Here is a 71,497-nt window from a genome sequence, read left to right as displayed (position 1 = left end):
CTAGGCACAACGATCAACGTTTTTCTTGACTAGATTTCAAGCGTGCAAGCACAACCAGCGACAAAAAACAAACATAACCATTAACAACCATGCTGAAAGGAACGTTGACCGCATTAAGCAATTATATAACAGCGGCACGACATATAAAATCCCACCAAAAGGCAATGCTCTTCAGTTAGTATTTTTGGCGGCACATTCGCCTTAGGGGTCACAGATTAAGCCAGCACCAAACAAAGTTGTACATACATTTGTATGTGTCTTCTTCGCATGGGGCAAATATATAATTACCCGGCCAGTTTTAGCATATGTAGAGCTGTCGACTATCAACGCATCAAAGACATTTGACGAAGCTAGTTAGTTTACTTCAGCTACTTAGTCCAGGTACACGACAGATCTAACCTCGCTCAACGTTTTTCTCGACTGGTGAGGAGATAATGCAAACACATCTCGGGACGCAACTAGTCAGACGTAAGCAACCATTGCTTGGCGAACGGTGCTATTTTACCATGCTTATTCAGTTTGAAACCAATCAACGCAGTTAGTCGGAAACGCTTTCAGTCTTTTTGAGCCTTTGGACGAGCTTGCGGTAATCATATATGTACATGAAGGTGTGTCTCGGCAAACTAGCTATTCACATCATGGCATGCAAACGAATATAGATATCGAACATGTTCTCTGCAAAAGCACAAGCCTAAGAGCTCCATAGGTGTACGGGAAAAGCCAAAGCATTTCCGGTGTGCAAAGATATGTCCAATTGATGTAACGCCGTGATCACGCGGCGTATGATGATGACGGGTTTGAAGCCGAGTGCGTGGATGGTGTAATCCAGCGTTCATATCATCCACCACTGTTGTCAGCACTCTGAAGAAAAAACAAGTGAAGAAAAATATACAGCGAGGCATGGTACAAACCGAGCAAGAACATTATGAACTAGCTTTACGCCGACCCATACGTTATTAATCGGTAAGCGTTGGCCTTGACGGAAGACGTACCGCATATGGGCCTGTCATATTTGCCAACTCACTACTGCTCAAGATCTGGCTGCACTAAAAATTGTCACTGACAGGTTGCATCCATTTTTTCACCATTTGGAAATGGACGAAATGTAATAATCCTTTGAAACTTAACATCCTTAAAAATGGAATAATCCTTGGAAACAATTAAGATAAGACAAAACCTTGGGATTCAGTAGTGCCAGAGAAGGACAAGAGGGCATTGGTATACTTGGCACAATGAACCCGTAAATGTTGTTCGTTGATGTTAACCCGTAACCACCAAACCTACGAACAAAGTGGATAAAGAGGGTATCCGGTTTGGTATGTTCTGTTTTGTGTTCTGGAGTCGGAATTGGCCACAAAAGTACCCGGACTGAGCTGTCTGTCTGGAGTCACAGCATGCTATGCGGGAAAGAATGGTTTGAGGACAGACGCTGGGAAAGTACACATGCGCGAATCACGTACTCAATTTTTCGTAAGGAAATGTTCGTGAGGCATAGAGTTTTTGTGGGAGAAGAACGTACGCAAATGTTTGTAAGCGTATGTTTGCATAATGTAAAGTACGTATGGAAAATGTTTGCTTTGAGAACAGCTCATGTGGAAAAGTGCATATGCTTGAAGTGAATATACACTTGTTTGCAAGCAACTGAATGTCCGTGCATCTTCGTAACGGACGAAGTTGGCTTGAGAAAAGGTCGTACGCAAAAGCCCGTGAGCAACACGGGCGAAGGAACGCCCATGTTTCTACACATATGTTGCCGAATGGGTGCATCCTAGTTTCCGAAGAATGGACTTTGGAGTGGTGCATGAGGCGAAACAGAGTTGAGCCCTATGGGGACTCCCATCGGTGTTCAAAGGGCAGGCGCGACCAATAGGGTACAAAAGAAAGCAACGCTAGCCATCAAATAACTCAGGCATTTGGATCCTGGGGAATGAGCTAAAAAATAAATTCGAGTGAGCCATTTCTGGCTGTATTCGTCGGGCAGTCTAATACAGACGCTTTCGGATATGGTTGGGTTGAGTGCAAACAAGGTCGCACATCAAAAGGGGTGCATCAAAGCGGGCCCAGCGGGTGCATCATTCTCTAGGGATTTGTTTTATATAGTATCATTCATCCGAGTATCATTCGCGCGTTTGCCCGCCATATTCCACAACCGAGCCGACTATCACATCGTCCGACAGCTGGCGCTAGTGGCTCACTCAGGCGGAAGCGACGGCAGGGACGTCGTCAGGGTGAGGAATAAAGGTGGAACACAACAAACTCGGCGGATGATCTGCAATGGACACGTTTTGTTTTCGATATAAACCTCCAATCCCCTTTATCCAGAGCCATCTCGTATCAGCACAAACGATTCGCATTCATTTGGCAGCCGCCTTCGGAGCGTAAAGTCCATGCCATGAAGAGTTAGCTAGTCATTATGCTTCACCTGACCCATGCAACTGTCATCGTACACGGCCATCTCTTACCCGGTCACCTCCTCATCGGATGGGATGTGGTTGCCCCCAGTGACCATTTATCCGAAGCCTGTCACCAAGGATGGATATCTGCATTGGAACTTGCAGTATACGTCTACATACGACATTTTGATTGTGTATATCCTTGAGGAACATTTGAGCCCAACTTTGCGTACATGCATCCTAACTCGTCATACGCATATTGGTATGCATATTTTGTTCATGCAAACTTTATCCCTGATAACCATTTGCAAACAGCCTTTGTGCCGTTATATCGGATATCGAAACACAAACTTCTGCCTAGGTACTGATGTCAAACGAACGCATCCATCACTAACATTTTCACCTGAACATTTACATGCATTCAATTACTTCAGAATTTTTCCACACGAAGTTTTGCGCCACGATCTTTTTGGTTGCGAGCTTTTTCCTGGCGAACATTTTACCATACAAACTTAATCTAGACGTACTCTACCCATTCCGAACTTTTGTCACCATTAACTTAAAACCATACATAATTTATCCTGGCGATCGTTTAAAGCACTACCCTGCGAACGATTGTCACACGTATGCATCCACAATCCGCAATCCGCATCTATCCACAGTCCGCAAACAACACTGCGGTACTCTGGGTGTCACATCACCGGGGCAACCCCATTCAGGTTTAGGGGGGGGGGGGGAGAAGCTGGCGCCCCACCCAGGGCACTAGACTTGCGCGCCCGAAAACCCAAAACATGTTCACTGGTCGCAGCGGTGGCGCCGCCTGGTGGTCTGCACGTAGATGACACCACTGGTACGTTTGCTTCTACCCGGGGTCCAGTCGCCACGAACCGCTATGGCGAGCCCTAAACGCTTGAAGATGTCCTCGGGCTGTAGAACATACCGTGGGGGGGGGGGGGAGGGAGGAACACGTAGCAAGAAAGGGTGGATCATGACACGGATGGACGTGTGGTCATCTTTGTACTTCTGTGCCGAGCAGTCACCTTAGCAGGCAGATGTGTGTAATGACACGGGACCGAGAGCTGCGAAGGGACTGAACATCAGGTATCGAGGCACGCAGACCGAGCCGAAAGCGTGGGGCTCCCCGAGCAAACCTGAAGTGCTGGAGACCAATGGGACGAGCCCCTGCACGATCAAGTGTGTTTGGACAGATGAGCGGAAAGAGCCCCCCCCCCCCCCCCCCGACAGGACCATAGGTTCCTCCCACAATGGAAGCGAATGGCAGCATCTAATGTTTGGGCAGCTTAACTTACGTTCTCTTCAGTAGCCGTGCAGGGCCCTCAGAGCAAGAAGGAGAAATCCGACCCCATTTTGAAGGGTCTTTGAGCAACCAAGGGTACCGCGGCAAACAAACATCCGGCGTTCCCGGTAACAACGCGTGGAATTTGCGGGGCGAATGGTAAGAATATAAAGAGTCCCTATCTCTTTGCCAACGAGTGGGAAGCGCCTGTCTGGTGACCATCCTGGATTTAGCCGACCCATCCGTACTAGATAACAAGAGGCCCATATTTCGCTCAGAGTGCTGTCGAAAGTTCGTTGCACCGAGGATGCATCGCACGATGCTGACGGCGAGCTCGTGGTTAACATCGACAGCAGCGATGTATCGGCGATCACAGCTGTCAGTCTATCCAAGGCCTTCGGCGGCGTTGATCGCGATCAGCTTTTATCAAAGCTTCAGTGGCTCAGCATGCAGTCTGACTAGTTTAAAGGCCATCTGAGTGGCGGGAGCGGGAGCCGCGGGAGAGACCGACCACCCCACCGGCAGCCTATGAAGCACCCAAGCGATCCATCCTCCGCCAGGTCCTGTTCAGGCTGGCCGCAAACGACTTGGCTATTTACATGGCACGGAATCCTTTTTTGTATGCGATGAAACTCAGCTGCTGAACCATGTTTCTCCCAGGAAACAGAACCTCCAAACATTACAAAGTTGTCTGAAGCATCAAATTACGTGCTTTAAGCTTGGTCCAGCGCAAGGTGCTGATAATAAAAAACTTTGTTGTTCGCATGGACTTCAATCACAATTTCACGAAACGCGTCGTTGAATTGTGGTCTCCGCTTGGCCTTTAGATGACAGGCCGTCATGTTTTCCCGGCACATCAAATTTATCAATATGATCGTGAAGTCAAGGTTTTTGTTCGAGAAAGAACATCTCTATAGTCGTATAAAAAATGCAACGGAATTTTTATCTCGCCGCACCACCTCAGCTATTAGTTAACATGTGATGTTCTCGAGATTATCATCACATCGTCAAAGCTGAAGCTCACACCTTACCACATGTGTCACAGTGTCTCTGTGTGTGGGATGGATCGACTGAGCGCCAGGTTCAGAAGACTGAACAAGTTTTAAATAATCCCGCCAGGATGGTCTCTGATAATAGCCGCGGCTAGCGCTAGTCTAGCCCTGAGCCACCTACTATGAAGTCTGAGAGCCGGCCCCAGGCCAATGGGTTGGTGCACGAAAGGGACACCCTGAAAGCACTTAAAGCGCTGAGATACGACGGAGTGTTCCCCACTGCTCAGTCTGCGGCCCTTTCTATCACTAACAGAGACGCGCTTTCCATGCTGACGTATCTCCAAATACCTTCGGCCGGCCCAACTCATGAACATTCCCTTACCGTACCGCGGCGACATAGACACCTTTCTCCGGCCACCACTATGGCTTTATCTGGGGTGGGTTCAAGCTTAATGCTTTGCCACTTCAAAATACGAATGTCTAGTCGTGCGCCGTGGTACTGGGGCAGCATGAATGTCCTCCGGACGCTGGTAGCCTGTGATGCTGCAAGGTCTCGTCCGGTATGTTTTCTTGTGTGATACTGCGGTCCCTGTAGACTTGTAGTGGATGTCTTTTTATTCCTCATAGACCGGTAAATATATCTTTGTATTCCTCATGAGCAGATGGATTTCTTTTTCATTCCTCATAGACTGCAGGAGCTTTTTTAATTCTCAAAGACTGGCGGTTATCTTCTGTTTTAAATTGGTACCTCAATACATCGTTCGTTTCGACTTGGTGCATATTTTAGCATCTGGCGTCATAACATTGTAATGAAGCGAAGACTTGAAAAGTCACATGTGAATGGACTGCCAGCCAATGCGACATGTCAATATATAAGGACACTTTTGGGATGCGATCTCACATGTTTGATATACCTTGATCGAGTTACCGACACCTAACAACATCACATGGCGCCTGCAACTGTTGTGCAAGTCTGATCAAAACGTGACGTTACGCTATGTAGCTATACCTCAGCGCCACTTTTGTGACTTGAGAATATTTTCTCGGACTCCCTGTGCGCCCATTGTACAACAATGAGCGGAATGGTGTTGCAAGATCACCGGTACTGCATATCGCTTTGTTTGCACGGGCTGGCTGACATCATCGCATGGGGGTGCTACCAGCGTGGTAGGGCTGGCAAAGTGTCAGCCATAGTGCGACCGAGTCTGGTGCGCTCCTTCCCCCCCCCCCCCCCCCCCTCCCGGACCGTGACATGGCCGGCGGCGCAGATCGTCACTGCACGCCTCAAAACGCTAGAAAGTGAGTCAAATTTGCACGGTCGGGTCGCTCCGGCCTTTCACTGCGCCGCCAGCCGGCAGGGGCCACCGGCTGTGACCCGGCGTCAGCAGGCAGCCGTGTGTCGGGCACAGGGACACCGCCGGCCTGGCCACTGAGGCTGTCGGGGCGGCGTCCCTCCTAGAGCGAGTGGCGGCCCTAGGGTGGAGGTCGGGGCGGCGTCCCTCCGAGGGCGAGTGGCGGCCCTAGTGTGGAGGTCGGGGCGGCGTCCCTTCGAGGGCGAGTGGCGGCCCTAGTGTGGAGGTCGGGGCGGCGTCCCTTCGAGGGCGAGTGGCGGCCCTAGGGTGAAGGTCGGGGCGACGTCCCCCCTAGAGCGAGTGGCGGCCCTAGGGTGGAGGTCGGGGCGGCGTCCCTTCGAGGGCGAGTGGCGGCCCTAGTGTGGAGGTCGGGGCGGCGTCCCTTCGAGGGCGAGTGGCGGCCCTAGGGTGGAGGTCGGGGCGGCGTCCCTTCGAGGGCGAGTGGCGGCCCTAGGGTGAAAGTCGCGGCGGTGTCCCTTCGAGGGCGAGTGGTGGTCCGAGAGGGTGGAGGTCGAGCGGGGGTCCTGCAAGGGCCAGGGGCGCCCGCAAGGCTGGATGTTGGGGCGGCGGCCCTCCCAGGGCCAGTGATTGTGATTCGCCGCGGGCCCTGCTCTCGGGAGGACGGGCTGGGAGCCGCGTCCTGAGGTGAACGGATCTGTTGCATCGTTCTCGCACAGTGTTCTGTGTTGTATCGGTCAACTTGAAGAAGTCATTCCTGGAATGTTCAAATTCCCGATGCACTTAACGACCTAGTGGCGCATGAGCGCAGCTTACTCGCAAGTACAATCACCATCATGCGTGAAAAACAAGACAATTCAAAAGAACGTACTTGCGCGATGCATTTGAATACAATTCTCGTCGTAATTTTTTGAGCCACTTCTAGAAAAGAAGCATTTTCATTCGCACATTACGTAAGACGAGTTGCGCATTTAGAAATATAGCCTGAGGCATCTGGTGCCCATTTCACCGGGATGCACTAGAATGGGTAGGGATGGGTAGGGATATGCATTGAGGGATCTGACAACACCGTATTGATCACCACTGGAGTAACTGGTGACCTAGGTCTATTCATGTATTTATTTATTTATTTACTTGGCATCAGCCGACACTCCACACACATGCGTGGTTGTCACGTGTCGTCAGTCCGAGGGTCTAAACAGCATGTAAAAAAAACATGGAAAGTGATGAGGGTAAAAAACTAAACAAACACATGCACGCGTAAACAGTATAGTACAAACCCACGCACAACAAAGGACCTGGAAGCGCGCCTAACATGGTCCATGCGCGCAGTTCGGTCACTGGTCCGCGCGTCAGCGTATGTTTGAATCAAACAGGCAGGACTCGTAGCTTCCTCTTATTCACGGGCTTCGTGCGCAGCGGTAACAGTTTGCTCTTCACACATTTGGCGAGGCGTGGCAAAGTGCAGGTCATCCAGTGCGTGAGACACGTGGTCATACTTTCGGAGGTCAGTAGCTACTCTGGTAGCGAAGTTGACTGCTGTAAGCAGTCTGGCCTCGTTAGCAGCTGGCCAGGCCCATCTAAACATAGGCTGCTGAACAAACAATGAAGTGAGCTCAGTTACTAGTAAAATGTATTTCCGCACTTCAAAACAACATAGAACATGCAACGTAGAATATTTCATGAAAGAGAGTCTTTGTATTACAATTTCTTAAAGGATACTTAGCTAGGATATATGCAATCCGCTGCCCGAGCTAAATTAAGTGCAGTGAAGGCAATCCGAGCTTGTGGTGCCATGCAGCCTTAGTGCAGTCACTGCCGAGGCCAAACCATGCAGCCTTAGCGCAGTCACTGCCGAGACTAAAACCAGCGGTAAAAAACTTCTGATTTACCGGATATGATCGGTGACAAAAACTGACACATTTGCAAACCAATCAGTGTCAAAAGTGCCAAAATACGAACAAATTTCAATAGACCAGACCATATTACATCCCAGTTAAACGAAACTCAATGCTTAATAATGGTTTGTGCTCGTGAGCACTTGCAGCGTGAGCACGTGTAGAACACGTGTCGAAACGTTGATGTTTCGCTGTACGAGCCATAACATGCTGCCAAACATAGTAGCTTTAATCAGGATGTGTTTAGCAAGTGCCAGAAATATACTACAAACTATACTATATCAGCTCTGACGTCACAGATCAGCGGTGACAGTGCTTTTCCTATGCCCCTCAGATCAGCGCTTTCCACATATTTTTGAGCCAAGACTCACCTCACATACTTAACAGCATAACATACCAGATAACTAGGCTTATTACCAGTTGTAAAGATCGTGACTGGCCACAGCCTCTTGCGATGAACGTGATCAGCTTGCCACGCAGCGTTTTGAATCGTCGTGCCATTTGAGACGGACGGGCACGAACGCTTGCCGTGCCGTGGTGCCGTGGGCTCAGAGCGAGGCTGTGGGTTGCTATTGGTTGTGTTCATGTCGTGAGAAGCTGACTGGCTAGAAGGAGGTAGCTAATTGTCAGTTTTTTTAAATGCAATAGCGTCAAAAAGCCCTGCCAATACAGGACGATTGTTGTTTGTGGATACCTGAGCCATAACTCCAGAGGCAAACGGAGGACGTTGGAACGACACATGCCAAAGCTTCATTCGAGGGTTTCTGCTGATGAGAGTAACAGTGGCTTTGAGGTAGGTGACCGAGCATCACTGTTGTAGACCTCTCACCTTTCCCGTTGCACCACTAGCTTAGCGTAGTGATCGGTGGACAGGCTTGAGATAAAACGCTTTTTATTTTCATCATACTGCATATGAAGCTGAATAAAGGCGGTAGAGTTGTTCAAAAATGTTGTTTCCATCTGTTGACACCAATATTGGATGGATTTTGCTCTAAATGATTGGGATCATGTTAGGAGTTGTGAGTTCTGCACTGGTAATGACTATGCGAAGATTGCGGAGGTCGCCTGCGCGCTCGGCCGATTGTGCGATGACGTCACCAAACCAAAGATGATATTGTCAGGTGCTTGTAGAACCACGTTGCCCGCAAATAAAAGGCTACAAGGATGCAGTTTTGCAAAATACGTAGGCGTAAGGAATGGGGGATGGGGTGAGGCCAAGAAAAAATGGCTACGTAGCCTTCAAAACGCGCTCAAAACAGTTTCTCCACCGATTTGACGCACTTTCTTTTTACAGTTCGTAGCATGGGTGTGTTTTATCAAAATTAGTTTTGGGAGATAAAACCTGAAAATTATTATTAATGAATTATAATGCTTAAAGAATGATAACTGAAATGTCAAACTACACCTATGTTTTGGAGGCATAATCCTTTCCCTTACCTGAATATGAAAATACACCTCTCCAAGCTAGTCATGTTAAGTATGTCTTTATCTGATAATTTTAGTAGTTAAGTCTCAGCCATCATTCAGCGCTTGATGGCCAGCAAATGATACTTAAGTGCAAATGAACTTCCGAAATCGCCTTTGCCGCCTCCATGGTCTTGGGGGAAAGATGCTGGACTCGTAATCCAGCGACGCTGGGTACGAGTCCCAGAGTGGGCGCATTGTTTGACCCGACTGAAATGGAAAGGCCAGTTGGCAACTGGCCAACGAGGTTCAACCCAGACCCGACGCGGCCGTGTCGCAGCATTGTGCGGCACCTAGAACCCTCCGCATTCTTGTCTGGTGAAAAGGGCGGAGGCAAAATTAGCTGTTGAACTGGACGGCACGCTTGGGTGGTGGGTTCGGGGTACACGCAACAAGCTATGCTTAGCAGGTACTCTGAATCCGAAGTCACCCATACAAACCATTCGGAATAACTTAAAAAAAGAAACAAAAATGTTTGATGGTTATGCCGCATTGCATTTCAGTTATCTTCGTTTGGTGGTTCATTGCATTTATAGTTATATTGCAACGGTTGCTGAAATATTCGGCTCCTGGTGACAGTTCAGTCGGATCCAGATCTCGTCGGTGACAGAGAAGACACTTTTCTCACCCCTGGTTAAAACAGACAAAACATCCTTCGATATTTCGGTAATTCCCATATAGGGTGACATCGGGACATATGGGTCACAAGCAGGTCCAGGTTTTGCATTCGCGTGACTGCGCATATCTGAGGCACCGATGCTGAAACGCAGAGCGAGGAGGCATTTTGTTGCAGTGCCGCGTGCGCGGGCTGTCCACGTGCCCAACATTCTGCTGCAGTGCCGCGTGCGCGGGCTGTCCGCTTGCCCAACACTCGATCGGATTCCCGGCCGTAACTATGAATGCCGGCGCGGGCCTCCAATCGTCGCTGGTAACGAGGCAGCGCGTGTGAGCTGGGCTCCCAAGCGCCGTCGGCCGCAATCCCACGGTGCGGCTGGCATGCCACGCGCTACCGGAACCCATCAGTCATACCCTGACCCGGCCAGGAATCAGCTCTCCGCGTCCGAGAACTGGTCTGTCGAGCCACGAGCGGAGCCGGACTGCGGGAGGTACCGCTCACGTTGCGTGATGAGCCGCTGCTCTCTCCCCGGCGCTAACCACCGGCCGACCTCCGAACGGCGTACGTCATCTCCGAAGTGTTGTCTGCTTCGCGGCTTCCTGCGCGCACGCGTGCAACGCAAGCGTGCAAATTGCATGCAACAGATACGTCCAGGATCTATACGGCTCATCCGAGCTGAAGCCAAACATGGTACGGTAGTTGTTACCCCTCCCCTCGGGTAAAACGCAATCTCCAATGTATTAACAGTTAAAGCCGAAAATAGACATTTGATTGTTCTTATTCAAGCAGTAGCGGCCTTATTCTGTTATTGCGTGCATGTCGTGGTGAAGTATGTCGCCATGGTGACATGGTGTGACACGTGTCTTTTGTTTACCGCAATTCTGATGTTCGGCGGCGACTAGAAAGAGGATCCGACTGCTGGCTAAGTCTATGGTTTGGAAAACATAAGTACGGTCAAGTTACAACGTCAGTAAGTTTAGCTTCAGCGACGGCTGAGATATTTCAAACTTTGGTATTTTTCCACCAGCTATGAAAAAGTAGGCTTAACACCCTCTAAGCCGGGATGTAAAAGGCACCAATAAGCAAACCTACGGCAAAGTATGCATAATTTGTCTTACGCAAAAGCGTGCATAGAGCTTGTCTTTCTGTGGAGGGCCTTTGGCTCGAGACGGTGCACGTACATCATTGACATAATATTTACGGTAATGTGATGAGGGTCAACAACATAATGATGAGGCTCTCATGCCATAACGTGATATGGATTTTTGTTTTGACGGACAATTCAAACGTTTTGAGCAATTTGAACCCATGGGCCCGGGTGAGGACGAATGATGTACAAGAGGTTGATTTAAACATCCATCCTTCTTAAAGGTATCTCAAAATACCGGCCTCAACAGCACTTTTAGTTTGCACTGTCAAAATTGGCTGCAGTTTCTTAGAAAATATCTAAGAATACGGAGCTCCCACAAAACAAAATATTCAAAAAGTCCCGATTAACTTACTTCAGACCTAGGATAGGTGGGGCCAAGGCTCCTGCTCAAGATCACTTCCAGCCTATGTTAGGGTAATCATCGTAAGCCCTATTCCACTCGCCCCTGCCGCAGTCCCTGAGGGGGCACGTGCGGCGCGCGGACACCGCACCCGCACGGTCGCAGTTCTCCGCGACGTGAGCGGTGCTGCTCATTGGCGCGTCGCGAGCCGGCACGCGCCGCGCCGTTGCGTCACTGCACACGCGACGAGCGCGTCACGAGTGTCACCGGCGTCAGCGTCGCCGGCATAGAAACCGGAGCGGGGCCCCCGCCGCCGACCCTCGCGCGCCGGCAACGCTCACATTTGAAAGTGCAAGCGGGCGCGCCGGGCGTGCAGTATGAGGCCGGCCGGCGCGGTGGCGTTATGAGGGGAAAGGAGGCGACGCGCGCGGGGCGGTCCGACCGGGCATTCTCCGCCGCTGAAGCGTGCTGCTTCGCCAGCGGAGCCCCCGGCCATGGCGGGCCGGGCGGGGGAGGGGGGGGGGGGCGACTGACCGGTCGGCGGCAGGACGGCACGGCAAGGCAGGGGCGCCAGGGACAGGACCGGACCGCTGCCAGCACGGTGGGGTTGTTCCGGATGCGTTTGGAGCATCGATGTAAACTGCGCTGTTCGGATGGCGTGGGCTGAGTGGCGATCAGGGCTATTTAAAAACCTGCCGTTCACCTCTGAGCTATTTCGGCGCGCCTGATTCTTTCTCGGTGCGTCTGTGTACTAAGCCGACAGGGATTCTGCTACTGACTTGCCCCTGGGAGCTGCGCAGTGACACGGACTGAGCCGACACGGATTCTGTCACTGACCGGCCTCCGGGGCCTGCGCAGTGACGCGGACTGAGCCGACACGGATTCTGTCACTGACCGGCCTCCGGGGCCTGCGCAGTGACGCGGGCTGAGCCTGGCGACGGGGCGTCACAGTCGGTCACGGCTGGGCGGGGCTCGTCACAGGAAGACTGCTGTGACGGAACAGACAGCTGCTTGCTGCGGGATTGATGACGCCTGGCGCAATACAGGCAACTGGGCATCGCTCGGAAATTGGTCAAACCTATCGCTATAATGCCGCTTGCGCGTGTCGTAAGTGCGTTTCAAAATGAGGCAGGTCACTGGGCTAATGGATATGGTCACACGTGAGCACGCATCTTGCTTGATTTACTGCTATTTGAACTTCTCGGCTTTTACTAAAATCGGAAGGACAACAAAGCAGATGTCAGCTGCGCGCAGTTTGTACTTTTATCCGTTTTCTTCTACCCTTGTGACCAATGATGTTCAATGTTCAGATGTGCGTTAAAAACCAACTCCGTTTCTTCCTGCAGCTCACACAGATCACACATGGTTGTCGCACCAGCAAGTGAGTGCTCTATCTGCACTGTCATGCAAATGACGCTGGCTGTGATGTTAACACGCCATCGCGATTGTATAACGACAATATCTTGTCATTTCAATTATTCAAATATCTTGTTCAGCGAAAAGTGCCGCGATCGTTCATGGCATATGGTTATTGCTCAGTTAACCTGCACACGGGTCAGACTATTTTGGATTGGCCGCGGCTCCTTTGACTTTTACGGGACCTCTCAATCATGATCAAATTACTGGAAGAAGCTGAAGCCCTTCAGAGGTCTTCGTTTAAGACAGGCAAACAATGCGACATGCGGCCTCTATGAAGATGTACCACCGAAGTGTCTGAAAACGGCGCTGATCCAGCTGATTGTGTGGCGGTGCAAGAAAACAGTCCATGTGTCCGTGCAACCGGCTTTGTCTTGCTTATGTCGCTGTTTTGCTGTCACAACTATGTAACGGTGCGCAAACTCGTATAGCAGCTCAAGTCGACTGTGAAATGTGTGAATGTTTCCTTAAGACTCTCGTTTCACACAGCCATATTACGCGAGAAACGACCGATATAGCGATGAATGCGCCATATTCAAAGACAGTGTGCTTTGGCGTGACCGCGGTCCCAGCAGCGCCAACAGAGGCCGAGCTGGTCGGCTGGCCGTGTCCCTCTTCATGGGCCGCGCCGGGCGGCTCGGACGGCCAGCGGTGCCGGTTTGTGCCGGGCGGCTCGAACGGCCCGCGGTGCCGGTTTGTGCCGGGTGGGCTCGGGCGGCCAGTGGTGCCGGTTTGTGCCGGGCGGCTTGGGCGGCCCGCGGTGCCGGTTTGTGCCGGGCGGCTCGGACGGTCCGCGGTGCCGGTTTGTGCCGGGCGGGCTCGGACGGTCCGCGGTGCCGGTTTGTGCCGGGCGGCTCGGACGGCCAGCGGTGCCGGTTTGTGCCGGGCGGCTCGGATGGCCCGCGGTGCCGGTTTGTGCCGGGTGGGCTTGGGCGGCCCGCGGTGCCGGTTTGTGCCGGGCGGCTCGGATGACCCGCGGTGCCGGTTTGTGCCGGGTGGGCTCGGGCGGCCCGCGGTGCCGGTTTGTGCCGGGCGGCTCGGACGGCCCGCGGTGCCGGTTTGTGCCGGGCGGCTCGGACGGCCCGCGGTGCCGGTTTGTGCCGGGTGGGCTCGGGCGGCCAGCGGTGCCGGTTTGTGCCGGGTGGGCTTGGGCGGCCCGCGGTGCCGGCTTGTGCCGGGTGGGCTCGGGCGGCCCGCGGTGCCGGTTTGTGCCGGGCGGCTCGGATGGCCCGCGGTGCCGGTTTGTGCCGGGCGGCTTGGGCGGCCCGCGGTGCCGGCTTGCGCCGCTCTGGGCGAGAGGGCCGCTCGGAGGACAGGGCCGACCAAGCGGAACGGCAACTTTCGTCGCGAGGGAAGGGTGAAAACACACTCATCACATATGCGCTGGAGGACTGATGTGATGCAATGCGATTAACATAGAGAGCGCGAAACACTGCCGGGATGTGTAATGTTCAGATGAAAATGTCCATGCGTGCTAGCCTCTGCCAAGCACTTTCGCCTCGGGACATTCGTTTAGCTCACTTGTGTGCCTGGGCATCCAGCCATCGGTTATGCTGGAAGTGTGTGGCGTTTTGCTCCTGTTTGCACTCCTGCTGATGTAAGGAGAGTATGGCTGACTTTGAATAATTGTCAAAATGCTAAGAAGGCCTCGCCTCGCCTACGAGGGTACGAGCTTCCGATCATCTTGTTCTTTGTAAGGTATACCATGTGGGGTGCTTCATAAGCCAACCCTAGGCTCACTTTTATCAAAGGTTTAATTTTTGTGCATTTTATATCAACCACACAGTATCTGCAGCCTTCAACATCACGACTCACGAGTGTGTCTTGTTAAGTTGTGACTAATGAACAAAGCTCTAAAATGGTTCTTAAGATAATGCAATACCTTGAAATACTTAAGGTGATACTTTTCAGCATAAGCACACTTAACTTATTTATATGTATATATATATATATATATATATATATATATATATATGTATATACTTAAGTCTTGTTAAATACTTTGACGTAGGTACATTATATAAACTTTTCTGCCCGTGCTCGAGTTTTCTGCTTATGGCTGTACTCATCATTGAAACTAAAGAGTATCTCGCCAATGCTTTGTATCTATTGTTTGTATTAATGTTTCGGAATTGCATATTCCATTTTCAAAGTTAAAGACATGCAGCATGCAATGACGAATATATGATAGCACATGACAGTTAGGCATAACCAGTAAGGTATAGCAATTGGATTTCATCAAGTTCACTGCAATCGCCAAATTGTACAGGGTCGAAATTTGGTGGTTGACGTTTTTTAGGTGCGGAAGAATTCAAGCGGCGAAATACGTGCTGAGTAGTTCGATTTATTGGTGGTGTCGGATGGTATCGATCGTCCCTAAATGAGGCCAAGGGTGACTGAGAGGTTGACTTATTTGGTTCCGGTGCCGACGTCCTGATCGTGACAGCCTCCAGAACATAAAGTTTGATATTTGATGATTATATTATGATGGCAGTGTTCCTGGTGAGGTCGTCTCGGCTGCTCTTCCGGCCGTGTTCTTTTCTCACGTGCTCTTTTGGAGCACCGTCAGCCAAGTGCATCGTCAACCACCTTGAAAGTGTGGTGGTAGTGACAACAGCGTAGTCTGATTGCTTTAGAAGCCTGCATTCTCTTCTGTCACAAAGACATTTGTATGCGACGTTGGTTCTTTTCAATGGGTCAAAGTTGGCTGTTAGGTTATTTTTCATGATGAGTTAGGTAACCTATTTGTTTTTGTAGTAGATGGCGAGCGTCATCTTATCGTCATGGCTGACCGACTTGAAGTTTTCAGATGTTATTTTCTTGGGGATACGCTCGTCTGTCTTATGACTATCAGACATTTAATTATGATAGAGCAGCTTGATTAGGTTTGGTTGATGTTTGATGGCTCCAGTTTTTTCTGATATCGTGACATAAAGCTGCTGGTCTCATGGTCGATGACACTGTTGGAGTAGCCATTATTTGTTTGGACTTGTCTGATGCGCCGCAGTTTACTAAAATGCATTATTTGTTTGAACATCATTGTTTAAACTAATCATCATATGAGCGCCATAATCAGAAAACTCGGGCAAGGACAGAAAAAGCTGATAAAATTTACTTACGCCAAGGTCTTTGTACTTACATGGAACAGAATTTGCTGCCTACATGTACCAATACATATATATATATATATATATATATATATATATAAAGTCCTTTCGCCTTATCCACACCAAGACGGAGAAAGGTTTGTGCGTTTGGGGGGCGCACACTTCCTACATTCCAGCGGTATTTCGAAAATAGTTCCGATGCGTCATAGTAAAACTTAATGTTCTTGAGCTCCACACTTTCTTAAGCCGTCCGCGGTGCACTCTGTGCTCTCCGTGCACCAGAGTGTCTCGCCCGGGCGTTCTGGAAGTGTGAAGGTGTTACGAACGTAATCAAGCTTCGCGCCCTTCTCCAAAGTCATTCAGCATGACGACTGCATCAGGTCAAACCTTGTATATGACTTGAAAGTTTGCCCTCATTCCCGATGTACCTTAAGCCAGCTAACGAGATATGCTTATGACATCGCGAGTAACATTTAGGGTCCAGGCTACGCCAGTTCAACTCTTCAAAAACACCCAAAGTATGTAAGTTGTTCTGTGCATTAGCGAGCATTATTATTCACATGGATAAGACAGTGGTAATAGCATTATGTTTCGGAGAAAACGAGGGAAATGGAAATATAGTTGGGTTGATATTTCGGCAACATGCCTTGATCGGAACGATGGCGGAAGTGAATATTCACTTATTACAATAGCCTTATCTATTACAACTGCAATAGCCTATTCACTTAAAAAATATATAACAATAGCCTAGTCACTTATTAAAATAGCCTATCCTAGAAGTAGATATACACTTACTACAATACCCTTACGTATTACAATAGCCTTCTCACCCATAAGAATAGCTTTATTCCTCGGAGAAAAACAAGGAAAATGGAGATAAAGCTGGGTTGATATTTCGGCAACATGCCTTTATCGAAACAATAGCAGAAGTGAATATTCACTTCTGCTATTTTCTCGATAAAGGCATGTTCCCGAAATAGCAACCCAACTATGTTTCCATTCTCCTTGTTTTCCCTGAGGAATAAGGCTTTTACTACTGTTATGCCCAAAGTACTGTTAGCTGACTTTTCAGTACGCAGTGGTCATGTTTAATTGTACTCACTCGTGCATACCTGATCTGTTCTATCGCGCGCCCACAGTAATTGGAGATCAGCATCATGGGCCACGGAGTGGCCTTAGGCACCTTGAAACCTCTCCTCGAAACTAGGCGATGGCATGCTTTTGCTTGATTTATACCGCGTGCAAACTCAAGAAAAGACGAAACAGGACGTGTTTTGGCCTCGTGTCACCCGACCGGATCGGTCGACCGTAATATATATTGAAATATAAACTGGTGGAAAGTGCAGACCTCTCTCGGGTCTACTATTTCATCCCTTAGTGTCTGCTCTATCGCTCATGGTGCAGCGTCAGCAAAGTGGTCACACCAACAGCTCGCACCGCGTAAGCTGGCGAGCCCGGCGTCACTGGCAAATGCTGTGGAGCAGTTGCGGAAGGCTCCTCGCTTGCGTAGGACAAACACCTCACGCACGAACTCTTGTACATGAGGGGCCCTGAAAAATGTCAGAGTGCCGTTGAGCTGCGACCCGGTGGCGACGGTTGTAAGTTGATACCGACGACGACGACGCCTTGCGCGCATGCTCTACTGTTTATTGGCCATTTATCGACGCATTGGTTATATTTGACTATCCGTGTTGGCCTTTTAATAGTTACAAAGAATAGTAACGAGCACCATTCACGTATGGCACGGACTGCCATCCGTTCACTACCGCGCGTGCTTAGTGCCCGGGCAGCAGCACCAGGCTGAGGCCCGCCGCCGACACTGCCCTCAGGCGGGCGGCGCGGGAACTAGTCTGCCGCGCGCCAGAGCCGTGACCCGGTATTACCTGCACCTCGGCCGCGGCCTGCCATCTACTCCCCACGGGTGTAGCACGGCGGCGTGTAACGCCTCAGCGACCAAGTAGGCTTGCATAGCAGGGGTGGCCGCGCCCGATCATAAATACTTGCGAACGCTGCCCCATTATGTACGGGCTTTGGTGTCGGTGCTGACATTTCGGTGCTACGCTTAAGCCTCGAGGGCGGCGAGCACGGCCAGCCTAGGCGTTGGGAGGCCCGCACTCGGCGGCCGTCCCATTCGTCCACAGCGGGACGGGTCTCCAGCGCGTCCCAGCCTCGAGGTCGCTTGAAGAGGTAGGCCAGGGCGCAGCGAGTCGCGTCTCGCCCCATTCGGCCCTGCGGCGATCGGATGTCGAGGCGGGGCTCGCGGCACGTCGACGCCCGCGGGCCGCGCCCGCCCGGTAACTGGGGCAGCGCTGCAGTGCCGGCTGCCGAGGCCCGCACCTGCCTCGCCCCTGATCAGCAGGCCGATATCCGCACGTGCCCGGGAGCGGCCCGGTAGCCCGACAGAGCAGCTGCTAAACGGCTCACGGCATTAGTGTGTCAGGCAGCGGCCAGCGGCGGCGGCACCGCGGTACGTGACCCCCGCTGTCGGGAGGCGACCGCAGCACGTGGCCTCAACTGCTGAGCGGCCACCGCACCACGTGACCTGCGGTGGTCCGCTGTGAGTACGTGGTGGAAAGGCGTGTATGAAAATCCTCGATCGCCGAGAAATGGTGGGAAACTGGTGACTAAAGCTGGCTTGTTTTTAGCAAGATGGGACATTTTGTTAACTAGCCACTTCCAGGTCGAAAGAAAACGGTACCGTGTGAGCTAAAGGCGCATACTTCAATCACTACTTCTGTACTTTTGTATTGCCCTAACAATTTTCTATAAGTATGTCCCTCATAAATATCGCCATCCGCATTACCCCAGGACAGCATGCAGACCTCGCATTCAGTGATCAGCGTCAGACGCCCTCGAGCGTACAAGAAGCGGCACGCCCTCACCTCTGCCGGTGTCCGCTTACGCCTGCCAAGCTCTGCCAGGGCAGCGGCACGTCCTCTCCTCTGCCCCCGGTGTCTGCTTACGCCTGACCAGCGCCACCAGGGCAGCGGCACGTCCTCTCCTCTGCCCCCGGTGTCTGCTTACGCCTGCCCAGCGCCACCAGGGCAGCGGCACGTCCTCTCCTCTGCCCCCGGTGTCTGCTTACGCCTGCCCAGCGCCACCAGGGCAGCGGCACGTCCTCTCCTCTGCCCCGGTGTCCGCTTACGCCTGAACAGCGCCACCAGGGCAGCGGCACGTCCTCTCCTCTGCCCCCGGTGTCTGCTTACGCCTGCCCAGCGCCACCAGGGCAGCGGCACGTCCTCTCCTCTGCCCCGGTGTCCGCTTACGCCTGAACAGCGCCACCGGGGCAGCGGCACGTCCTCTCCTTTGCCCCGGTGTCCGCTTACGCCTGGACAGCGCCACCAGGGCAGCGGCACGTCCTCTCCGCTGCCCCGGTGTCCGCTTACGCCTGAACAGCGCCACCGGGGCAGCGGCACGTCCTCTCCTCTGCCCCGGTGTCCGCTTACTCCTGCCCAGCACCACCGGGGCAGCGGCACGTCCCCTCCCCTGCCCCCGGTGCCCGCTTACTCCTTGCCCAGCGCCACCAGGGCAGCGGCACGTCCTCTCCGCTGCCCCGGTGTCCGCTTACGCCTGAACAGCGCCACCGGGGCAGCGGCACGTCCTCTCCTCTGCCCCGGTGTCCGCTTACGCCTGCACAGCGCCACCGGGGCAGCGAGATGCGTTTCCAGCGCAAACGAAACGTGTCCAAGCATTTTCCCCGTTGATGGCAGCAAGCTAGTGCTGGCTTTCGCAAGAAAAAGTTTAAGGACTTCCTTCTATTTTTCAAGTTTGTTTCGAGCACTTACCGCACACAAGTGCTTGGTTTAAGGTTGCGCTGCCTACACAACATGCATTGTTTTCTTCAGCAAGAAATGCGATGATTATGGGAATCGAATTCCCCACTTTCGTGAATAATGACTCATTTCATGGGGCCACTTGTTCCGTATACAATTGATAGCGGTTCACCATCATTTATTTCGTGGGACGGTTCGATTCATCATTCATCTAGGCAGACTGGCCAGAGGGCGATCAGCTTGAACTGGAGATTCCGTTCCCCATCTTGTACCTGGCCCGTGCGACCCGTCTGTGGTCTTCAGTCTCTCGGTACCGGCTTCATCCGTCACGCGGGCCAAGCAGGCGTTCAGCACGCTTGACCCGGGGTCAGAGATTAGGCAGCTGCCGTCGCCGGGCCCTTACGCCGGCCGCTGCCGGAGATGGCGGAGATGTCGGCACCTCCACCCGACAGAACTGCTAGCGGAGCGAACAGCCTGCGAGTACGCTGCAGACTCCCAGTTGGGTTTGGTCGCCCAGATGGTTGCCAAGGAGTTCCCAGCGGGCCGGAAACTCTGCCCGAGATGTCCTGAGACTATTGGGCATACAGCCGTGCCGGTCAGAAGGCGGGGGGAGCAGTAGTATGTTTAAGGGTGCCTCTTCCCATGCAACGTCATGGGAATGGTGCTAAGTTCTGGTGGATGGGTTTGGGGGACCAGTCCCTGACGTGCTCCTGAGGCGAAGCTGATAGCTGAGACTGCGACTGTTTGGAAGACAAGTCCCTGACGTGCTCTTGAGGCGGAGCTCATGGCTGAGACTGAGACCAAGTGACACGCGACGACGCCAGCCGAGGACCGTGCTGTGCACGATCGCGACAGCACACTCACGGTCTGATTAGAAATTACGTCCCTGCCCATTTAGACAAACACAGAAATGACATCGGCCTTATATGTAATGATTAGTTCTTGTGATCAGTAAGCCCTAGACTTAAGACACGTATGAACGTCACCAGCCTTGAAAAAACTCACGAAGCTTGAGCACATAATACATGGCCGGCTCCCACGTGACTCCCTGATTCGGATCCGGTCATAGCCGCTGCCGATTTCGCCCGCTCGCCCTCCCGCTCTCGTGATTCGGATCCGGTCACAGCCTCTGCCGAGTCCGCCCGCCCGCCCGCTCTCGTGATTCGGATCCGGTCACAGCCGCTGCCGAGTCCACCCGCCCGCCCGCTCTCGTTTAGGGGGTTCACCACATGGGGTTTAGTGCAGTCCCTTGGCGTTTTAGCTGGAACGACAGCAAAACAAAGGGTAGTCGCATGTGGAGGAGAAAATCACTGTAGTGCATAATGGCGTCATAGCCTGGTGACCATACCTCATATCGACAATATTCTATTCCAACATGCACCGAATAATCCATGTTAAGCACCGGAATTTGATAAATTTTCCTGAAAAAAATTCGGAAGTCAACCTTGCAGCTTGGAGGTGGAGGTATGTTAACCCCTGGCCGATTGGTAGTAAGACGTTTTCATGTTGCATGCTAAATGTTCACAGCGCTTTCATATGTAATAAGGCGAGGAAAGCACACGGACTTCCATGATGCGCTCCACGGGATGTCTTTTACTGTACGGTTCTACGGTAAAACCCGGGGATGAATATCCTTCTCAATGCCATCAAAAGCAATCGATCGAATGTCATTCCCATTGCCACCGAAATCAGTGGGTCCACGATGAATGCATTCACTCAGGCCCACCTACATTCCCACGTCAAAGACAAGAGCCAAGATTAGCTGCAGCGCCAACTGCCCAAGGTTTCCCAAGTGCAACCCACGGCCGGCCTTCTCGCAAGCGGTTCCCTCGCATTCGCCCGTCCTCGCACCGAAGCCTACACCAGCACCACGATGCCAAGTGATGCCAACGATACCATGGCATAACGAGGCGAAGTACAAGCGCCCGCCAAGGGGGACCGGTGTACCTCCCCCAGCACTCAAGGGGTTGACGGGCGTGTCCCCCTCCTAGAGGTGAAGGGGGTGACGTGGGTGCCTCCCCAGCCCATATACCGCGTTTTTTAAATTTTGTTTCCCCGTAGCCGCCTCACGACAAAAATTTAGAAATATACATGATGCAATCTCATCGAACTCTCCCCCTCCTCCCCCCCTCCCCCTCCTCTCTAAGGGAAAGTCCTGACTCTGCTCCTGATGACAAGCACGCACCGGAACGCTTCGCAATCGCATCGGGGTGCACGCACGCCCCCCGCCCCCTGCCTCCGCCGTCAGCCCAGCTCGTTACCGGCTGATCAGATGGCGCGGCTGAGCGACGCCGACGGTTGCCATCTCCGCCGTTAATTGGTCGCCCTGTCGCCGGTGCGCCACTTGCCCATGTGACCGGAACCGGCGGCGTCGGCCGAGGCCGGAGGTCGCGACACCAGGTCACGGCGGTGGCGATACCTTGCTGTCACCGGCCGGCGTCCGACGGCCGGGGAGGGGGGTAATTACTCGCCCTTGTACGACGCAGGACAGGCCGGATGACGAATTGAAGTGTGTGGCAAGGGCTGCATCAGTTGCAGCAAGAGGAGCGATCTTTGTCGGCCGTTATCGAAGCTGAGCGACACGCAAGGGAGGTGACTGCCGTGAGGTGAGGTGGTTTGAAGAAAGGGACTAGGGTGCATGACTGCATGGTCTGCAAAGTTAGTAACGGGTAACGGGACGACAAATATCAGCGGCCGCTCCACTAGCAGCCACAAGAGTGAAGCGTTGGACTTAACGACCATGTGCTATGGCTTTGTGCTACGGCTTTTGCCACTGCGATCTGTGTGTATTGGAATGCAGTTGATTATAGCGATTAGGTCAGTCAAAAAATAAACAATACGTTATTGTACTCGCGAGGCTTCAACGACGTGAAGCTTTGTAACGACCATCATCCACTGAATTACTTCACTCATGAACACGCCAAATTGTCGAAGTTGTCAAAGCGGTGGTAACATTTCTTACGTAACATGCGTAAAATTTGTATGCGAACCATTGCGTGGTTATCTGTTTATACGCTCTAATCTTTATAGTCTTATGGGAGGAATTTTATAAAGAAAATGATGCAATACCTGAAACGTCGTGGAAAGGGGGGGGGGGGGGGGAAATACACAGCATAGCACGATAACGATCAACATTGGCACCATATTGTATGCGACGCATTGATTAATGGTACAGCAGATATCGTGTACAAAGCATAACTGGCCCATCAGAGCCTGAGCCCAAAGCCCCGGCAACGGTACCACTAAGTTATGATATTTTGTCGCAAAGGACCGCCGAAAACAGCTTTCGTCAGCGTTTGCTTTCGGCCTAGATCACTGGTTACTCATCGGCTCCAAGCAAATGAATTACGCACAGAGCCCTATGACAATCATGGCCAGATCGTCGGAGTGGTATCGTTTCTTCTGACGTTGCTCAGTCCACGTACACGCACCAGCTGACGTGGGGCGGACATGAGTTGGAGCGGACATGAACACAGTAAAATAGTTTATCGATGTACATAACTGGCATGTTTACATCCCGCGTTTCTTGCCACGATTTGGCTAATGAAAATGCGGAGTTGTTGACTACTTAAAGAGACTGATCCTGCATTGCATTTTGATAATAACATTCTGGAAAGAATAAAGCGATAAGATGCTCATCATAAGCTTTGTCTATGAGCGTGGCGCTTGTTACATGCAACACCCACATCGGAATAGGAGCACGGCCTAGTAACGATAAAACTAAGCAGATACGCATATGGAGATGTAAGCATGTGACGTCATCGGGTTAAGCCCTTTCTTTATCAACATTTTGCCTTTCACCGTGTTACCAGACAAATCGCATAGCAAACCATGAACGGCGTGACGGTCAATGCTTCGTCACCGCATTGATCCCGTTACGCACCGTTCGATATGTGTCGTATGGGGCTGGTCCAAAGGTGGAGCATTCATGTCTAGTCCGCACATCTTTAAATTACCTCCTGATACCGTCAACTGAGTGGGATGTACTGATACCAATGCTGGTTGTGTACTCATGTCGTGCCTACCATCCGCCTGCTATGTAACGTCCCGAGGCCGGTCATGGCTCACTGACTGACATGATCCTGATACGATTCCTCGAGTCACACGCGATTATCACCGCCATCGCTGTGACAGGATAAACAGACGGCAGCTTACATCACACGAGGGCCTGTTACACAGGGCACAAATTACCGGAGCGGCAGCACCCTCCGCCAACCATCAGGCGTGACTCGTCGATGAATGATCTGACCTGCTATCTAAACAGGGCGACAATCCTTCAACAGGCTCTTGCACATGGCCGCTTGACGCTGGTCGCTGCTGTTGCGACATCGGGTCTCGACCCCGCGCCCACCGGAGTGTGTCAGGTGTCGGTTCGGGCGGACCTGGCCGAGAGCCCTGTGAGTGGAGCCTGCGCTGACCCAGCGGCCACAGATAACTGTCACACCTTGCTGGGCTGGAGGATAGCAAAGGTTTCTTCCGGGAAGTTTGATCTTGCGAAGCGTATGTGTTACAAATATGGCATAAGACTTTTCCAAGACTTCTCCACTCGTATGGATGTCAAAGCATTTCTGGCTCTCATGTGGTCTTTTTGTTTGTGATTCTGGGACAATAGTTTTCACACTGACGGTAAATGAACGCCAAGATAGATAGATAGATAGATAGATATATAGATAGATAGGTCCATGCCAATGGCTGCAAATTGCAACTCTGAAGTCGTGAGTTTTGGTGGCGGTCGCGTCGTTCTGCTAGGTTGATCGGTATCCCTTCTTAATTAGTAGGTGCACAAGGTAAGCTACAATATCGTCGGAAAACCTCAACGTCTGATATAAAGCAAACTTCGCAAGCTGTCCATCTTAACCCGCTCTGACTATGCTTTGCTTTTGTTGCCTCGCACGCACTGCAATTTTAATCAAATCTTTTCAATGCCCAATTGTTTAACTCCCACTTAAACTCACGCCATTGGGTCGGGTCAGGCTTTGCATCATATGACAAGTGTCCTTCATGATTCTGGAATGTTGAACAGCTATCAAACAGCAAGACGGTAACGCAACACTGATGCCCTAAGTTGATTGTCGTTCTCCCTTTTTCCTGACTGATTGATTGTTTGGTTGATTGACGCGTGTTTGGGTAATCCTGAATCAACTCGGGCAACAATCCATCCTCAGTAGATAAATAAACGGTTCATAGGTCATGAGGACAAGAGTTATATCCTTAAATGTCTCACGAGATGTTTCTTCCAATGCCTTGGAGACAAAAAGAGACAAGCGAGGGAAGTCGAAGATAGTCCGGGTGTTCATCATGCATATTGGGTGCACGAATAGAAAAATGTCGCTTTCCCATTTCAGTACGCGAACGAGGTGCAAGCAGATTCCTGTTCTGTCTCGTGGATCGACCGTACACTTCACACACGGTGCGGGCTTACGAGCACGTTAGTCAGGCTCGCCCGAGTGGAGGATCTCGTGGGTGAGTGAGGTGGTGTGATACCCGCCTGGGTCTGCAGCGGGGTGCCAGCCAAGTCTCTGATGTAGGTCCGACACATAGTCGATTTTTTGCGGCCGAAAATGAGTTTTGCAAAAACGTTTAACGCTTTTGCACCTTGAACTTGCTACACTGTGAGCCACTTCTGTATACTGATGTGTGATAACGGACCTGTGACAGAAAAAAGGCGTTCGCCAGGGTGGTCAAGACATTGGCAGGCAGGCTGTGCTTCACCTGTGGTGGACCAGCTAAGATACCGAAATAGCATTTACTGACATGCGAGACGTAGGAATGCCAACTGAGATCGTGATTAAATACAACTTCGAGGTTCCAAACAGGACACAAGGAGGTGATCACGGAATTTGGCATCGAAGCGGGGAACGGTGCGGGGATTTGGTTGGCTTCTAAGTAACATCAGCTGCGTTTTATCGGCTTCGGCTTTAAGGCCGTTGAATCTGAACCAATCGTCAAGTGAATCCAAGACAAGTTCAGAAACAATGGGCTCATGCAACACTAGGTCAGATGATCTCAGGTAGTGAACAGATCAGCATAGCAGCCTTATCAAAATAAGGCATCCCCTTACTTGCAAAGGATCATTGTCCTAACGTACAATCGTTCATCAGCTTCCAGGGCTTTGTAACTAGGTTACTCTGGATATCCTTATAATCACATCGCAATAAGAAATGTACCACTCTTGGAAATATGTGAAGCAGCCACATGGTGAGCTCAAGACTGAAAAAAATATGGACAGCTTCAAAGTATTGGTGACCGCACCTCAAGAAACTTAGTTCCGAGCGATTTAGTATGTCTGCTGCATTGTGACACCATTCAGCAGCATTTTTACCATTTTAAAATTTTGCAAGGTTTGATTAAACGAATTATTCCAATGACATTTGACCAGGTTCAGCCTTTCCAGGTTTCTTAAAAACATGGCTATAGGCGTTCATAAAAAGTGTTTGAGGTTTTCTTACAGTAAGGTATCCCTAACGAATGCAAAAAAACCTTAAATTGTCTGCTTCATATTTTGAATGGATCACTGATTCGCTTCGTGCAGGTAGTATCCGTTAGTAATTTTCAGCACGCTTAGCGGGTCTCTTTCTCAAATATCAGGCAAACATGAAAAGCTATATGTCTTACGTTCTTACGTTCAAAAGGTGCGCAACAAAATACTAGAAGTGATGTTTCATGGGCTATCTCTCACGGACAGGAAACTTCGGAGCAGTACCTATCTGCATTTATCACACTTAAATAGGCCGAAATGGCAAGCGTTTACACTTCTTTTGTGGCAACCGCTGACGTTCGTAGCCTGACAACTATAACCTGAACGGCGTAGAGTTTGTGCCCTTGCTACCTGCTGTAGCATGTGGGCCCTGGCGGAGGTTAAGTATGCTTGTCTGTGGCCAGTGTGAGTGCACGCATCCGTGTACAATATGCGAGCTGTATGGGGACGGTGCATCTCCGTCTGCAATCTGCATCCGTGAAGACGGTGTACACCCGCGGTGACCTGTGTGACCTTCTCTGCGTCTTCTCCGTCTCCATGGTGACAGTGCACCACCCTGCGGGGTCCATGTGAGCTCCATGGCACCTACCCCGTCTCTGTGGTAACAGCACACCACCGCGGCGGTGACTGCTGTTCTTCCCCGCCGGGTCACACAGTGTCTGCCAAGAGTCGGCCGCCGGGTCACACGGTGTCTGCCAAGAGTCGGCCGCCGGGGCAACGGTGCAACCATGGACCAGCGACTGGCAGGTGCCGGCGGCGCTGGAGCCAGCGTTGGGGCCGGTGCCGACCGGACCGCCGTGCGCCGCTCCGACCTCATTCAGCTGCAGGCGCCGAGATGGTGGTGGCGATGAGATGGTGACGCTCGCCGGTATTCCCGCGCCTCCACAGGGTCGCCTGACAGGGGGGGGGGGGGGGAGGCCGGGGGCGAACATGTGAGAAAATCCACGGCCTAAGCGATGTCGATCATGGCCGCTATCCGTCCTATTCAGTTTGGACTCGTCGGCTTAAATATTCACTAGATCCCGAAAATGTGTCAAGGGACTTCTGCTGGAAGCCGTACACTGTATGCTGGACTGCAGTTGCGAGCATGTTGACACGAGACGCGTCATTGACAGGAGAATGGGTCAGCCCTCCCTCCGTTACTCAACCCGGTATGGTAGCTGAAATCGTATGCAATGCGCATTCCAAAGTCGTTAGATACACGCCGCAAAATAATTGGCCGATGGTAAATGGGACCAGGCGTGCCACCTTTTAAAATCGGTCGGAGGGCTCAACCGAAAAAGTTGACCTAACCCACCCCAAAGCCAAATTTCTACTTGAATTTCCTCCACCGCTATTTGCGTCCTCGATTTTGAAATTTGTAACCATGTTTTGTCGTACTTTGTAGATTTAAATCGTTTTCTGTGGAAGAATAATTCATCACTTCACGTGAATGTGAGCTGCCTCCAGCGAAAAACTTACAGTGAGATGTGGTTCATAGACAGTCATCTTAGTAAATATAAATAAGAGATCACTGATAACTATACCTGTCGCTGATCGTGTTGTACAACCACAACAGCCATGATTATGCGACAAATGCGCTTGTCACTGTTGGGGAAAAATGTGTTGACTTTTGTCTGGCCCACCCTGGGCTTTTTAAAACTGCCACAAATTTCAATAAACTGTGTTTTATCCCAACGCAGGCGTTGTTAGTTAAAAGACACGTCAAACATTTTCAGACTGGCTTAACATCTGAAGGAGTGAGCACGACACAAACATCACTCACCTGCAGAATACTATTTGGTTCAAAATTAGCATGTTACTAACAGTGAGTTTTAGGTACGTATTGCATAGAATATCTCCATTTGAGATAATTTTTCCGTATTTATTTGGCTCAGTATTTCCTCTTTGCTCATATACATTGAAGAGGCTCAGAGTAGCATTCGGGAGGGGTTCAAGTCAGCATTGGGGGTTTAGACCCACCCGAAAAGTATGCAAAGTGCCAGCCCTAAGTGTGACCAAAGCACACTTATTCTTTGCTGTGTAAGCTCGCTTGAATTTGCTGTTTATTGTGCAAGCCCGCTTGAGTTCACTGTTTGTTGTGTGAGCCCGCTTGAGTACACTGTTTGTTGTGTAAGGTCGCTTGAGTACAATGTTTGCTGTGTGAGCCCGCTTGAGTACACTGTTTGTTGTGTAAGGTCGCTTGAGTACAATGTTTGTGTGTGAGCCCGCTTGAGTACACTGTGTGTAAGGTCGCTTGAGTACACTGTTTGTTGTGTAAGGTCGCTTGAGTACAATGTTTGCTGTGTGAGGTCGCTTGAGTACAATGTTTGCTGTGTGAGCCCGCTTGAGTACACTGTGTGTTGTGTAAGGTCGCTTGAGTACAATGTTTGTTGTGTAAGGTCGCTTGAGTACAATGTTTGCTGTGTGAGCCCGCTCCCCAGTTTTGCCAGTTCAGTTTAACGGACAGCTTTGCTGTTTTACCCCCTCGGCTGACTCCCAGCTGACCGAATGCATAGGGTCGGTCTGAATAGATCATTCTCACTGTAATTCGAACCCGGGGTCCCGGACTTAGTACGCTACATCCTGTTCCCTTCGCTACGAGGACGGTGGTTTTAACATTGTCCCAGCACCGTAACCCATTACGAATATACCCACTTGATCATCATGCATTCGACGCGATAAGCAATCAGGCATGAGATCGGCCTGCGGCAGGCTTCATCTCGTCTCTGCTGGTTCCATTAAAACACAGTTAATGTCACTTCGTGTGTGATTTGTATTCCAATACCGACAGCTCATCACGCTTACGGCACGTCAGGTGAGCTCAGATATGCACAGGCGGCGGCGGCGGAGCCATTCTGCTTGACCTGCGCGACCGTGCGGGTCAACCAGTACATCAGCAGAACGGTTCCGCTCTTCCACATATATACCGTGTGACCTGCCCGCATACCTCCCCCCCCCCCCCCTTCCCGACACCTGGCGACGAGGCCAGAACGCCAACACGACGCAGTCAGGGACACTGTTCCTGCACGGCCAGCGCGGTAAAAGCACGCGCTGACTGTGATAACTACACGCGGTAACGTTACGACCTCCGCGTACTAACGACATGCGCTCGGCTACGATTTAGGTGTAGTAGCAAGCTCGTCGCAGTTACGATCCCCGCGCAGCATCCATGCGAGCGTCGTTACAGCGTCGGCGCCGTTTAACAGTGCCGGCCGGGCTGCGGCGCCAGTCAGTGGGTCACCGATGCGGTCCACTGGTCACGGGTAGGGATCACCGGCTCTCGGGCGGCGCAAGAACCGATTGAATGTTCGGTTCGTGCAGCATTACGGACACGCTGACCTGTTTTGATGGGATCGAGCGAGGCGCGCGCTACTAAATACCGCCTCAGAGGCCGGCGAACCGCACGCTTCGGTCAGGTGGTACAAGTTTCCGAAATGCTGCTATTACCAACGTGGACGATGATGACTCGTTGGATGCTGACCACCAGCCATGATGAATAAATACTGAAATCGGCATACCCCATGACACCTTTGGTCATCAAGGCCGAAGCTGAGCCAGCCACTGCGCCGCACTAGGCTCACATCTCTCCAGGAATACCTGGGCGTCTTCTAAGATTATTACATTCGAGCATGACTTAGAAAGACGACGAGCAGCCCCTCTCTTCTCCTTGTGGCGGTCCACACGGGCGCGTGTCGCTGGCGGGTGGACTGCGGGCCGCGCGGACCCCGGACCGACCACTACGTTGTCGGCCGACTCAGTCTATGGCACTGGCTCGCAATGTCTCGGGCGCGCCAGTCGCAGCGAGGCGGCGTCACTCGGAGCCCTTCACGAACTCCGGGTTTTCGACGCCGTCCGCGAAGGAGGCCGCCTTGCCGCCGACGGTGCGCACGCGCGAGAAGAGGAAGATAGACACGATGCAAGCGACGATGAGCACCAGCAACAGCATGATGAGGCCGGCCACGAAGCCGGGCACCGACATGCAGATGCTGTGGCGCCGCTCCAGCGCCTCCGGCGACTCAGACACCACCACTGTCTCGTTGTTAGCGTTGAGGCTGAACGCCACGTCGCCGGGCGCAACCACCTGGATGACGCGCTCCGTACGGACATCGGTAGACTGCGGGGCGTCGCGGCGACGGCGGCGGTGGCTGTGGCTCTCCGCCGCGCGCGCCGCCTCTGCGCCCAGCCGCGTCAGCTCGGCGTCGCTGATGGCGCGCGGCTGGCCTGAGATGGCGTGCGTCGCATCGGCGGCGGCGCCTGACCGGTCAGCGGCGTGCGCAGGCAGCATCGGCAGCCGCAGCGCGCCCGGCCGCAGCGGGAAGGAGGCCGGCTGCGGCAGCTCGGGCCGCTCGTCAGCCGCCGCGCCCTGACGCCGCTCCAAGCTGGCCGGCAGGGCCACCTCGTTGGTGTCGGTCTCGGCCGGCCGGGGCTCGGCCACGGACGCTTCCTTGTCGCTGCCGGCCGCCTGGTAGTCGCCGGCGGGGTGGCGGGGCCCGACCTCGTAACCCAGCGCGCCGCACGCCGGTTCCGGGCACTGGTAGCGGCACACCTGGATCACGCACTGGAAGTGCACGTTCATCGAGTCAGGAAACTTGAACGCCTGGAAGTACGCGTAGGAGACCACCGACGCCGACGAGCCGAAGTTCTTGATTTTTTGGAACTTGGACATGACCTTGGGTCGGGTCACGCAGCCGTTGGCGTCCACCAGCTGGATGGGGGCGCGGTGGCCGTCGTGTGCCACGCAGTTGCGGACTAGCATGTCAAACTTGTTCTCGTCGTCCTTAATGGCCAGCACCATGGTCATGGTCTGGCCGATCTTGACGATGCCGGACACCTCCGATGCCCACGGGCCCTTGCCGACCTGGATCTGCATCCAGCACTGCAGGTTGTCCCCGAGGAAGTTGGCCGTGACGGCGTTCAGCATGTCCACCTGGAATGGCTTAAACGTAACCTTCTTCTCGTAGTAGTCGTACCAGGTGCAGCGCAGCTTGCGCGCCTGGTCCCACACCTCCTGCACCAGCGGGTCGTACTGGATGATGATGGTGTTCTCCACGAAGCTACCGGCCGGGTTAGGCTGGCCGTAGCCGCCTGAATCAGAGGCAGCCATACCGCACGAGTTGAGGTAGATCTCGAACTGGGCGTTGAGCGCGCCCGAGCCGGGCTGCATGTGCACGCAGCTGGGGTCCGAGTAGTGGCCCTTGCTGAAGATCATGCCGTAGAACGGCCGGTCGAAGTCGACGCTGACCCGCATGTTGGACTTCTCGCACTGCACCTCGATGTTGCGGATCTGCGGCATGTCGGGCGCCGGCAGGAGCCACGGGTCGGCGCCGATGACGGACGGCGGCGGGCCGTAGCCGTCGGGGTGGGGCGGCCCGAATGGCGGCACGCCGTAAGAGAGACCGCCCAGTAGCGGGCCGCCGCTGCCGCCGCCGCCGCGGTGCTCCGCCGGCAGGTGTGCCGAGCTGCTCAGGTCGTCGCAGCTCGCCAGCTGAGAACGGGCAGAGCGGAGTCAACTCTGGCGCTGACGGCCGCCGGAGGCAAGCCGCGCTGGTCACGGGATGCGAAAGCAAACGGAACAGGCATAAATGTCCGTAACGATTATTCGGGCGGCTGTTGAAAGCGCATGACAAACAACAACCACGCTTTCAGGTCATCACAAGTCGTCCTGTGCGGATTGCAATAGCCGGGGTGCAATCTGCGGGGTGGTTAGAGTATCTTCGGTTTTTAAAAGGCTACCAGCTGCGATGAACGTGCGCGATGAGAGATCAGACGCAAAATCCCTGTCATAGCTCTTCATCGGCCGAAGCAGTGGCTATATTGTTGTAAGCATGATATAGTTAAACTAATAAAGCCAATAAAGGGGCGTGCTCGACACTGTGTCAAAAGTCGCTCGACGTCGAGAGGTGCTTTGGGGAAAATTTCAAACCACCATTTGGTCAGGCACAGCATACCTTTGGGTCTGCATGTGGTCGCCTTGTTTCCTGTAGAAAATGTCTAAGGTTATCAGGTTTCGGCGGCAAGCAAAGAAGCTTGCTGACCGCAGCGCAACTGAGTGTTTACAACTTACCGAGTCTTTACGGCGGTACCATGATGACCTCGGCGAATGCTGCATCGTTTCAAAAAATAATGAAACCGTAGCAACAAGAGAGCGACTGCTCACCGCCATAACTTAGCTAATCATCGGCGCAACTAAACTTACCTCGGGCCCAAATAATGATGATTACCGTTGTTGTATGGCGAGTGAGACCTACTCGGCGGCCAACCATTGCCTGAGGCGGCCCGCCGCCGATTGGGTGGCCGTAGACGGACTAGCGTGGTCAGGCGGCGGCTCTCAGCCACGTTCTCATTGGGTGACCGTAGACGGACTAGCGGAGTCAGGCGGCGGCCTCCCAGCCACGCTCCCAGTGGAGCCGGTTCTTGACGGACTATCAGACGGCTAGTGAGGCATCTAGGTAAGCTCGCCTCTAATCGCTGGCTGTGGTCGCCGTGTCCTCTGAGCGTACGTGAGCGCCAGGTCGCCGGCGCAGTCCACTCCTACTCCGGTGGCAGGCTCGGGATCGGCCTTCCCTGGGTGCTGTGACGGTCTATTCCCTTCCTTCCGGCTTACGGTGGAGCTAAGGCTTCCCCGCAAGGACGCACGGGCGGCCGGCGGCGCGACCCGGAGATCTGCTGACGATCAGCGGCGGACCGGGCCGGGCCGGAGACGGCACGACCCGGAGATCTGCTGACGGTCAGCGGCTGACCGGGCCGGGTCGGCGGTGGCGCGACCCGGAGATCTGCTGACGATCAGCGGTTGACCGCGCCGGGGGCGGCGCGACCCGGAGATCTGCTGACGATCAGCGGTTGACCGGGTCGGGTCGGCGGCGGCGCGACCCGAAGATCTACTGACACTGACACAGCCTCGGCCACCGGAAGGTCCGTTGACGCTAACACAGCCTCGGCCATCGGAAGGTCCGCTGACGCTGGCATAGCCTCGACCACCGGAAGGTCCGCTGACGCTGACACAGCCTCGGCCATCGGAAGGTCCGCTGACGCTGACACAGCCTCGGCCATCGCAAGGTCCGCTGACGCTGGCATAGCCTCGACCACCGGAAGCACGCCCGGTAGCACCGTCGGGAACGCTGTCAACCTGGCTGAACTGTACGTTAGGACAGACTTATGGGTAGACGTGGCACTGTTTGTGCGGAGGGAAATCGCCAACGGTTTGGTAGAGTCATTGGAAACTTGTCAGGTGCCGGGAAAAGCAAAAATGCGACCCCAGTCGGGGCATGGTCATATACGGGCGCATTCATGGTCGCCCCTTTCTCTTGAATTTAACCGCTTGGCCGCTGCTGCCGGCGACAACGAACATGAGGTCGAGCGATGGAGGACGCTGGAATGTGATGCCCAGCTGGTACGGCGCCGACAGATGCGGCGCCCGTGTGCTCTGAGCGGCGCACGACTGAGCACCTGTCAGAGACCGTTGTCCCGACCGCTGGCCCAGTCTCAATAGGGCCGAATTACCGTGTAAGCGACGGGAACTTTCCGAACAGGCACGGCCAGCGGTGCATCGTTGGCTTTCGATCACCAAACCACATGGTAATTGTTTTTGCTGCAGTTGGGAAAAATGGTGACCTCTTTTCTTATAACAGCGATTGTCTCTCTTCGACGAACGCGTGAATGTGTTGCGGTAACTTCCCCAAAAAGGTTCGTGGGCAGCTATTTACTGCACACAGAAAGCAGCACATTTCGGGGTTGATTACACAGGATAGATATTTTAGTTGTGAAAGTTGTGCGATTTGCGAGCTGATAGCAGGCAGTAGCAGTGGTGCTGCAGCATTTTCGTTGAATATGTTGTTCTCATCTTCACTAAATGGGCATGTGACTGAGAAGTATAGAACCCACTTGGGCTTCGTTGTGCCGCTCTTCCGAAGAACCGCATGCCTCTCCACCATAAAAACAAGTTCGATGAAACCACAGAATTCAACGAAACCAGATTCTTTAAAACATCACAAAAGTATGACCAGCTCAAGGCTGTATTGCATTCCCGAAACCAAAGGTGTGAAACTAGGCAGTCAGCGGCATCGAATGTCGCCAAGAATCTGCATTGGACTGATGCCCTCGAACATCAACGTAAGTGACCTTTGATGGCTGGAATAACGTCAGCGGGATCAAATGAGTGGGCCCAAGCACAGGGAATTACGCGTGCTGCATCAATGTAAGCAGTGATATGATCTGCCTTCGCACACTTGAGCATGCAGCGACAGTAACCGATCTGTGGGTAAAGCCTGTGATATTTCGCCTCAGGTCATGCGAACCCAGTCATGTCGAGATGTCAACCCACCTCCTTACCAAAAGAAGGCAAGCAAGGTACGAGAATGAAACAAAGGACACTGGATGGCGCCCCTCACACAATATTAAACTTTGGCCGAAATTACCTAAAACGAGCCAAGTTAAAGTCCTGGGGGAAATTAAGAACCTCGCAATGGTTGGGTTCCCATTCAGAGCATACAATATTTTTCCATGTTTATCCGGAATTGACCGCTGGTGCATTTTTCATTCGATATTAAGTAACGCTAGCAAAGGCTGATGACACTTAAAACATCGGAGAATTTCGTGTTATTGTCTCTTTTCCTTGTTTGGCACAACCATGCTTTATCAAAGCATAAGGTATGCGCCAAAAAGATAAGATATGCACCCTTACCATGAAAAAGTGAGATCACGAATACCTTACGTTGGTCGTCCCTTTTATCCCTCTCCGAGGCGCATGTATCTTTATCTGTATATGCACTCTGGATAAGTGCACCAAGTCCCATATGATCTAACCGGCCCGTGATTGAGTGCAGTGATGGTCCTGCTATGCCTCGTGCGTGTGTGCGTGCGGGCGTGTGTGCGTGCGTGCGTGCGCGTGTGTGCGTGCATGCGTGCATGCGTGCGTGCGTGCGTGCGTGCGTGCGTGTGTGCGTGCGTGTGTGTGTGCGTGTGTGTTTAATATAACCAGCGTGCCAGCCATATAACCATAACCAGCCATATAACCCGCCGGCATTACACCGTGCGGCACTGGGTAAGCGACGTGATAAGACAGGCAATGGTTTGATTGCAAAACTCTACGTTTCAGGCAATGCTCCTGGTTACGAGACGGAGACTAGTCACGGAATACTCGCTTGACCTGGAGCCCAGTGTGAAACGTCGGGTTTTGCAATGCATTCGTTGTCTGGCAAACAATGTGCTTAACCAGAGCTCCCCGGTATATTGGAAATAGATTATTTTCAGCGTAAGAGCTCTGACATCATAATGCCAGAGAATCTGGAGCTCAAATTGTTTTTGCCTTTAAGAAGTATTGTTAATTTCAGCATCATGCGTTTAGTCGTCCACGAGCTATGAAGAGATCTCCTGGCCTCTGAAGCCGCCTCATCGAGGTCTCTGAAGCCGACCATCAAGGCCTCTGAAGCCGTCTCATCAAGGCCTCTGAAGTCGTCTAATCGAGGCCTCGCAAGCCGTCTCATTGATGCCTCTCAAGCCGCTTCTCGTCATTTGAGGGCATAAATATACGATGCGCGAGATATTCGAGCATACATGTATGTCTGCGATAGCAACATATGAAATATATCTTTGAATTGGAAGAGGGGATACAGCACCAAATCTCGAAAAGAACATGGCGCGAACATCGCGCCGTTAGCCGGAAAAACAAGACAGAGGTTGCTTCACCGTCAGGCGGAGGCATTGTTTCGTTGACTCTTACTAGATGCGACAGTGAGCAACATGGCTGAAACTGGGTACTGCTGCACGCTATACCTAGACGATGTCATTTGTTAAATATAGAAATATTACTAATGCAATTTGCGCTAGAGATAAGAGCAGACGATACCAGCAGCGAACAACGAGCAACACGCCTTTACAAAAGACCTGTCCTCTCAGCTTGTCAGATTAGTCTGAACATTTTATCAGCTATCAGCACATATGTACGACGACATATGTGCCGTTTTGCATAGCACTTAGTTTTTGCGCGCACAACTGTACCGATGGCCGCCTTGTCATGATCACACCAGCTGGACGAAGCATACACTTGTTTATGTACGCTTAGCCATTGCTGTACGCGCTGTGCAAAAACCTGGGGCTTTCACACCACTCAAAATCGTCATGGACCAGTCGTCTGGCCACAAATTAGGAGAAAACGCATGCAAACACGCGGGATGGACTTTTGCTTTCTTCCCGCACGCCTATTCATGCACATTTAGCCCCACCTTCTCTGCACGTGGGCTGATCTTGATTCACAATTAAACGCTCCTGAAGCGATTGTCCTTTCACAAACACTCTTTAAGTGCTCTGTCACGCGTGGCGAGCACAGTAGGGTTAGTCCATTTGGCATGGAACACACCTTTCTTTTGTCATTTTCCTATCTAGCTCAGGGAAAGCAGCACTCCAACGCCGCAGCCAGTCCATCAACGTGGTTATTAGAACCGGAGAATGAGGTAGAGGCGGTCTGCATTATTCCTAAGAGGCCATATAAGATGGCTGGTCAATGTTTTGCTACGCATCGGTTTGGTAAGCCAGTGGTTACCTTGTCGGAGGACCAATATCGGTACACTACGAACCTGCACCAGGAGAAGTAGGCAAGCAGGAATCCGGATGCCCATCATTGTGTGAACCTGAAAAAAGAAGAAATATGTAAAGGTTATTGTCAAGCATTTCCATTCAGCATCGCTGTTTCCAAATCCAAGTGAAATAGCTGTGTGTTGTGGATCACAGCCGTGCTGCAGCCGTAGCGCACACGTCTCTAATGGTGAGATCTAGACTGGGGTGTCCTCCTGGACTTGCTTCGAAGTCAGATTTCGTAAGGTGTGCTCGTGGTCGGATCTGCGTTCAGACATTTAGAAAGGATGGCTTAAATCGTTTTTTTTTCAGCACAATGTTCAAGCTCTTTGCAGGTTTTAAGACTAGTGTCAGCCAAATGTTAACACGCGCTCGGGTGGGGGTCAAATTAACCCCCCGAAGGTTTTTTCAGAATGGTTTTCGAACGGCGCTGCGTAGCCGTGCCAAATTTAGGGCACCTGTAGCCAGTTAAATAGCGGATCGTCTGGCCTCATAAATTTATATGTACCCTGTAAGGTCGCTGAACTACGACAGGTCAAATTCAGGCCATGGTTTCAGCAAATGCAAACTCTAAGGCATGGTTTAATCTGGTACAACAACGGAGTGTTGGACGACGTCATACAACTCTGAAACACTTTCTTAGGCAACACAACAATTGAATGAACAAATTGCATTGGCCTAGAATCAGGTATGAAGGTCAGACCAAGGTAAAAACCAACTTGTGTTATTACTCTAGGGCTTACTATATGGGGTGGTTTCTGGCGCCCATTCCGAATTTGTCGATAACAAGAACCGCATCATATACCTTCCATGGACTTCTTAAAGGTCAGAAAAGGTCACTGACCTTAAATTATCCAGGTCAACATTTTGTTTTTAGGAACATACCGCCTAGCGTAATTTGTATCGGTTATTCGAATGCAAAATTCAAACCAGCCTTGCATGATTTTGGTCACCATGACCTTTGAAAAGTCGGACAGGGTCACTAACCTTAAATGGGCATGTTACATTTTGCTTAAAGCAGTTATCTAGGTTCTAGTGAGCCCTTAGAGACCAACCTGGAATTTGACCTTGTTTGGCCTTATTTGATCTGAAGGTCACGATCTAGAAACCTCAAACTTTGACCTAAGTGAGTTCACGTGCAGGTAAATACACTCTGCGAGTTTGGTATCTCTAGCTTTCTTAGTTCTTCTGAGACCTCAGGGGGTCAAATTGCCCCCTCCCCCCCCACCCCACCCCCACCCCCACCCGAGTGAAGAGTGTCCGACCGGCCACACGAGGACGTGTTATACTCAGTGAATTGTCTTTGTGACAGCGCGTTATCAAAAACAGAAGTTAACCTTTTGTCCTCCCCACGCTTGCACCGATGCGCTGTGGGTTTTCGTCCCCCATGACATGTTCTGTGACTTAATATGATCTTGAATTCGGCTTGAAATGAAGACACTGTCCAGCAAAATCCTGTCCAGGACCTACGAACTTATCTATCTGTGATTGATATACGTTTTACATCACTCCGTCCTGATAATGTGGATAGATAGCTTTCTGCCCCGTCAGGTTTGAGTTGGAGTGGGACTGCGACAGCACTAGAATGCTAATGGATGCTCTATGAATGCTACAACCTTTCCAAACTTCGTTAGTCTTCATCTGGAAATCATACAGCGCAATATCAGAAACCCACCTTAAAGGTTCATGACAGATGGTGCAGCAGTACAAACCAATGCAAAGGGTTCTCCATTCTTCGCAAGTCTAATGGGATGGATGCGCCGCACACTATTCCTGTCCGAACGGCGTGAACGCAGCACAGAAAACTATCCGAAGACCTGAACGCAGCTGATAAATGCACCCGGCGAGGAGCGGCGCGTTGCGCATTTTCAAGCCATCTCGCCGCAGCGTGTTTGCATGTGAGGTATCACATAGAACATGATGTATGTATAGTCCGGAAGGATATTTTCGCGACTATCATGTTGCTAACAGCACGTGGGGCTTCCAAGATGACGTGTAAAGTGATAACACGGCCGCTGCCGCAATGCGCTTGACTGTGCCTCTGTCGAGAACAACACTGAGCACCAATGATGAGTGGTGAGCCTCAAACAACTTGCGTCACCCACTCGCGTGACATTACTAGCGTGGCAGATCTAAACACCGCGCGAAAACACCGTTTTTGTGTTTATATCGCCCAGTTTACATCGTATATCGTCCCAAAGCACGATCCCAAGATCCCAAACCTTCGGAACACAGCTGCATGCTTCAGTACATAATCTCCTTTCTAGGTGTCGCGTATAATACTACTGAAAAGGACACGACACACGTATCTGCCTGTGCTTAAACACGACCAGCATCACTGAATGGCTCTCCGATTTCCTCAGCCGTTCCGGCGTGGAACGCCAAGGCTCTCCGATATCCTCAGCCGTTCCGGCGTGGAACGCCAAGGCTCTCCGATCTCCTCAGCCGTTCCGGCGTGGAACGCCAGGCGCGCAGGGCATAGGCCGCGGCCCCGCGCGACGGCTTGAGGCCCTCAGGTATGGCATACATGTGGAGCAAACACCAACCCTGCTAATGACCCGTAGTAAGCCGTGCGGACATAAACAAAGCGACGACGACTCACTTCTCGACCAGCCAATCAGGAACTGGGGTGGGTCCCGGCGAGCCGCGAGCGCCTTCGCCGGGGTTGTTGACGTCGGCACCGCCCGACCGCGCCGCAAACGCCGCCGGCCGGCATCCGCCAGCTGGCCGGGCGTGATGACGTAATTTGGCCCGTTACCCGCATGGCTGAGGGCCCAGATCCGTTGAAATGGGGTCAGTCAGGCCGCCGCCGCGACCGGTTGGCAGAGGCGCCGCCGCCAAGGACGCGATGCGCGCGCGCGGGAACGTTCGAACGGGCCGGGATGGGACGGGACGAACAAGGATGTCCGGGGCGGCGCGGCGAGAGGGGCCCAAGGCCCAGAGAGTTTGAAGGGAGGGGAACGGGACGACGACAGGGTTGATATCCCTCGCAACATCAGGCAATGACCTCTGGAGGGAAGGCAGGTGTGGAGATGCAATGGCGGTGTACGCTAGTCATAGCCAACTTCTTTGCTGGTCATGTTATTTGCAGCGTGGTCGTGCTATGTACATCCTTAACTTATTGTTGCAAGAATGGATGTACCTAGAGACCAAATGATACCGCACATCAAGCGACATCATCAGAAACTGATCTCCCAGGACTCAGTCAGTTTTCGTCAGCCAGTTTTCAGTAACGCCACCCCGGCGAGTTGTCTGATAGTCAGTCAGTTTTCGCATGCCTTCGATCGGTTTATACCCTTTGATAATACCAGCGTCCTGAACATGGGGAAACTGGCGGTAGTTTAGGTCGGTGGCACCTTTCTAATTTACTTGGATGGATGTCGGTTGTGCTGAGCACACCATCAGGCTTGATCAATGCCGTTTCAGGCAGCAGCGCTCAAGCAAGGGCTGCATACGTTCGTGTTACACTGAGGAACATATATGGTTTCTTTAAGAATTTGAGCTGGTGCTAGTTTTGCATTCAACATAAGCAACAATGATGTATACATGCACATTGGTGTCCGCAATCGATTAAAACGATCAGAGCGCGTACACATTACGATGTGTGGGCGTGGAGGAGAAACCCACTCCTGGCTGAGATGAAAAGGGCGAAAACCGCGCGTCGAAACTGAGTGCGGCGTGACTGGGGTGCGCGGTGCGTGACAGCCCTGATTTCCCTTTTAGACCAGCGCCGCACCTCAACCAGATCACACACTCCAGGCGGCGCTCTCCTCCCGTCCCGCCAGCGCGGGCGGAGGCGATCAGGTCAGAAACGCCGGAATCATGAATGCCTGGCGCTCCTCCAGTATCGGCAAGTGGAATTGCTCGATGGATTGCGTTCATGCAACGAGCTCACAGCTCTTCTCGACGGCTCCGTGAGCTCATGATGTGATGTTTTGTGTGAGACCGGTGCCCCGGATTCAGCGCCGTGCGGCAGTTCGGTCTTCCTCTTCAGCTCGGTCTTTAGCGGGTGGGGTCGGCCAAGTGGTGACCGCGGCAGCCGTGCCAAGTCGCGACCGCGACAGCCGTGCCAAGCCATACTTATATGTGGCTCACATACGAATGCAAGCTGATTTCACGTTTGGGATCAACTGAGGGGGCCACAACGCCACTGAAAGAACTAGGAGTTCTCCCTAGCATAAACAATGGAGTCGTTATTTCAATGAAATGCGACGGATTGTGGCGAGTGTGATTTACTTGAAAGTTAAAAGAGCAGCGAAATCAAGCTGCTTTCTCCCATTAGAATTGTGTTTGTTTTTTTATTTTTAAAGGCGATGTTTACGGGAACAGCGAACTTTGGAGCAATTGTTTGCTCACTTGTGGCTACATGATGACCACGCTTCGATAAAAGTACAGAAAGAACGGTTGCGATCAAGTGATAACAAAATGCCCACACCATTCAAAGCATTTCACCCGCTTGAAACTATCAAGAGATGGATAATCGCAGCCGAATGGCGATAAATAATCACCATCCGGTCATCACGCTCAATAGCTGCACCGTTTGCTGCAGGACGCACCGACAGCCTAACCGCCCAATTGCATTGATCCACCTCATGATACCACGCGGTAAACGGCCGGAAACTTTCGAACAATCTCCTTCCCTTTCTATCGACGCAAAACATCCCGACTGGACACATTAGTCGCCAGGCGCGTTAAAGTGGCCCTCTTTCACCGGTGCCGGGTCGAGCGCGCTCCCTGCTCCGCTCTCTCGCCGCGGGCAGCGCTTCGGTGGGCCGCTGTACGACGCGAGGCCGTCGGTCAGCTGGCGTCCGATGATGGGTCAGCTGACGTCGCGGCGGCTGGGCGCGCCCCGTGAAAACAACCGCTCTCGACCGGTCGGGACTAACGGAAGCCACCACGTGTCGATCCACATGTCCCTCCGGAGCGGCTGGTGAGCAGCCTGGCCAGTTTTTGTCGGCCTGACGCCGTCATGAGGCTGACAGGACAGGCTGAAGGTCTGCTACAGCAGCGGTGTTTGGCACGGAAGGAAAGACAAGTCAAACGCGTAAATTTTGTGAAAGACTGGTTTTGGTATGTCCGAGTGTTTGCTACCAACTGAACTGCATCATTCCGGTCCACACTAGCTATACTCACAACAAAGGCCAGAATAGGAAATACGTGACGTAAGGTTAAATTTTTGCGGGAAAGTAAAATTGAAAAACTGCTCTGATGCGGATAAGGTTTTTTGTATATCGGCCACGAGCATGTTCTTGGGCAACGAACGCCATCCCCGACCTAGCTTAGACCACGATCTGTAATTGCTGCCGGTGAGCGCTTTTCCTGCTGACAGGCATGCCATGCACGACTTCATGTAGTGTGCCAACGCTCGGCTTGGCTCAGTGTACTGGTGTAAAGGCACGGCGCTAAGTCATATTCCCTGTATAGTAAGAGCGCGCTGAAGCATGTGCTGTTCCGTGCGCTGCGTCGTTTACTGTTCCCGCGTATTGGGTTGTGCGCTGTGTTTGTGCTCCGTAGTGTGCTGTGTGTGTGCTGTACCGTGTGCCGTGCCACAGATCGTGTCACATGCCGTGCGGTGTGTTATGGCGTGTGCTGTGTCGTGTGCTGTGTCGATTGCCGTGCCGTAAGCTGCATTGTTCACTCTGCCGCATGCTGTGCCACGTATCGTGCCGTAATCTACTCGGCAGACTGTGTCGTCCACAACGCCGGACTTTGTGTCGTACGGTGTGTCGTTTGATGTGACGTGCACTGTGTCGCGTGCAATCACATTTGCCGCGCTGTTCACTTTGTCGTGCACTGTGCCTCGCGCTGTGTCTCTCGTTGTGCTGTCCGTTTCCAGGTCAGCTGCTGACCGCCAGCCGGTGGCCAGCGTCCGCCGTCTCTCAGCGGCACTGGCCCGTAATCGACGAGAAACAGTTAGCGGAGAGGAGGCGGCAGCACCAGTGGCGGCACGAGCTGCGTTCATCAGCTCTTGATTACACTGTGGGAAGCGCCCGGCCAATGAGCGCCGTGGCCGCTGGTATGCGGCGGACACCGCGCACACGCGCGTTTCATCTGCTCGCGAAATGGGTGTTGTGTTCGAGAGCTATCGCAATCGTAGGGCTTGCGTGGACAGCTGAAGAAAACGCCGTTAATCCACAGAAACAGATTTGGCGAGCGCGCCGGGAGTGAGCCGCGGCGAGCGATGGCGGTTCGTGCTGCCGCTCACGCGGGTCCGCAGCCGCGGCGTCTCGTCTGGCTGCCGGCGGCTGCACCAGCCGGACGAGCGGGCGTCACCGAGTCCCGTAACACTGACCGACGCTCCGTCTGCAGCCGCAGCGTGCAGCCGGCGGTGAGATGGGGCGCAGCCTCCCGCCCTCTGCCGGCCACCGTTACCGGCACACTACACTAGTTGGCACACTGCCGCCGGCGCGGCGCAGCGAGGGACCGGCGGCGCGCGCGGTGGGCGCTGAGGGCCGATACCCTGTCGGGCCGACACATCGCCGTGATGACGCACTGGTATGCCGACACGCTGTTGTGCTGATAGACTGCCGGACTAGACTCTTCCAGACTTACCCCTGTGCCGTGGAAGCAGACTGTCGGACAAACTCAATAAAGAACGCAATATTTCCATCGGCTGCCACGATTTTGCACTGTTGGCCAGTCATTCCGACGAGGTGCAAGCGATTCTATTATCACCCTGCGACACAGCGGTGACGCTGTGATATCAGCTTGTTATTGTGGCGCGCTTCAGCCTCACAACCCGCCGCACTGGAGGCGTGTCTGATAGCCATCAAACCAGCCGACTACCTGACGCGGCCGGGGAGGGGGGAGGTGATCCCTTCAGTCGGCTTCTCCCCAACGGGAGGGCTGGCCCACCCGGTGCCAGTATCGCGGCCCGCTCTGGCCCGCTCTGGCCCGCTCTGGCCCGCTCTGCTCCAGACAGGGGCAGGCGGAACGGACAGATCGGCACGACGGGCACCAGCGCCCCGGCAGCATCCCGGCGGCATGCCAGCGGCACGGACTGAGCTGATGTACCGGTACACCGACGTCACCCCGATGGCACGGACTGTTCTATGTTAAGAATATACTGGAGAGCTTATGTATCGGCACACCATCGGCACATTGGCGGCGCAGACTAAGATCATGCGCCGAAACCCCTAAGGTACAGACTGGGGTTACATGCCAGTATATCGACACCACACACTGAAATGTACCGGCAAGAAGAGGACCAGCCTTCCGGGGTGAACTGTGACAGGTGTCCTGACGAAAGATGAAAAACTTGATGTAATAGCTGTTACTTGTTTCGGCAGTTTGTTGGAGACGACTCCATCTCCTATAATGAGGTCATTGATTTCAAAGGGCGACGCGTTCTTGTCATTGGTGTGGCAGCTAAGGGGTTAGTGATAACCGGATTCTATTTACGCTTGGGCAAACTAGGTTTTTGCTCCTTTGCTGCTGTATAGATCGGTTTTGAACCGGGCTAGACCACGACAAAATGTAACCCTAATTCAACAGCCTGTGGAAAGCAGAACATGTCAAACAGGTGAATAATTATGTGGGTATCCAAGTAAAACACATCGGCAGGTTTGGTAAGGCGGCCTGCCATTATTGAGCTGATATGATGCATCTCACCCTGCGATTCCATCGTCCGTTCCGCAGCTGGCTGTAACTTGGCGACATATGTAACATCAACGGCATTTTATTGTTCCAGGCGCAGCGGTCAAGCATCTGCCATTAATCGAGCTCAGGTAATCGCCAAACGCATTTTGACCTCAAAGCCTTCGAGAGGGGTGACAGCATCAAACACGCTATCTATAGACAGTCGTGTGAGGAAGTGTGGTAGCACCTCAAAAGTGCCAGGGAGCGCATGTTTTTTGAGATTATGTAACTTTAGAGAAAATTTGTGTCGGAGTAATATACCGCACATTTGCAGTGAATTGTGTTCCATAAATGCCACTAATGTGCACCAACAATAATTCAAGCTCAAGAGTGACAAACCTATTATGCAATTGAAACCTGGGACTAATGAGATTAATATTGAAGCCGCCAGATTTCATGGAAATTCGAACTACCAAGTGGGCAACAGAAGCTACGAAAGTTGGTTAGTGCACTAACGAGGAACATTATTCGTATGGATAAAACAGTAGTGATAGCCTTATTCATCGGAGAAAAAACCGGGAGAATGAAGATTTTGTTGAGTTGATACTTTGCAACATGCCTTTATCAAAACAATAGTAGAAGTGAATTCAAAATTGTCTGCCGATGATCCTACTCCATTTGCAGTGGCTTTCTTTTAAACAGGAAGCCACAGTTTCGACGGGTCACCAACATTCAGGGGATTAAGCAAAGAGCGATTGCCAACCATTACCACGATACAGTGTCTATCCAAGAATACGAATAGGCGAACATACGTGCACATGCAAACGAATTCAAGCAAGTAGGCATCACGTATCACGCTTCATTCAAACTGCAAGCGAGTTGAAGTGAACAGGCATCACACATCGCGTATCAATTATACATGCAAGTGATTTCAATTGCACAAGCATTCTCAATTGCCCGCCGGAAGAAAAGCTTAGTCCCACGGTTTATTGGAGGCGCACTGAAGCCTGAGACGCCTATTTTCCCCAAGAAACTAAGGTATTAACTCGTTCTGCTAACTTTGCTAAGGTTTTATTGAACGAGGCAATCACAGAAACTTTTCGAAAGAAGGCCTTTTCAGAACCATAACCCTGACGCTGAATTGGATCAATCTCATCTTTCCTGAAGTGCAGACGGTACGCTTGCATATGTGCGACGTGTGAACGAGTTTTTGAAAACGACAAGCGACTAAAACGAGTGACTAAATGTTACTGCAGATCAGCGGAACTTTATGAGGGGTACCAGCAAAAATGATGATATAGTTAAACAGAGCGATAATGTAAGGGTTTTGTAATCTTAGATAGGCCAACCTATGTTGACAAGGCTAAGGCTAAGGCTTAACGACAGCGTCAGCTATGAAAAACTGACTAGGAACCCAGTCCCTCAGGTAGAGGCTAAAACAAAAAGGACACTAAAGAGCACCGTTAGCGGAAAACTTTCGGACAAAACCCTCAAAGGGTCGACACCTAGACATGGTAGAACGCCTGTATTCTATGGGGTGCCTAAAAACACAAACCCGCAGTACCCCTTAGACCTGTCATCTGCGTGCGGTGTTCCTACAGAAAAATTTGGTGTCTTTTAGGGAAAACACCAACACATATCTTAACGTCTGCTCCCACTCATTTGTGGGACACCAGAGACTTTTTAAAAAGGGCTTCTAATCATTCGCGGGCAAGAGGGTCGTCAGAGGGCAGCATTTTCTTCAGCGTAGATGTTGTCCATTTATGCGGCAATAAACCAGTCAATGAGGCTATTGCTGCCGTGAAAGCTAAGGTAGACAAACATTTCCGTGAAATTAATAATTTTAATCTACCAAAAGAGGATGTCTGCGGTCTTTTAGAACGGTGCCTCCAGGATAATGTTTTCTCATTCGGAGATGACTTCTGCCGACACATATTGGGAATAGCAATCGGGAGTCTACGTGCTCCTCCTCTGACAATAATATTTTTAGACCGATTTGAAGCGGAGATCCTTGTCGCCAGCCCATTAAAACCAATTTTCTTAGGTAGATACATCGATGATTATGCTGGGATATGGACGCACTGACAGCGTGCCCTTGAAGAGCTTTTGCAGTCATGAACAACCAGCATCCAAGTCTAGCTTTTACGACGGAGCATACGGGGGGGGGGGGGTAGGGGGGGGGGGCAAAACAGGGTCCCTTATTTGGATACGCTAGTGACGGTGGAAAGGAGGGACAACCGCACAACGTTAGAAACGGAGCTCTTTATCAAGCCCAACAACTCTGGTACCATTCTGCACTGCGAATCTGCGCATCCAACTTCCACTAAGCACAACATAATTCGTGACATGTTCCATAGAACTCTAGACAACTCATGAAGTAGTGAAAAGGAAAGGAAAGAGCATAAACAACATATTGACTTTGCTGTTGGGCAATGGGTATTCTCCGCGACTTTTAGGTGAAATGGTGGAAGAACTAAATGAAGTGCGGAGCGCGTGGGGGATGGGTGGTAGAAGACAGGAACATGTTCTATCGGAAGACGGATTCTTAACACTGCCCTACATAGATGATCATTTGCTTTGGAAAATCAAACATTTTGTTAAAAATAAAAACTGCGCACACGCATAGTTTGGAAGAACGACAATAAGCTAAAGAAGTCTCGGGTGAAATCTTCCATCTCGAGGCCTAAGTGCCCGGGTATCAATGATGTAATTTATGCAGTTCTGGGTTTCAGGGGGTTTGCACGCAAATAATAAAAAAACGTGGGTTACGAAATCAAGTGTGGACTGTGTGAAAAACATGGGAGGGACATAGTCTATGTCGGGGAGTTCATGCGCCCTATTCATTTGAGATATAATTAACACCTGCGAGACGTTAAAAGCGAAACAGGGAATGCCCGCTTCGGTGGCTGCTTTTTGGTAAAACACGCGCAGGCTGAAATCGAGGGAAGTATGGGCTCTATGCCTCTTGTAGATCTCAAAGTCATCATCAGAGCGAAGGACCATCCAGACAGGAAAACAAGTGGATCTATTTTTATAAAAAGGCGGTGACCAAATCTTAACATACAGGGCACATCACGGCCGACGATGCGAGCGTGATATGTTCCTTTATGTGTGATGTGTGCTAGCTTAAAATCTCTTACATGTGTAAGTGATGCCTGACGCGTGATGTGCGATGCCCGTTCAATTGAGATCGCTTGTATGTAGAATTGATGCACGATGTGTAATGGCTGCTTACTTCAGCTCACTTGCATGTTTGAATGAAGCGTGATGCGTGATTGCTTGAATTCGTCTGCATGTGCACGTATGTTCGCGTATTCTAATTCTTGGATAGGCACTGCTTCGTGGTATCGGCTGGCAATTGCTTTTTGTTTAATCCCCTGAATGTTGGTGTCCTGTCAAAACTGTGGTCTGCTGTGTCAAAAAACCTGAAAAATGGGGTAGGATCATCGGCAGGCAATTTTTAATTCACTTCTGCTATTGTTTAGATAAAGGCATGTTGCGAAATACCAACCCAACTTTATCTCCATTCTCCTGGTTTTTCTCCGAGGAATAAGGCTATTGCTACTGTGTTTTCTATGAGCAACAGAAGCATGAGTTGATAAAGGCAGTTGGCTTCCTTGGCATATCTGCAATGCAACCTCGACTTGGTATCAATAATCTGTTATCTTACTGCTAAGTTATGTGTCGGATGCCAGTAAGACGCGTTTTGAGGTGTGCAATGAGCAAGCTGATAATAGATATGATTGTTACCACCGTGCAGGTAATATCTAAAAACAAGTAAGTGCACCCATCGCCTTTGGAATCCAATGCAGGTATACGATTTATTCGTGCGCTGTAAATTCGTATTTCCATGTACAAAGTAGAACAGTGCCACAATAATCACATTGTGAAGTGTAAATCCATGAGGTCTGTCTCCGATTAGGTCACAACACGTATTTGTCTCCGGTTTTGGAAAGCGTGACATTGTCTGCTCCCCACTCTTTCGCTGCAGCACCCATGAGTCTGACATTGTTGAGACCGTCCAACAATTTGCAAACGGCACGTTCGTCATTATCCTACACCTGGCTTCACGCCTGTACGTGCTATGGTCGCCGAGCGCCGACATCAACTCTTATAACTCTTATAAACTCTTATAAACGCTCGTCGCGGGCGGATGCACGTATGAGGCCAGACTGCGAGCGCGAGTTTGCACTGATTGCCCGGACGGTTTGCTAGTACGATTATCCGTTTTCTCCTCCGAAGGCACTAGTTGGTCTCATGTCTTTGTGATGCCTGGTGTCCGAGATCTGGACTGGTTTTCCATCTGCGATCTTCATACGGTCTTCATACTTCATACAATCGCCTTTTTGCGATTCAAACAATTTGTGCCTTCCGTGTTAATTGCACGAAGAGGTAAAATTGTGTCGATGATGCTGCTGAAAATTGACTAACGGCACACTCGGTCGTTATTAAGATATAACCTGGCCATGACGTGACCAGCTGGGCTGGCAGCGCCTGACCGCTGAAGCTACAAAATTCCGAGTTAGTTAACTTGTAACTAGGGCTTGTTCGGCCCGCTGCCTTGCTCACAAAAGCATACAAAAGCGTTAGTATCGGAACATTACAGCTGGCCCTTCTTATCTCCACAAAGCGTCGCTCATGTTCCCCGCGCAGTGATTCGACACGGGTCCGGACAGACCCTACGGGTGTCTGCCCGTCCAGGTCCTATATGACGCCCGCTGTGTCAGTGAGGGCCGTCCTGCCTGTCGAGCCAGACATGCAGTGCTGGTTCCCTCAGACCTCAGAGTCGTCCTCAGTCCCCACACAACCAACCTTCAGTGAATCGCGTCTGTCCGTTTCAACAGCCGGCACCAGGTCGCTCCACTACTGCGCATGCGCGCTACTGGGCGCGAGACGGTCACGCCGCGCCGGCAGTCGGTCCCGCACTGGCGGGAAGTAGGTTAGCGAGGTGGTTTTATTCCGACGCCGTGTACCGCCGACTCCCGGTGAGCACCGGATGGTACAAAAACACGGTGCACCTAGTCAGCGCCGAGAAAGAAGGCCGAATTACTAGACATTTGGCGTCATTTAGTTCCGTGATGACACAACCTAAGTATTGACTCTCAAAAGGATGGATCGCTGCATTGATTGGACTTTGACTCGGTGAGATTCCGCAAACCACGGGTGCATTGTGCTGCCGCAGAGTTTTGATGACCCATGCTGTGGATAGGGGGTGCAATTGTTGCAGAACGAAAAGCAGACGTGTCATTCGAGAGCAGAGTCTATACGTTCCGAAAAATAAACTTGTAACATCTGGTAGGATTGTAAGTGTGGGATGCGGTGCAATCACATGATTTCAGGGCCAGCGAGTGATTCCCATGTTTGATGGCAATTACTGTGCTAAGGCCACCTTTTTTCAACGAGGCGGTGATGCATTGTAATTGTGACAAGTAAGGGAGCACGAAAATGCGTCCTAAACAATGCATCTTCAAGCTTCTAAATGTTTCCATTCTAAAAACGCCAGGAGCATTTACAAAGAGTAATCCACGGCAAGCATGCAAGCTGGTTTTTCCAAAGGAGCATATACTGGAGCAACAACACAACAAAAGATAGTGAAATATTTGACATCGTGGGTAAACAGATGGTACAAGTCGCCATTTTAAAACAGACGCTGCGTAATAACGAGCTCACAAATGATCCACCAAGTACCTGAAAGCGATTCGATAGCGACGTCGTGCTCAGCCTCGTCCAAGTGCGTGACGTGATGAAGTACGCATGTACGTGAAAAGAAGTTTGCCGAGACTGGCCAGGTGTAACCACAGGCAGTGACGAGAAACTGCGCGAGTCACGTAGAGAGAGTGCAAAATATCCGCGGCTTGAGCGTTTTTCTGGTCCGTGCAGTTGTGACCATTAACCATTTCATGGCAGCATAAGATCCGTTTTGCTGGGCTTGAAACGAATTTTATAAACAGTGAAAGGCAGTTTGCATTTACAATACGCTGACGATATATGTCACTTATGAAAACATTTGCTCCAGTGCCAAATAGAAAATCAAAGTATAACATGAATCCGTAATCTGCATGTAACCAGAGGCCCATTTCGAACATGTGCCCTATATGCTAGGAGACACGGGTAGCGTTTCGTAGTGCCACGGATGGCTTATTTTTGGACTTCAATATGCGGCATACTACTTTCCAGAGTTATTTGGCATATGTTTGCAGGCTATGATATTGTGGTACGGAGTTTAAGCGAAAAAAGGATTACCTGCTGTCTATCATGTTATGGCTTCTGCCCGTTTATAAGCGATCATGCCTAGCTGCAATTGCTAACCTTGGTTTTGTCCACAATTCGAAAGTCTCAAGCTTGTGTAACACAAATTTTGAAATAAACTTGTTTTTGCGTCAGCGGAGCTAGAACGCTAAGTCGGCAATGTAACAAAAGATGCAAAATAGGTTTGTCTAACGGCCCAAACAAAAAATTGCATCCAATAAATCGGCCCTCATTTGCATAACTGTTAAAATAATAAGCGTGGAAAGTGCTCGAATAAATTCAGCACAATCCTGGCCGTGCGCGTAAGAACTCAACTGGTATCAAGCGTTTTCTGTCATCCACACGATAGGCATTTACCTTGACGTGGGCCGTAGGTCTTTAGCACACTTTCATAGAAACTTCCCGCAGCTTTCTCGCGATTCTGATCCGGTGCGTGTTTCGTGATTCGTGATATGCTCGTGTCCCGCCGTCCTTATACGTGAAACTGAAACAGAGCTCGCTGATGGTGTGATTCGTGAATCTGATAGGGTTTCTCCTCATGGGCTATCAAAGTGACGTGTGCTCCTTCCCGACACATCCTGGATGGAATTCACTTTTTCTCTAAATCAACTCACGCCAGAAGATGCCCCAACTGCATTTTCGTCAAGGGTGTGTTTTGAGATGAATGCAATACTTTGTTAGGTATAAGGCTCCTCGCAAAGCCCTCGTCTCCCCCAGGATAAGTGGGACCTCCGAGATCCGTCCCGATCCTGGGAGGTTTGGGGCGGGGCGAATTGCCGATCGTGTCAGGAAACGGTAGTGTGGGAAGTGGTGCGGAAACATTTATGGAACCGCGCGACCATCCGTGACGTCACAAATTGTAAGCAATTGTTGAAAGCGGGCACTCTTCGGCCTCAGAAACAGACACTGTTCGCACTCAGAAACGGGCACTGTTCGCCCTCAGAAACGGGCACTGTTCGGCCTCAGAAACAGGCACTGTTCGCCCTCAGAAACGGGCACTGTTCGCCCTCAGAAACAGGCACTGCTCGCCCTCAGAAACAGGCACTGTTCGCCCTCAGAAACGGGCACTGTTCGCCCTCAGAAACGGGCACTGTTCGCCCTCAGAAAAGGGCACTGTTCGCACTCAGAAACGGGCACTGTTCGCCCTCAGAAACAGGCACTGTTCGACCTCAGAAACGGGCACTGTTCGCCCTCAGAAACGGGCACTGTTCGCCCTCAGAAACGGGCACTGTTCGCACTCAGAAACGGGCACTGTTCGCCCTCAGAAAAGGGCACAGTTCGCACTCAGAAACGGGCACTGTTCGCCCTCAGAAACAGGCGCTGTTCGCCCTCAGAAGCGGGCACTGTTCGCCCTCAGAAACAGGCACTGTTCGACCTCAGAAACGGGCACTGTTCGCCCTCAGAAACGGGCACTGTTCGCCCTCAGAAACGGGCACTGTTCGGCCTCGGAAATGTCAACGGTACCACCACTAGTGTTTTAAGTCAGGCGCCGTCGAGCGGTGCCCTTGGATTTTTAGCAAGAACAATGTGATCCGTCAACCACTTTGGTGACGCCAGCATAACAGCGCCTTGTCCCCAAGCAGAAGACCAATCGGTCCGTCGGCGTCTGAGTCGAGTCATGTTTCTGTGCGTGCCTGTCAGTAATGTTGGCACACAGTTCGCACCCGCAGCGCACTGCCCCAGCGGCGCGTGGGTTCAATCACCGACCGAGCCCAGCTAAATCGTAACCCTTCTCACCAACTGCGCATACCCGGATATGTTACGGACCGTGATACGCACGCCACAATCGTCGCTGATCGGTGTTCAGACTGTCCTGGCGCGGCGGCTTCCTGGTCGCTGATTGGCTACTGAGGTTCCCAACCGAAGTGCGTCTGTAATCCGCACCCGGCGAGCGGCCGGATGGACTCTGGCGTCCTTGGGTGTTCGTGTTGCGGTGGCTGACGGAACAGTGGGACAGGCGCCCCGAGGTTTTACTTCCCAAGCGTCTCGCCACGCGATGTTTTGCAAACAAACTGACACAACAACTCCTACGGCATGTTATTGCTGCATTTGTCGAGCCGTAAATGTCGTGCGCCTTCACCCGGCATGTTGCGTGCCCCGGCCGGGATCTGGCATGCGTCGCAGTCAGGTTGAGGCCGCGCTAAGTATCACAGTGCTTCCGGCTCCTGGCGCTCTGCAAGTGTGTGCATATTCTGCGTTTTTCCGACGGCCTTCAAAAATGCGGCCACGGAAAAACGTTGGGTGGTTGATGGCGTAAATGAGCATCACTGCTGCTTTCTATTGCGCTCACAGAGCGATAAAAACGTTCGTCGCTGAACGGCGCCGACAGGCCTGGGTGAAAATTACGCAGCAGCGCCCCCCGAATCGATTGCACTGGTTAATTCATAACCCGTCCAGCATGAACTGCAGCACACGCGCGTTTCCGAGCCAGCTCTGCTCTCGACCAGATCTCGAAAGCCATGATTCTCGATATTTGACGGCGATAGATGAAGCATATGCCGATGTGAAAATGGTGGGCTCTAAGGGGGTTATTAAGCTAACACCCACACCGTATGCTAAATGGCGACTTCACGCTGGAAGCTACGGCGTACTATGTGCCCGCGACAGGAAGAAAATTCCTCCACGTGACAGCAAAAACTATGGACCAGGAAAGGTGCTTCCTTGTGGCACTGTTGCATCACCTCCGCGGTCCGGTGAGAGCGTATTGCATTTCCTTTGGCATCAAAAATCTTGCTTCATTGGTGTCTGGGCTGGGTGGTATTGGTTCTAGCCGCCCAGCGAATTCCGAGCCCCGCTTCCGCCGCCCGTTGTGCAATCCTGGTCCGCCATTGGCTGCACGGAACACATGCTAATGCGATGTGAACTGCTCATATGTGACAGCTTGTTGGGCGTTGCTCAGAAGAGAGCCCGCGCATTTCCGGATGATCTGGCAGGAAATGGAAGAGGTTCAAGAATAAACCAAGAAGCTGGAGCGGGGCTTCGTGGAAGAGGAACGGCCTTAATGTTGATGTCTTAATCGTGTGGATATGATCGTCGCTCAATTATTTCCCGGTCTGTGAGGGTCTGACAACGCAGGGTTTTTAGTCATGCTGAGGATTTCGGAGAAATAATTAAAAACACGTGAACTGTGGTGTGTCATAATAGTTAACAGCAAATGAAAAGCAGTATTGTAAACAAAACCGCGTGAAACGAGACATGAGACGCATGGAGCTTTTCCAAACACGGTATTTCTTGCTCTCACGTACAACGCGGTATCCATAGTAAACAATGCCCCGGTAGTGCAGATTCACACGGGGCGCAGCCGGCAGTAGGGCAATGATACTTCGTTGCCAGGCACTCAGAGGTCATTCTTATGACCTTTCCCTGTGTTTCTCTGGCTCCTGCTGATCCAGCCAGTCCACCCCGAGTACGCAGGCCGACACGGCAGCACGGAGCGCACATCACCGACGGTCCTGTCCCGGCCAGTAGGAGCAAGAGTCACCCGGCCGCCGGCCAGCCCTGCCCGACATTCCGCAGCCAGACGTAAACAGTGATCGGAGCAGACCCGTGCCGAACCCCGCGTTGACGACCTGTCGCTGACCCACTTCGCGGAGTGTGTCAACGAGGCCTGAGAGCCCTAAGCCCCAGTACCCTGGGGTGGTAAAACCTGCAGATTTGGTGGATAAGGTTTGCGACAAAAATGCATATTTTCACGCGAAACTCGGTGGCAAAAATATTTTAGACAGCACATTTTGGTGACGGTCAGGACGAAAAAATACAGCACGCTATACAACACGTGACGTGAGGTTACCATACATAGACATTATGCCTCCATGGTAATAAATGGTAATAAATTTCGTCACACAACACAAGCAGACGTTTCTGTAAAAACTATTTACCGTACTCCGCGGCACCCTGGTATCTTTTCTAGGTTTCATTCCAACCCAGCGACAAAAATATCCTGTGATTTTAAGTTGGCCGGCCGACTCGGTGACAGTTCGGCGACAAATAAGTGCATTTCTGATGGCCCGGCCTGTCGGCCGATTCTCTGTTTTTAGCAGCCGACTCTCAGCGTCCCAAACTAGACAGCATAAAGTACTGAAAAAGATCTAGATATGGGGATATATCTGGCCGCAAGGGTGTGCTTCAACTGTTGCGGTGCGAGTGACATGAGGTGGGCGGTGACTTTCAATGCAATCCAACTTCGCAAGTGACATTCGCGTTGCAGTGTCATGGATACCTGCCTTGGGTTTAATATCTGCCCTTGTTTACTTCGCTGGCTGTGCTGTGATTTAGCATCCTGTCCTCAGCGACGAGAGGCATTGACAGCTCAGGGTGAGTCGGCGGGACGATTCGATCAAGGTAGATATTGACCTGTGAATATCCAAACTGCCTTTTCAAGACACCGAAAGGGCTGCTGACTCACTGAAGAAGTCGCAAGCGACCAGCCTTCTACCATTTCAAAGAGCCATGGATTCGATGTTGAGCCTTGATGACACTCCTCACGAAGATAAATAACGGGAGGTGATAATAGCTCTGAAGGATACCAATTTATGTCATGTTTGTGCTTGTGCTGATTGAGAATGGTTACCAGTCACATAGATCTTCAAATCAGTGGTGTTCCTACTTCTTATTCAGTTCAGGGCCCCCCATGTGTGAAGAACCATGCTAATCTGAGAAACATCCATATTTTTTAGTACATTGCATAATTTTTCACTGCACCCTAAGCCATCATCAAAAACTATGCCCCTGCTTGAAGCACAATTATTTCATCAATGCTTTGAAAGCTTTTAAGCAATATTCACAGTTAAACCTCTCGTTAACATGTATCTTGGTTCCTGGAAATTTATATGATACCCAATGATGTAGGCCATGGGAGGGCAATGAAAGTAAAGAGTGGAGTGGTGTAGGAAATTTATGCCGTGAAGAGGTAGGGGGCGGGGTGCAGGTTTCATTGCCATCTTCCCCTTTACGAAGAGTTTTACTTCGAATGGCATGACATTTTATGGTGTTGTGGTCCAACTGTGTTATGAGGTCAGTGAAAGGTTGGCATTTGGTTGAGGGCAATGTTGGCTATTTCTTGATGATAGCACCTCTCCCGTAACAGGAAAGTTCTGGAGTCATTCATTCTGCGGTGCTCATTCATGTGCATATTTTCTGTGCACTTGTGAGCATAGCATTGCATGGATGCAACTATGGTTTTTGTCCCATTACTGTTTTTGCTAACATGGATTGTAAAATTGTCCTGATGGAACCATTAGTATGATCACTGTATACATTTAAGCACAGGCTGTGAAGCCAGTGCAAACTAAGTTAGGTAAAGCCTCGCAAAAAATCAAGTAAACAGCGAATTGTCTTAAGCGAGATCTTGCGCTTGGTAAGAAATCTGCTGTTGTTAACTGACCCAACTAGACCAAGTCGAAGGTGAAATTTTTTCTGAAAACCAAACATCAGCTTCGCATGTTCATATATACAAAACTATGCCATGAAGTGACATGGAACATAAAGAGGCGTGGCCCTTGTTTCATTATGAGTACAATGGCATGTAGTTTTATCTGTTTGGAGCCTATATTTATAATGTATGTTTTTGTTCAAGCAACAGTACCAACCCCCTTTGCGGTCCGCATAATCGTCGCTTGGTCCCGGCCGCACCCGCCGGCCCTGGATCGTCTTGCAATGCCGTAAAAATTGATATTTGAAACCAGAATTGCTGGGGGCACTTTTTATGTCAACACGCGTGCAATGGATGGCCCGGAGGCCACCAAAGATCTGAGCAGGATTGCACAATATGCCACATTGGTATCCTCAGAGAACCGTAGGGGGAGGGGAAGGGACATTGCCCACCTCCCCCGCGCTGTCAGGGGGATTAACTTGTTCAGAAAGAGCTATCCGCCTGATGTGAAGTTATCGACAAATTTTGATGCAGTTGTTGGGGTACAGCGAGAGGCACCCACCAGTCAAAACATGTCGTGGGCTTGGAATATGCCTAAGGTGTATGCTTTGATGACGGTTGAGGTGAGGCTCGAGGAACAGACATGATTTTCATAAGGGGGCATGGCCTCGTGGAGGCCCCGTATTTGACATCATTCCCACTGACGCTTGCTACTGGTTCGGAATCTGCCACACATTCTGTTGCCCTGGTTATCGAGGTCCTTCGCTGTTTTTTTGCGGTCGAGGAAAGCAAATGCAGCCGTAGATCGAGTTTAAATGTGAGGTCCCGGCAAGTCCCGAGGGTGGAAGAAAACTCTTGTTGTGGTTGGGCTATCTCATTAGTCTAGGACGGGTGCATCTGCTTTCCTAGCAGTAGCACTTATCCTGACATTTGTTCAAGGCCAGTGTATGACTGAACCTTTCGGGTATCTACATTATATTGAAAATTGCAGTGATGAAAGAAACTTTCGATGATAGGCTGATTACTGATGACGCCACTGGGCATGGACTTAATGACCATTTTGTCATCTGCTATCGCACTACTCTACTGGCGACCATTTTCCTCCAAAATCTGGTCGGCGACAAAAGTACACTTTTACCAGCCCTGCCAGTGCCTCCGCCCAAACTCAGCGGGCGCCATGCCCATGATATCTAAGGGTGTAATCCACCTGTATGAGATACGGCAAGACGAATCATGATTGAGGTGGTCAAACTGGAATCGAAGAAGCTCCTCTCAAAATCCAGGAATCCAGGCTCCTCTCAATGAGACCTCTGTGGGCTCTCGGTGCCGTCAGACCACCCAATATTTTTTTCTCTATGTTGCCCACACTCACTGTGACCGGCATGAATGCCACAGGGACCACACTGCCTCAGCGGGCCTAACGACACGGCCAGAGCTATCGCTGACGACCGGGCGGTGTGCTCTCATCTTGCCCACGGAGCGGGCCAGCCGGTGACCTGGGGCTAATTATAACACGGGAGCCGCGGAGCCGCCGTCTCGCGAAAGCGGCCGCTCGTTCTCACCGCACCGCCCACACCCTGCCAGCCGTCACGCCTGAGCCCGACCGGGGAGTCCGCACCGGTGACGTAGCCAAAGCCGAGGCCGCCGCACGGGCTGTGCGCGTTCAGGAATTCGCTCCGGCGCCGTGGTGTTGCCGCCGGCATAAACAGCATCAATGAGGACCGCCCGACGGGGCGGCGGGGCCGACGCACCAGGCACGTGACATGCGGCAGGTGTTAAATTTGGCCGCTTGGCGTTTTCTCCACGAATGCTTGAAGACCATAATGCGCATTCCTCCACTGAACCCACCCGTCACGCGCCCTCGTCACGCCTTCCTATCACGTCCATGCTTGCTATGGCATGCCTGCCATATTCATGTTAGCGACGCCGCCCTCGTCACGGCAGCCTGAGCCATCTGAATGCCGTGCAGGGCAGGGCTGGACCAGTGCCACTGAGCCCCACCCGATCCGAATGTCCGTCCGGGCACAACTGCCGGTGACTTGCCAGCACCAAGCGGCGCACCCGGGAGTCTCTGAAAGCAGGGGTATCTGCGAGATCGCGTCTAAGCCCTCTATCAGGAGCCACATGCGATGAAAAACGAAAAATGCGGGTTGAAGGGAAGGGCCCTCGCCCCTCCCCCCCTCACCCCACACCTCTTCGTTACGCCTATGTCCGGACGAGGGCTACATCTGATCGACAGTCGGCTCTCTTGATCAGCTGCTAGGGGCGGGGGGGGGGGGGGATTCGCCCACTCTCCGCGAATGTCTGAGGTGATGTCATCTGGGACTAGGTCGTATGGGGTTGACAGTCTGTTCTGTTCAAACAGTCAGAGCACGTGATCTCCGCGAATGTCTGAGGTGATGTCATCTGGGACTAGGTCTTATGGGGTTGACAGTCTGTTCTGTTCAAACAGTCAGAGCACGTGATCTCCGCGAATGTCTGAGGTGATGTCATCTGGGACTAGGTCGTATGGGGTTGACAGTCTGTTCTGGTTCAAACAGTCCGAGCACGTGATCTCCGCGAATGTCTGAGGTGATGTCATCTGGGACTAGGTCGTATGGGGTTGACAGTCTGTTCTGTTCAAACAGTCAGAGCACGTGATAATTTTTAGATCGGCTCGGAGCGTGCCCTTGAGTACGCGGTCGATCTATGAATGCGCACATGTTCTGACTTTTCCTGCAATTGGTATTTCATATCCTGTTTTCTGACAACAGCTCCTTCACAACTACGTGAGCTGCAGCAGCATGAATCAATCATTGCTGGAGTGAAATGCTGTAAGGAACCTATCAAAACATTTTTACAACATGTCCGTGTTCGTGAAGAAATGATCGGCGTTTATGCGCTTAGTAATCGACATCAGCTTGACATCAGACATCAACTTGAAAGTCATTTTACGCAATCGAGAAACTCTTGAAATGACTCTCCCTTAATATTTGCAGGTGCACACATTATTGCAATTTCTCCATCTGCATGCCAATTTGAATAGCCGATCACATGTGAAGTGCGACTCGGTGACAACAGACCAGTCGGCACTGGCGCGAGCCCCGCCTCAGCTGCGGCACGTGCCGCTGTGTCCGCCAGGCTCTGCGTTCGTGGCGCCCCGGCCGGTGGCAGGTAACTCGCAGGGTGGCGTGACACCGCGACACCCAGCAGCGCCTGGTGCCGTCACGTGACGCGTGTCGGCCGGCCGCTTGTGGGTCACGTGGTCACGGAGCGTGTCCAGGGCATGCAGGGCGAGGCAGGGCGGCGGGAGAGGACGCATTGGGTCGGGGGGGGGGGGGGGGGCACAACAAATCATGCCGTGTCCCTAGAGGTGACAGACTTATCAGGCGGCCCACTGAGGCGAGGGATGGGGTCAGCAGTCAGCAATTCGGCGGTCGACGAAACAGGTCGGCAGTTCAGCATTATGCAATTACAATTCACTTGTGAAATGCCAGAGCTGCTGAACATTTGAGCTGAATGTGTGTGCTTTGCTAATGTCGACGTCTCCTAAGGGGTAACGTTCGAGCTTTATTGCACATCAGTTCCAAAGCGTTATTTTGTCTTCTTTTGTTTTCATCTCATATTCCCCTATTTCAAACGGCACAGCCGCTTAACGTGTCGACGCTCTTTTAAGGATGTCCTAGCCACGCCGACGTTTGGCTTGTCCCCATCCAATGTGTCCGTTAGTGGTACATCCCAATCGCAGAAGGGAAACCAGACAACTGTTCGGAACTAACTCGATGTCTTTGGTCGGAAAACACAGCTGCTTGGCACACGAGGTCCCGGGATGACCGGATCAAAACATCCCGGGAGGGATCAACACGCCGAGGTAGCATGCCTCCAAACCGAACCAGGCGACCATCACCTCACCATAGGTGATAGGTATCCGGGTCATCTGGCGATCACGGAGCTGTCGCGTGTGCTGCCCTGACACGCCGTGCCGTGCCGCTGTGGTGCACCCTCGGCTTGATGGCCGGCAGTCGAGCCAGGTCGCTCCCTGCGCGGTATGCTGTGCCGCAACACTCTGAATTCGTCGGGGACGATTTCGCGGCCAGAGACGTAGAGCCCCCAATCAGAGCGGTGTCGCATCTCATTCGGTTATTCATGGCCAGTGGGCATTTTCTGGGCCAATGACCGCCTCTAGCATTTACCATATTTGTCGTAATACTGCCCAAAACAGCGTCATCGAATTTTCCAAGAGGACATGTTCCATCTCGGTCTTTTGGCGATTTCTGGGAGTTTTGACCCTACCGACATTACCGATGCGTGGGCCTGAACGCATCTGGATGCTCGGAAACGCACCAGAACTATAAACGTCACTTATGCCGTCTCGCAGACGTTACAAAACTGGCGGCAGCCTTACGAAACTGGGAGTCGTGGGTTGCACCTATTTCGCTGTACTATTATACTAACTTTTCACACCACGCGTTAAAGCCGCATAGACATGGCCTACGCACGATACGATGTATAAAGAGAAGAACTTTGGCAGCTGGGCGAGTGATATCTTCTGCTAAGATACTGCGAATGCATGCCGACATGGATCTTACCGATCAGTTGCGAAGGAACACCCCACTGTATGAAACACTCTGATCTGGACCAGAGTGGCGGGCTCGGGTATCATTTTACCCAGACCATAGTGGCGGGTTTGGGTACCCCGTATCCCATGACCCAGACTAGAGTGACGGGCCCGGGTACCCCGTGAACCGGACAACAGTGGTGGGCTTGGGTACCCCGGGCGCAGTCAGACACGTTCGCAGCGCGCGCCCTCTAAGGCGGCCGCAGCAAGGCCTTCGGCTACGCCCTCCTGGACCGGAGTTGCGTGGCCGGAAATGGCGAGCGCGCTGTAAGGCGCCAATGACAGGGATGACTGCGGAGCGTCGGCATGCTGGCTGCAAAACACCGTCAGGCGGCAAGGAAAAAAGGCCCGAATATCAGCGTGTATTTCCACCTCTCGTGCGTGGGCGCTTGGCACGGGCAGGTCGCTTGAAGACATTCGTACAAAAATGCCAAGCTGGCAAACATGACAATTCATCGCCAAAATCGTCACCTTCAAGCACCCCGAGGTCGCGCTGCGATAAACAGTCAGCACACAGCCTCGGCGCCCGTCACGTGTCTATATGTCGGGCCGTCGAACCGCACGAGGCTGGCGCAGCAGTCAACGCTACACTTGATCCCCATCACGAACGGAGTGGACACCCGAACGCAGCGACCCACGCTCTTATAATCACAGGCGTACTTTCCACGGCAAGCGAAGGTTCAGGAAAACGATAGTACGAGCCGCCGTCGCAACGCAGCAGCACGATGCCCCAGTACACCGATAGGTAGCATCAGGCAAGCCCACTCGATTGACGTACTTGATCAGAGGGTTTCCTGGACTGCGACCACAGCCGGCCGACCCCCGGCTGTGGCCGAAACAGACACAGAGCCGCGGCCCGCCCACCAGCGTCGTGCAAGCATCACTACCCCCACCACACTCTCACCTGGCCGCCGCGCCCACTCCCCATCCGACTGCCAGCACACAGCGTCGGTCTCCCGGGAGCTCCCGTCTGGTCCGATGACCACGCTCGGAGCGCCGCCGGAGCGGTCCGGAGCGCGCTCCGGTAGCGCCCGAGAGCGGCCCGGAGCACGCTCCGGCCGCGCCCGAGAGCGGCGGCCGCTCAGAGTGCCATAGCCAGCCAGCCGGCGATGAGCAGCATGCCTCCGTACGGCGTGACCCGCCGCACCGACTTGTCGCCGGTGAGCGCGTAATAGTAGCAGCTTCCGCTGAACACCAGGGTGCCTGAGGCCAGCAGGGCGGCGACCAGACCGGGCCGCCGACACAGCGGCGCGCCCAGCAGCGCCAGCGAGTGCAGCATGTGGTAGCGGTTGGCCGTCTCGAACACCTGCGGCAGCGCAGACACGGCACCGCTGAAGCATCGCCGGCAGGCGGCGCAGACGAACAGCAGCAAAACCGCGCACAAAGACCTATTTCATGAACGTGGGACGGGCAACGTAAGTGAGGCAATGCATATTTGTACCAATGCAAAGCATGTGTATAACCACCACAGACCATAATGTTTGAACGGATGCTCCTTCGCGAGTAAAATGAGAAACTGCTAGCTATTGCAATGACTCTTATAGGACGGATGGCAGGGACATCACCGAGCGCACGCCAGCACAAGCACCAGCGCCGAACACCAGCAGCGCGGGCTCTGTCCGGCACGCCTGATCAGCCCTACCGGCGTCCTCCGTCCGAGGCGTCACCTGACCGAGTCGCCGCGGGCGGACACGCCGTGCCGCACCTGCACCAGCTCCGGGTTCGGGTCGCCGGCACGCAGCTTGTGAGCGCCGTAAGCACCCAGCGCGACGGCCGAGGCGCCCGACAGGCCGGCCAGGCGCACCGCCGTCTGGCCGGCGGGGGAGAGCAGCCACCGGACCGGTGGCGCCTGGTAACGCATCTCCGGTACGGTGGAGCCGCCGCGGTTCTACCGGCACATGGGCAGCGAAACCGGTGAGGTCAGGTGTCACACGGGCGGGTAAGGTGTCACACGGGCAGGTCAGGCGTCCCACGGGCAGGTCAGGTATCACACGGGCAGGTCAGGTGTCACACGGGCAGGTTAGGTGTTACACGGGCAGGTCAGGTGTCACACGGGCAGGTTATGCGTTACACGGGCTGGTTAGGTGTTACACGGGCAGGTTAGGTGTCACACGGCCAGGTCAGGTGTCACACGGGCAGGTTAGGTGTTACACGGGCGCAGTATCTGAAATTTGGTTTTGGCTCTTAGGGGAGAGAACAAAAGTATTAAAATGTATCACGGCTTGTAGTGATAACAAATAACCCAAGTGAATTTGCGCTGCATTCACAGCTGGCACTAAAGGACGTTCTTTGGCAGCAAATGACAGTAAACACCATGCTCTAGCTGGTCTCAGTGATTGCCAAAGACCATTAGAAATTGGCTGCTTGCAATTCTTAAACTTTCTAGCGTCCTAAGTAAGTGCTTCCTTCCTAAGTGTTCGCTTGCACCTACTGCATTTTTTAAGCTATGGAGCTGATGGAGCGTTGTTGATATCGGCAATTCTAGCGTAAAGGTGTCAGTCCCAATAAAGGCTGATAGAAGCAGATGCCTAAAATGTTGTGCACCTGTTGCACCATTCCCCGGAGCAAATGATGCTAAGTTTATGATTGAAATGCCATGCAAGCCATAACATAATTAGGAGCATTTGGGGCATTGTAGTTAGTGCAGCTACATCCTACCCCAGGTACAAGCTTTCTCACCCAGAGGACTTTGGGACAATGTGATACCCGCCTAGGTTTTTACTGACCTAGATGTACTTAATTTGGGAACAAGTGTGTAGTTCCCTATTTAGCTGGATAGGATGCCGTCCCCTCCCCAACTTTGAGAAGAAAAAAACCTGATCAAAATCAGAGGGAACATGGTTTGCACCATTCTTGGGGATAACAGATTTCTCTACTCACCCGTTCCACCAAAGTTATGCACAAAACTACATCACCTGGGACGTCAGGATACTGCGTGGTCGGGGCTCGGAGGTCAACGCGGCAGGGGCGGAGGAATTATTTCATCCTCACAAAGCAATCCAGTCGCACAAGGTTACATCACTACATCTACTCACCGGCGTTGAGTCTGGTACAATACTATTCTCAGTGTATGACACCGAGCTTGACTTACATATCGCCTTTACCTACACTACCAACCAGTCGCGCTATCACTGCTCCTCGCGCGGCTCCTCCAAAACAAGGTCGGTAGGCTACATAAATGGCGCACACGCATTAGCAGTCTTCAACGACAGAGCCGCTGTAGGTTATTTATCAGTTTTGTATTGCTTTTTAGGACCGTATTGATTTTGCAAAAAAAATTGGTTGGCAAAACTCGACTGAACAAAAGGTAGATCTCAAAGCACGTAAACAATCATGTAAATACACCAGTAAAAGTTCAGTTCAATGGAGAACAAGAAGCCGTGCTTTAGCCTTATACTCAGATCATGATTCTGTGGCGACGCTCTGTAGATCGATAGAAAAAACTCCATGCTTTTGTTCCATGACCCTGTTACGCATTTTCATCACGTATTCAACTCGGATCTCTTGGTGGAGAATATATCTTTTCCCCAATGCTAAATCCTCCCCAAGAGCCGGAGACTCGCAGAGCCCAGGTTTTCCGCGTGACCGAGCGAGTGTTTGGGATGATGTTTGACGTCACCATTATACGTTCTATACAATACCCGTTTTTGATAGTTTCCAATAAAGCTTAAAAAGTGTTAAAATATACAACTAATTCACCTTATCTTTAGAGGTACAAGGAAGTGTGACATCATATAGTTCCGAATCAATTTTTATTGTATTACAATGATTTCTACGTGCAATTCAGAACCGTTGAACCGTGCCGTATACGAGATACTCTCTACGCTTCTCCCTGGTCCGTCAACAGACGCTGTTGTTGTTTTGGGTACGGGCTCGGGCCCGGTGTATGAGCGCGTTGGTGTCGTTGGATGGTAGGTGAGTTAAACATGTGCTGGTGAGCAGCAACAGACGTGGACACTGAATGCATTGCAAGGAAAGATTATGTGTGATATGTAGAGAGATTCGGCTGTAACCCTCAAGCAGTATACCTCGTTCAGTCGTGGTGTGGCGCGCGATGCTGTCGAAGTTGCAGGAGCAGCTTGCCTCCATCTGACGTCGCTCACAGAGAACAATTTTTTACATTCTGTCCGGTGTATATTTGTGAAGAAAAAATGCCTTTGAGCCCAAAACACCAAGAAACACCCCAGTTTAAGACACCGCACGGGCGGGTCAGGTGTTACATGGACAGGGTCAGTGGCGAGGTCAGGGGTCACATGGACAGGATTAGCGGTGAGGTCATGGGTCACATGGACGGGATCATCAGTGAGGTCAGGGGTCGCATAAACAGATCAGAGGTGAAGTCAGGGGCATGAACAGATCCGATATGAGATCAGGCGCCACACATACATGGCCTTCGGTGAGGCCAGGGGTCACGGGCGCCATGTCAGATGCGATGACAGGAATCACACAATGATCATCCCAGCGGCTAGGGACTGAATGTATCAACTGGACGGACAAACGAAAAGTTCAAGGTCGCATTCTGCGTGTTGACCTGCAATAAATGTCACTGATGAAACCCAACATGTCTCTCCAGTCCCTGGGATGAAACGGAATGGCGGTCGTAAAGACAAGAATAGTTACGTTAATCCGATACTACCTCTGATTCCTGTGACGCTTGTGGCATTCCGTTACTTCCAACCGACGAGCGAGATCCGTCAGCCTTTACCTGGCTCGTCCCCGTTGGTAACTGTATTGTGCCGTCGCCGGTCCGCGTCTCACGTTGTGTTTAACGCATCCTCGTTTTCTTCTGGGACAGGAGCCGATAACAGATGCAAGAGTTGCCGGTTGCTATCATGCAGCTTATGCAAGAAATTAACCTACTGGATCCAGAGACAAGACACCTTTGGAAACCGATATCGAAAATCAACCCTGTAGCGATGTAGCTTTCATGATAATCCAACAGATGGCGGTCCAGTCGCGCACGATTATAAAACCCACAGGATAGCCAGTTTGTCACAAGGCTGGTTTGACCAATGTGATGTAAAACACATGGAGCGCGTGATGTAGCTGATTCCGATCTTCCACACTCAATCCGGGTAATGTGAAATGAAATGTAATTGGTGGGACAGCCACATTGATGTGGCTTTCCGCGCCAATTCTCGATGGCACTACTTGAACCTGTACGGCTACGGTCAGGTTAAGCTAAGCAGCTTTCACCGACAAAGATCGATGAATTCGCAGAAACTTGCAGCTGGGAAAATGTGGACAGTGTTGCAATCAACAGAAATGTTTTGGTCAGATGTTGGTCACAGTAAGAATGTTGCAGAAAACAAGTTTGAACAATTCTTGACTGTGTGACGACCGAGCTCCTTTAAATGAGAATGATGTGAAAGCAGCATTAATGGCGGGAGGTGGTACAGGTGCCATAACACAGATCTTGTGAGCAGCAGTACAACAGTTGTGGGAGACAATCAATGGCTGATACTATATGTAATGGCTTGAAAAATGTCAACAGTTGGCAGATACACATCACATGACAGCTTGTGGGTCACACCTGTCTGATGCAATGAGATGTATATCCAGCTGCCTGGGAGACTGCAGACCACACCGTCTTGGAGATGGGGTTGTCTACCATCAGCCAGTGTGCAGTGTCAGCTACAGTGTCCATCAGTACACTGCAGAGGAGACCTCATGAACAGCTGGGCTGGAAGTTCTACCTATTGATATTACACAAATCACAGGAGCACTAAATTGACATACCAAAACTTAATGTTGAAACACATTTCTTCCAACATAATTTCATAAGGTTGCAGCCTGCCAAGGGGAAATTTTCATGAAGGAGATTGAGAGAGGTACAACAAAATGTTCAGCTTGACATGGGCCATCCACAAATTACATTACATGTGGGGGATGGAGATCCTTAAGACATTTCTTGCATTGGGATCCCCTGCTGACTATGAAATTTATGATTTTTTCACTTTCCTTTCCCAGGTATGTTTTGCGATGTTTAGAAGATATTCATCAGTCAAATTGATAGTGCAATAAATTCTATGAAAGGTTGAAACATTTTATTCCATGAAAAGATGTGTGTGTGTGTGTATGTAGTTGTCATCTATCACACAAATTCAATGAAATGTTATCCTTAAGCTTAAGTTCCTCTCATTGACAAAAGGTTCAGCCACATTTTTAGAATGCTTCCTGGCTTTGGGAAAACATTGCACCTTCACTCAGATGTTCAGTTCTCTGTGACACTGCATTTACAAAGCAGGTATAAATGTGCTAGCCTCACATCACATGATCTAATAGGTGACACACTGGTTCAAACTTCCACCAATCCACTCTTTTCTAAAAAGAGTACCCTCTGTTTTTCAAGGTGTACATGCACAGTTGTGTTTACACAGTTTTACATGCACAGAATTATACAAGGAGTATATACCTAAAAAAACTGAAAAATGCACAAAAACAATGCACGATGCATGCATAAAACTGTTATCAAACATTCTATCACACATCATATCAAAGTAAATGAATGTTTGCAGTTAAAAAACCTAGAATTGAGGCCTTCTAATATACCAGTGAAGGATATCACTAACCTAAAACAGGGCCTCCTGTTCCAAGAATTAGCCTCCTGACATGCAGACTGGCATCCTAGTCCAGAACAGAGTGTGTGTGATTCACAAACAGGTCCTAATTATCCAACCAAGGGGTCTTTCTCCTTTCCCAAACAGGACATCCTGATCCTCAACCACAGTCATCCAATACATGAAAACATGAAAGGGGCCTCCTGAATATAGATGTCTTCTCGGTCAGGGTACACATTGCTACCTCATCTTAAAAAGGGCATTGTACATCAATTGTTGTTTTTAAGGCAGAACGTATCATAATTAATCACAAAACAGGTCACCTTAACTATTACCTTGAAACTTACACAACTACAATAATGAACATCCAAGCATTGCAAGCATGCAGCAACCTGGACCCTGGCACCATTGCTATGCATGATCACAACATTACTGCACATCAAGAACCATAAAAATTATGGGGCCAAGGTTATAGGAATGAAATGAAATGTTTCTCGGGCATCCAAGCAGTCTCCCATATTGTTTGTAGATTGGTTGACATGGTGGGCAAACATGATGTTTTTGGGTAGGAATGAAAAGCAAAATGAGAATATGGTGGCTAAACAAAACTTCTTAATAGTACATATATATGGCATGAAACATGGATGTCAATGGGACACTGGGTTGAAGGGGATAGGGCTGGGTTTAGGCTAAGTTGTTAGGTTAGGTTAGGCTAGGCTAGGTTTGGCTAAGTTAGGTTAGGCTATGTTAAGTTCAGTTAAGCTAGGTTGGGTTAGGCTAGGTTAGGCTAGTTCAGGATATGTTCTGGACTATTCTGGCTTGTCTGTTTCACATATGTACCTACACATGATAAGAAACATTTTTCATTGCATTATTACTGTTACCTTGGCCCTGTACATTTTTTATGGTTCTTGATAAGCAGAAATATTACAACTACACAATGATAATGCACAAGCAGAGCTGGGGAGTCAAGGCAGTGGGGTGTGTGCGGCGCTAGGGACTTTGCTATCATAGTTATTAAAATTTGAAGGTAGGAGCATGAATCTGCCCGTTCATGATTATTTATGATATGTTCTGCTTTAAATACAATGAATGATGTACAATTATCTTTTTTCTAACAATAGGTACCAATGCATACCTACACCATCTTCTTAACAAAAGGGGCTTCCTGATATCTGATGGTGGCTTCCTGAGTCAGCAAAGGGACATCACTAACACAACATTGGCCTTCCTTACCTAGAGAAATGGTTACCTTACTTATAAAGGTGACCTCAGGATCCAGTCCTCCTTATCTAGAGCACTGATTACCCTATTCATAAAGGTCATCTCAGGATACAGAGCATGAGTCCCTTGATACTGAAAAAGGCCTTCTGAGCCTCATTCATTGGTCCCTAGCCCAGCTATACAGGTCTCCTCAGTCTTTGGCCAGAATTTGACACTCCTTAGGTAGCTACAATGCCTTTAACTAGGAAGAAAGGGCCTCCTAATTCTTCAGAGGGGAATGTTGGCAAAAACATACAATTGCAAACCCCATGCCTGCTTGCAGATAGGCAGCTGATCCTCCGACCCCCCCCCCCCCCCCCCCCCCTCCTTTCTTGCAGTGCTAGTCACATCAGCAGACTAGTTAACACTGGATTTGTATTGCTTTAACAGCTTTATTGGACACTGAGCTATAGCAGCAAGCAATAAACACCTAAGTAGCACTCACATAGTTGTCAGTAAACAAAAAATGACTGTTAATCGGGGCACCCTAATAAATCAATTGGAAATACACACCTGCAGCTCAAACACACACACCACGACCAGCAACCCAACCTCCGTGAAGCGCCAGCCAAGCACCGCCGCCACCTTTGTCAATCTCTGCTTATGTCAAAACATGACGTTTTAACTCATCCACCACATCCTCTTTCGCACCAAATGAGCTGAGCAATTGGCTACCGAAAAATCAAATTGGGAAATCTGCTCATAATGCTATCAACTGTCGTCGCAAGTTTATGACGTCATGGTATTTTTAGACGCATATGCGTTTCCAAATAGCTAGAGATAGTTCCTGACAAACTATCTCAAGATAGACCTGGGAGTTTAAGGGCGCGTTCGGCCGGCAGATAATCTCGGAAAATTATTCGGAATGTTGAGAAAAAAATCCGGAATGGCGTTCGGCAGTGCTGTCAGGGAAAATTATCCCAGATAATTTTCCGTACCGAGGGAGAATCGCGGATAATTTTCATAGCATGGTCGAGACAAAGAGACTGTTTTCACTATGCATATCTATGACCGTTGGCTGTGGATGGTGTATGGGCGATTAATCTGGGGGATAATTTATGAACCGGCCTAGTATACATGGCAAGTCTCCGCTGGTGAATACCGGAGAGATCACCATTCGTTGAAAAGTTTTCCCTTGGCTGAACGCGACCGTAGTCGACTGGGTATCATCAGCAAAAGACGTGAAGCTTAAGTCTTTGAATTTTCTCTGGACCCCAGAGTATTTTTAATGTTTTTATGGAACTATCAGAACGGGCGAATAGTTACGGTCGCCAAGTTGGCACTACATTCACATTCAGATTCAGCTCCACATTCGGGGTTCAACGGACTTCTCAAATAGGCTTGAAAATTTGTATACCGATGCAGTTTTAATATCCTGGGCGCACTGAGCGCCAAATCTCGGACCAGTACGCCTTATTACCAGAGCAATACATTCGTAACCACATTTAGTACGAAGGGTAACTAAGAGGGGACCGGTATTTAGTACGGATGGGTGATAAAAATGGTGGAGTTTAGTACTCATAGATGCCAAATAACGCAGACCTGTAGCCCAAGGCTCAACGGAGGAAATGGGGCTGTTAGGAGGTGATTCTCACGAATTTCTTTTCGTTCGATGGGAGTGGAAAATCTCCAGCATTCTGGGATCGCACTTCTCAGTTGATTGCGAGTTGCTCCTAGAACGCAGCAAGGTCAGTCGGTTGGTGGTCAGTGGAGAACATGGGGAACCGGTTAGGAAACGTGCCCAGAGAAACACTTGCACCTAATTTACAGAACAGCATTTCCTACCGGATGAGTATGACATTGATATATCCTGGACTACAGGCCTTGGGTATGTCGTCTTCCGGGTAGTGCGGGTGACGGAGTATGGAAGGGGCAGATCCAGAGTTGCTTCAAGGGGGGACCACGCGATATTGTTGGGCCTCCTAGAGCTTGGGACCCCCTCCAAGAAATATCGTCGTATTCCGGCCATTAAACTAAAAGCATACACACACACACACACACGCACGCACGCACGCACGCACGCACGCACGCACGCACGCACGCACGCACGCACGCACGCACACACACACACGCACACACGCACACACGCACACACACACACACACACACACACACACACATGCTTGCAAGACCTAGCTTAGTGACTCCGGCCGGCATGTGACCAGACACCATCCTGGCGGGCCCAAGCAAAATGTCGAGGTATGTTTACGAGGACGATGAAAATATACCACAGGTGGTTTTTCAGGGTGGCCAGCGCAATGGTGGCATCTGTGTTTGTCTCCAACGATGTTTACATTCTGCGTGTAAGCACCAGCTTGCCATGTCCGGCGCCCCGCTGGGTGGGTAACAAAGTGGCAGACAGGTGGGCGGAACCCGAAGAGGGGACGAATTGAATGGGTACCATTTCGGAACAGAAACGGCTCCACGTGCCACTGGAGGTTAAAATTACCCGCATGGAGGGAAGCGCTAATTGAGTAACACGCCACGCCGGCGGTGGTCAGGAGGGTGGGTGTCATCAAGGGGAGGGGACGGAGGCAAACGGTCGGCATACAGTTGTAGCATTCCGAGGCGGTTTGCCAGTGGAGGGGGAATGGTGAACAAGATGCAGCGGATCGTGCGGGCTTCCAGCTGTTGTCACTCAAATAGCGCAGGGTTATTTTCAATAATAAATTCGTTGTTTTAGCTTAGCGTTGCGTCAGCTCTCATTGCTACCAAGCCGTCATATAAACTGCAAATGCATCGTCATTGTTTAAATGTACATCAGCTGGACTGTAGCAAGTTTAAAAAATGTAGACGCACAACCCTGATACCACGTGAGTTTACATGCCGTTTTAATTTAAGTGTTTGAATGTAATATTCTCCTTTTCGATGAGCAAGTGAGCGGTGCATTTGTTACATTTGCACATGTGGCCCAAGCGCAGAACCGGAACCAGCATATCTCCTAAAGGAGGAATCTCCTACAGCATAGGCAAAGATAAAGGAAGTGAATATTGACTGGAGATTTTGGCAATTAGGACATATCAGTACGTGACACGAACTGTACGTTGTGGACCATGCGTTTCAAATTGGGGAGGGGATTTTCTCCAGAGGGAGT

At 51.3% G+C, this 71,497-nt stretch overlaps 2 protein-coding genes across 4 annotated transcripts; both read right to left on the bottom strand.

Annotated features, from left to right (window-relative positions):
• Positions 1 to 28,969: 28,969 nt before the first annotated feature.
• Positions 28,970 to 49,279, bottom strand: LOC119097490 (uncharacterized). Its single transcript, XM_037220519.1, has 4 exons — positions 49,176 to 49,279; positions 36,788 to 36,841; positions 30,613 to 31,701; positions 28,970 to 30,396 (listed from the first exon to the last, which is right to left on the bottom strand). Exons 2-4 carry the CDS (start codon positions 36,830 to 36,832, stop codon positions 30,028 to 30,030), a joined length of 1,503 nt encoding a protein of 500 aa, XP_037076414.1. The 5' UTR covers positions 36,833 to 36,841; positions 49,176 to 49,279; the 3' UTR covers positions 28,970 to 30,027.
• Positions 49,280 to 60,928: 11,649 nt separating this feature from the next.
• On the bottom strand, positions 60,929 to 69,218 carry LOC119096776 (transmembrane protein 256 homolog). 3 transcript variants are annotated; one of them, XM_037219700.1, is made up of 5 exons: positions 68,393 to 68,686; positions 67,153 to 67,207; positions 66,114 to 66,234; positions 62,286 to 62,468; positions 60,929 to 61,886 (listed from the first exon to the last, which is right to left on the bottom strand). In XM_037219700.1, exons 3-5 carry the CDS (start codon positions 66,225 to 66,227, stop codon positions 61,662 to 61,664), a joined length of 522 nt encoding a protein of 173 aa, XP_037075595.1. In that variant the 5' UTR covers positions 66,228 to 66,234; positions 67,153 to 67,207; positions 68,393 to 68,686; the 3' UTR covers positions 60,929 to 61,661. The 3 variants fall into 3 exon arrangements, with proteins under 3 accessions (XP_037075595.1, XP_037075593.1, XP_037075594.1); XM_037219698.1 differs by lacking the exons at positions 67,153 to 67,207; positions 68,393 to 68,686 and adding an exon at positions 68,917 to 69,218; XM_037219699.1 differs by lacking the exon at positions 68,393 to 68,686 and having other exon boundaries at positions 67,153 to 67,783.
• Between the last annotated feature and the right edge of the window lie 2,279 nt (positions 69,219 to 71,497).

Source organism: Pollicipes pollicipes, unplaced genomic scaffold, assembly GCF_011947565.3.
Source record: "Pollicipes pollicipes isolate AB1234 unplaced genomic scaffold, Ppol_2.1 Scaffold_4295;HRSCAF=5057_pilon_pilon_pilon, whole genome shotgun sequence".
In the NCBI taxonomy this organism is placed as follows: Eukaryota; Metazoa; Arthropoda; class Thecostraca; order Pollicipedomorpha; family Pollicipedidae; genus Pollicipes; species Pollicipes pollicipes.
This window is presented reverse-complemented; position numbering and strand designations above follow the sequence as displayed.

Coding starts and splice junctions, on each gene's coding strand:
- LOC119097490 (XM_037220519.1), bottom strand. CDS start 36,832: ATGATGGGCATCCGGATTCCTGCTTGCCTACTTCTCCTGGTGCAG. Junction 31,702..36,787: donor GCCTACTTCTCCTGGTGCAG/GTTCGTAGTGTA, acceptor GCCCGTTCTCAG/CTGGCGAGCTGCGACGACCT. Junction 30,397..30,612: donor CCGAGACCGACACCAACGAG/GTGGCCCTGCCG, acceptor CTGACGCGGCTG/GGCGCAGAGGCGGCGCGCGC.
- LOC119096776 (XM_037219698.1), bottom strand. CDS start 66,227: ATGGACACTGTAGCTGACACTGCACACTGGCTGATGGTAGACAACCCC. Junction 62,469..66,113: donor CATCTCATTGCATCAGACAG/GTGTGACCCACA, acceptor ATGTGCCGGTAG/AACCGCGGCGGCTCCACCGT. Junction 61,887..62,285: donor CGAACCCGGAGCTGGTGCAG/GTGCGGCACGGC, acceptor GCGCTGCCGCAG/GTGTTCGAGACGGCCAACCG.